Raw genomic sequence first — 72,089 nt, forward strand, 5'->3', positions numbered from 1 at the left:
GAATCGTGATAAGACGAGAAACGCATACGATACTTTTCACCACTGGTTGATTTTCATCTCCAAAGCGAGACGATAAATTTCAGTTACCCTTGTCCAGCATCGAATGTAAAATGTTAATTCTCGTCTCGATTTGGTTTCTTTCAATTTACAGATGAGATGAGAAATTCCTCTTCTCGTGTGCAACACTAAACAAAATCGATATATTCTTCCTGAATATCATGTTTCTAGTTGTAATGGTATGATCTGAGAGACGGAAAGCTTCTAACTTTTAATCTTTTACGAGATTATTAATTTTATTAGTTTATTATTATTACTATTATTATTCCTGCAGATTTGATAGTTCAAGTATTGAAACATTCTAGTATTAAAATATCTGAAGATAATAAAACGTGTCATCGCCGATCAATTATCACCAAAAATTCTAAATTAAAAAAATAATGACCCTTCGTGGATCTGATCAGAAGACCTTCAGAGTACCGGTCCAGCGTCTTGACCACTTTTTCAGTTGTATTTATTAAAAGCAATATAGTATATATTCTATTCTACTGTTGCATGAGAGACATATTTATAGATATAAGTTTAAATCTAAAGACTAATATAAACACCTCAAATACATGTGCAAGGAGACTTTACTATACGATCAACATTACAGTTTAAGAATAAACATTGAGAGTCACCTTCAGAAATTGAGCGAACACTCTCTGCTCATCTGGGTGAGTAAACTGTTTCTTCTAAACTCGGCTCAAGTATCCCAAATATATATGTGGGTCACAGAAGTGCCCGATAATTAGCTATAAATAAAAAATGTGAGCGAATAAACCAGGTAACTGCTCGTTGTTTGGTAAGAGGGAGTCATTGAAATTCCTTAAATAAACGATCAAATGGGTAATATTTCCCTGAACAGGAACAAATCAGCCCAAGAAAGGAACACAGTCTTCCACTCAGGACGCGTATCCATGTATCGTGTATATCGGTGTTCTAGAGTGTCCACCTGCGGATTAAGATCACATGTCAGACGTACATCTACCAATGTGTAACAGTCTGGCTATCTTGACAGTCAAGTTATATACTAAACGATACCATACTTCTACCATTGGAGATCTAAGATACGGCGCTTAAATGTTACACCAAATAGCAGGCCATATGTGGTGTGGTAACCAATTCTGTCTTTACACAGTAGGGTGACATTTATTATTTCATTTTGCAACAATGTGATATAGAGAGATTTTTTATTCCAGGACGTAGAAGGATTTTCTTCGGGAACCATAGACCACGCCAGGATGAACTGTAAGATATAACTTAGTTTCGATTCAAGAAAACGAAAGTGGCGCAATTCTTGCCTGGATAAAGGCGATATTTCCAGTATTGGAACCATTGCGCAGTGTAGGTGGAGGCATGTTCCAGATGATGGAGAGCGGTGAATATCTAAAGAGCTCACTGATTAGAATTAAACCACCACATGCAGACGGAAGATATGAAACGCGTCGATGCAAACGTAACAAATAGCCTTTTCATATTAACCAAATAATTAATCAATTTTGCGCGCATATTAGTCTGGCAGTGGACATAGACTCGCTAGAAACCAGAGTTTGGAACTAATATAAATATTAAGATATTGAATGCGTTGAGCTAGAGTAAAAGTACGTAAGCGAAACATGATTAAGTTCATACGCAGCACCTGGAGTGATGGCTGCCAAATATGGTAGTAAGACATGCGGGATAGGACTTGAAATTTCACACATAAAAAGACTGCTTCTGTTGTGCAAGTTGTTTTGTGTAGATTAAATTGCGAAGCATTCGCTAGTGAAAAGGTACCGATTTTTCGTAACGCTGAGACAAGTTGAGCAGTGGTAGCACTGAAAGCTTTAAATCGTCCATATTCGAAATAGCTGTTAGTTGTTGTAAACTGTGAAATGATGCAGGGGGATGCTGGAAATGATGAAGTAGAGGATCTAGTATAAATCATAATAATATTCAAGAGAGAGCGCAACCTTGTCGGATACCTTTTTGAATCTCAAAACGGGGGGATAAGGCTATTAAGTTGTATCCGTAAAATAATATTGTGGTAAAGCAGTAAGTATCTGTGAAGGGAAATGATACCCTTGTCAGATTTCAAACAAATAAGAGTGGTTAAGTTTATCAAAGGCTTTTCGAAAATAGCATGCAAGAACTCCTACGGGAAAAGATTGAAATCGGACATAAACAAGGAAGTCACGAATTGTCGCAAGCATAGTGTGAATATTGTGGTAGAGGTGTAACGCTGTTTGAGCGGGGCAGATGTACGGAAGGATAACTTGTTTAATACGAGTGGCTAAAAGCTTAGTAAAAAGTTTGCAATCTGTGTTTAGAAGTGTGATTGGACTATAGTCCGTCACGCTAGTCTGATTGACTCCTTTAGGTAATAGAATGATAACGCCTGCATGTTGATAGACCGTTCCACACTGTAGCAATAATTGACAGAGTACTGGACCGACCACTCTAAAATGCTTGAGTATACCAGTACCAAATCCCATCTTTTCCAGGATATGTACTTCGTTTAACTTGGGAGAGGGTTGTCTGTATTTCAGAAAAAGTGATGGACGCAAGTAAAGAAATGCAGTCTTGTTCAGATATGCACGATGGAATCTTGGTAAGGAAAGGATGAGGTACTGTATTAACGTCGCCTATTGAATACAATGAAGTTTAATATATATATGAAAATGGTAGAACAAGGTATCTTTGATAGTGAGCTGTTGTCAATCCAAGGTGGACCCATGAGAGATACACTGATGTTGGAGGCTATTAAGGCTTTTAATATAATGTTACAAAGATAAAGGTGATAAAGGTTCAGTAACAAGTATATCTGCCTTTCTATCGTCGAAGTGAACGCTCAGATATTGGGTTTGTTGCACCTGTTTCAATTGGTGCTTAGCACGCATATTGGAAACGCTACTTGGTTGGTTCTACAATTCACATAGGGCACTTCCTGCATCTCACAATAGTTTTGACGATGTAATTTCCCCATACCTTGAAAGAATTTTTGAATTAATGGTTTATTGTAGTGACACTACCACATGTTAATAGTAAGGTAGATGGTACGAACTAGTATCCATTATATCCGACTAGCATTAAATCAACATCGGTCGTGGTAGATGGTTAAAAGTTTATTACTTAATGCCCAATAACTGCGACTGTAGAATTTTGGAAGTGGAGTCGGAAAGTGTAACATCAGGTTGGTACCTGTATGGCCTGTAAAGCAATTAATCCAAACGTCCTTTAAGCGCAAACGTGTAATAAAATGATAAAGAGCTGGAGATTGGTGATATTCACCGCACACAACTTAAGAAAACTTGTGACAATTCGTGTCTCCAAGAAACAAAATCATATATCTCCTTGTACGTAACATAGCAACAACTTCTTCGTGATAAATGCTTTCTGGGGCCATAAGCTGATTTGTCACTAAGGATTCGTAAAAAGCCAAAAAACATGTACCATATAACATATAACTTATGGAACGGCCCACCCTGACGAGGATAAGTGTATATACATGGCATGGAGGCATCGTTTCACAAATAAAGCAGTACGCAATGATGCGGGCACAATATTGACAATAGCAGTATAATTAGACACAAAGGATAGCTCAGGAGTGAAGTTGATCCCAGAGTTCACAAGATAAAAAACAAGATGCGTAAGCACAAGATAAGTGTGTACCTTACAAAGCCGTAAAAATATCCAGGACACATACCTGGAAATGTACCACGCACGTAGAACAGTACATACAACGAATTATTCTGTTAACTACCATACAAATTGTTGACCACACAGAAAAAAGCAAAAATAAGCAATGGATTGTAAACACAAAACCATGAACTTTGCAAAAATAGGTTAATACCGTGTCTATACATAGCAGGAATCATCCGACGTGATATAACTTTCCCACATAACGTAATTAATGTAATTAATACAAGCAGGAAATACAACACCAGCACAGCATACAGCTATTGTTGACGAGACGAAGCAAGTAAAACAGTGACGACTTAGAATATTTGCTATCGAAAAAGTCAAGTATTTGGATTCCATTCAATTTCTCGTATATTGGGTTTACGTCTTTTCACGTGTTTCACTGTTAATATAGGCAAAAAAAAATGTATCATCACTAAAGACGTCAGCGGGCAGACTTAAAGGTGGACGAACACTAAATTGTTGGTCATTTCATGCTTAACAGAAGGAAGACCTGTCGCTGGACAATGAAGTACGACTGTCGCGTATCAAGCGAGAGATGAGAGTGGTATTTCTGGGGTGGTCCGGGGGAGCGTGTCACTCCGTCATCCCAATCAGTGGGAAATGAGGGCTGCTTAGCTCTTTATGTGGAAATGGATGAATCAATTGATGTCAATTGAGGGAAGTCAGTATCTGAACTGGGCAGGAACGTTGACATTTGCTGGGTCGTAGGGTCGTAATTATAGTACTGACAGAGGATGTCAAGGCCGCAAGGCCGGTCTTGTCCATGGCGTTTAGTTTTTGTAACTTTGCGTCTGTCATTACAATGGTGTCCCCTTCCAGCTGCATGGACCGGGCAGGACGTCGTTGTCTTATTTACACATGAAAATAAGATGGTCGAGTGATCCACAAGTGCGGCAAGTTTCCTAATGTTGTGGATAGGAGACATTGCTTTTAATAGTATCGAATGTAATCGTGTACGAATATGTTTCTTAACGCCATCGAAAAAATCCTATTACCATTAGAATGTCGTGTAGGGAACACCGTTTTCCAGACTTCATACTCAACACTTTTACTTTCATTATGATTACATAATTCCTAAGACACTTGTTCACTAGGAAAATCAAATGTGTAGTCCATAATTTTAACTCTCATAAGGTTAACTTGTGCGACCATAATATACACATCATTGAGAGATTGATCAAAATGGACATAAGGTAATTTGTCTGGAACCTTAGACATAAACGTTTCGTAACCATCACTATTTTTGAATTAACCAAACATGCAGTAATCTTCGTTATGGAGTTGTAAACGTAAGATATCCAAAAAAAAAAAAAAAAATGGGGAAAGTTCACACATAATCATGCATATAATTCAGCCGGACTATGGCTTATCCTGCGTGTGGTTTTGTCAAATACCAAATTATACATTATTCTTGCGAAGTTGTTGCATAGCACAACTCACACTGGTGCCACAAGACACTACCAAAACTTGTAAAACCCTGTTCAGTTATAGTAGTATATCGCATATAAGTCTAAGTTCGCAAAACTTTTTTCCGTTCCCAGAGCTTAACTAGCAATGTCTACTCCCGGCAAAAGCCAGTAAGCGAATCCCAACCACTGAACCACGATTACTTCGCGGTAACTAATTCGTCTTTACTTTATTTACGAGTATAATATACACGCCGTATTTGATTCAAAATAAAGAAGTTTTCTATCGTTTTCTTTAAAAAATTCTGTAATGTTGATAATTGGAATAATGATTCCTACGATTCCTCAATTATATGTCCGTGCATTTTGCCAATCAATTTAATTATTACCGAGCTAGTGATTTGAGCAAACAGAAAAGGTTCTTTATTTAGGCGACCCAGAATAAGTAATGCTTTGGATGAGGGGTTAGCGTTGTGATTGGCGAATCTCGCGCACCGGGTTCGATACTCATCGCCCTTAACAATTTTCAAAATGTTTTATTTGCAAGGCTGAGCTCCAGTTGGATACTGCTAAATGAAAGATAATCTCCAGTGGAGAAATTCAGTGATGATGCAATACTGAAAATAAAGAGAGAAAAGTGAAAGGAGAAAACAAGTTACAGAGTGAATTCTGTTAATGGTTGTATATTTGATATTATATGTAAATTTCGTTCATGTTTAAACTGTTGTATACTGACAATATATTATGCCCTTTTTCCTTAGGTCTCAACGTGTAAATTTTGACAAATATTATACAAATCAAGACCCCTATATCACATTTGCAACCTAAGGGGAAATACGCTTAGTATGCGATAAGTTTTCTAAGTTGTTTTATTGTTATCGAACATTTTATTTTTAATATTTGCAAGTAAATTACTGCATAGCAATATTTAGCATTTTCGAAAGTCATTTAACGAATAATGAAATATTGCTATTTCTTCTTTAGAAGTAATATTAGGTATTCATCAGTGGCGCCGGAACTTACGATCTCAGGCACTGTTATACCTCAAAGATTTACGTTGGGGACTGAGTTCTTCCACTGAATGATCCATCCATACTTTAATTGAATTGCAGGTGGGAATACTGCTAATAATTTCAAAACTCAGTGCAAGGCTTTGTGTTTACATAAAAAATTACCTACTACATATACTGCATAATCTATCCGTGTATTATTTGATACGCATATATGTATAGCCATTTGAAGTCAGTTAACTTGTTTTTATAATCCTTCATTTGAGTTAATTATAAAATTCTTTAAGTCCACCGACTATTATGTTCTCATTGGCGCCTCTGCTGTCCATATATTTTGAATACTGTGCTGTGTGCTGTGAGTAGGAGTATCCTAAGACTCCCTTTTGCCATTTCGTCAGCCAGTGTTTTGCCTCACTTGTGCACAAAGACATTCTTTACGATTTGTCCTTTACAGAGGTGGAAGCAACTTCATGCTGCTGTTCTAGTTACTCTACCCGGCGTAATTAATTTTGGAGCGGGCGTAGTTGGGTTGAGTAATGAACGGATTTTATATCTCAAGAATTTATGAGGCCCGTTGTACACTCATTTGGAGATATTATTGACTTGTACACATCGCGACTTGATGTTAAATGAGTTCAATATTTACATTGGTCTTTTGTATATACAAAGATAAAATTAAGATAGAAATATATTAATGAGAAGGTACAAAAAATTGTTTCTTGGTTTGAAGTATCGAGGTTTCTTCTTTCATTAATTAACTTTGTGTTCAAATTTATTCTTTGTGTTGTTCCTCCGTCTACTTTATTTATGGGGAAATTTCTTTTTCCACGTAAATGTTTATGTGAACAACTCCCGTTCACGTAAACCATGCTTGCCTCACACTGGTCTATCGAGAGGATATACATTTAAAATAACATATGTGTACTATTTTAACGGGTCAGCATCGGCTCAGTAGTAGAGCATTCAGCTCTGGTGCATGGGATCCTCGGTTTGGACTCACCTCACGCCAGGTAAACGTTTGTTGGAAAAATATTGTCTCCATTTGTTTTCTCTAGATTCGAACGTGTCCTCCCACTTTTTTCATTCTAGAAATTGAATTCTTTCTTATCACCATCTTTTCATATACTTTACCCTGTAGGACTTAAATTAAAGGATTTTATTTTTCAACGCTCCTCTATGATAATTTGAATATTGCAGAAATATTTGAGTTTCATAGTATTACTTAAAGACTCACTGAAATAAGTAAAACCATTTTTACATTCGGATCGTAGATTAGTAAGATGAATGGAAGAGCGAGATGTGAAACAGAAAAAATCACCATACATTTTAATTAATAACTATGAGGTTGGTAGAGAAATATATAGATTACACACGTATTATATTTTTCTATCTACAAGAATTTCGTTCAGTCGTTTGGAACACTTCGTCTAATATACTTGTTAAGAAAGTCTGAGCAGTACAGTAATGATTTAGATAAAATTATATTATTATAAAACGTAAAAAAATACTACTATTCACACGAGTATGAATATTGGTTACATTTTTTGGACTTCAATTCCTATCTGGAAGAAGGAAATTTATCGATTAATGTTTATTCGAATGTTATTGGACGACAAATATAGTACCGAGGACTGCTTATAAAATATAGGAATAAGAGTGCAGAGTTATAGTTGAAGAAGTCAATCAATATTGGTAGCACTAAACGCAAAATGCGTAATATTGAAAAAAGTGGCAACGTCTTATATCAATTTAAAATGAATATATGTTGGGAGAAACAATAGAGCAACTTTTATAAAATTAAACTATTTTAAACTTATGACAAGAGACTTGATTTTATTGTAGTTATATATCTTCAGAATATCTTTAGCCATTTTATTTAAAGAATGAATCTTTTATGTGAAAATATGATCATAAATAACCAGGATCTTTTGCATACCAAATATCTAATTTTTGAGTTGGGTTGGCTTATTCTTTAAACGGTACCTAAATGAAGTTTTAATTTCCATAGACCTCTAAATAGTATATTATCGTATTGACTGTTTCTATATTTACATTCAGCTTGAATCTTGTAATTTGCATATATTAACCTTCGGACAAGGGCCTTAACCTCCTAATATGCATTCTACAATGTACCACAAATGTTTCGGTCTGTTTTAAGATATTATATAATACTTTTAACATAGTGTTGTATCTTTGCCAATGAGCTGTTCGCAGCACTGAAAAAACAATTATTATTATTATTATTATTATTATTATTATTATTATTATTATTATTATTATTATTATTATTATTATTTTAGTTTGGGCCTGCAAACTTAATTCTACGATTCTCGATCTCAGCTTCTTTTAACTAGAAATACTTGATATATTATTCAAATAGTTCATCAGTTGTGCTCTTTTCATTCCTATACCTCGGTTTCCTTCCATATTCTATTCTATGCAGGTATGAAGAATACAATTTCTTCGCAAGATGTGTACAATCCAGTTTACTTGCCTACAAAGGATGCTGTCTAACAGCGTCCTCTTTTCTCCTATGTTTTAGAACATACTCCACTTTTACTCTTAATTCACATTTTATCCTCTCCGTCTTCCTGCAGCACCACATTTCGAAATTTTCAAAATACTTGTTCTCCAATTTCTGTAAAGTCCAATTCTCTGAAGCTTACAATACAATGCTCCTACTTCTTTCTTAGTTCAACTCCAAGAAACCTAGTTAAAAATGATATTCTCTTGGTGAATCCTTCTTTGGCATTTGCAATTTCTGACTTGATGCCTTTCTTGCAGTAAACGTCTCCCTTCAAAATACTTTCCGGATACTCGGGATGATTGACCTCTTCAAGTTTCTCTCTTTAAGTCTGATCATAGGGAGCATTTCCACGGGATATTCTCATGACTTTCAATTTTTCAATGTTAATTTCAATTCTGTATGGTTTCCCAGTGTCAAGTACCTTGTCCATTATCTCCTGCATATTTATTCAATTCTTTCAGTTCTAGCTACAATGACCGTATCATCTTTTAATGATCTACCCCTAAGTCTTGAAATCTCCAATTCCCATTAATCCTTCCTTTATTAAATTTTTAATGTTTATGTTCAATTATTTGGGCGACTTACTAGATCTTCGTTTGACTCCTCTTCCGATAGCAACACTGTTGGTTTCTCCTTCCTTCCAGCGCTAGTTCACTCGTTGCTATATTTAGACCCTTATTTCTTAAAGTTGTTTCAGACGTTCTTTAAAATTCTTCCAGCGAAATGTGTTTTCCCCGTCGATGAAGTAGAAACACAACTCTTACTCTACGTCAACAACTTGGGCTGATATATCTATCATCAATGCAGTAGCATTGCTGGTGCTTTTTTGTTTCCAGAATATTAACGAACTAAAATATGGTATATTAATGGAGTTAATAGACTTTAAAGTGCCATCTCAGCTCTGCTCATTCAAAAAGCACCCATGCCATTTTCCTGTATAAATTACACAGGTAGAGCATAAGAATCTATCTGAAGTGTTAGGCGTTATTTGGACGTAATTATAAAAGAAGTTAATTCAATATATCAGCGGCGGCTGGTACTATATGTTGCATGGTTGTGCAACCGGATATTTTTTTTAAATATTAAAACTATTTTTAAGTATTAAACCAGTGTATCAGTAAAGATAACCCTCTGGTCTTGAGCGCAAAACAGTATTGATGCATTTCTGAAAAAAGTCAATTAAAAAACGGAAAGAAAGAGAGAGATTTACATTTCCAGTGGCAGCGAACGTTGCCACTGGAAGCAGTAACATTCAGCATATGGCAGCGAGCTCCTATCTTTTAACATTGGGAAGTGGATTTATTCTTGCATCGCTCCTATCTTCCCGTATGGCTCTCTTGCGGTTGCCTTTCTTCCGCAACTGGTCAGCTTCTGTAATAGTTACGAATTCCGCCGCTAAGCAGCGTTTGACTCAATTGATAGGGTGAGGGAGATGCAGACGCAAGGAAGAAAGAAGTTACTCACAAAACGTAAACTCGCAAAGAACAAATATAAGTCTGGTGGTAGCAGGGTCGTATACAGGCTGAGAGTTTGTGGGGTGGTTGTTCAAACTCAATAGATTTTATAATAAAAAGGTCAAAATTCTTGGTATAAGATTTTTTTAAAATCCTATTCTGGGGGGGTCGATCGAGTCTCGAAGAAGAAAATGTCTTACTACTGGTCTAATTCCTAGCTCGAGGTCTTTCGTGCACATGATGCCGTGTTCGATTTCCAGCGGAGAGCATAAATTAATATCAAATCATTCACTCCCAATACTCATCTGTCTTCTTTAGCCTAATTTGCTGGAATGTTAAACTTTTTTTCATTTTCGAAGGAAAACTTCTTACATTTAATGCTTCTTTACATACAAAGATACATGGCATCTCAAAATGGACCTTCTGTACCGTATATTATTACAAAGAAATGTTAACAAAATGCATATTGTCGGAGGAGAGAGGTGTTTCTGGACCCTAAAGGAAATAAAGCGGAAAATATTTGCGGTACCGATGCTTTCTATTCAGAGAAACTTGGCGAGCAGCATTTCAGATTTCAATAAAGTCATAGAAAAATTTGAAGCCCAAAAGATCGAAGAAAGACCTTCCGTTCTAAAATAATGTATAGTTTATATAATTAAATAATTTTGTTTAACTGCGTGCACGCAATTTTCTTGCTTCTTTTCTTCTTTTCGGATTAACGCCAACATTCATGGCTTACAGCACGTACTATATATTCGATTTATCTCGGGTTCAATAACATGAGTGTAGAGGTTTTGTATATAAAAAGTGTATAAACGTACATTGGTAGTGGTTGTTTGAAAATAAAAAGGAAATAGCTTGTATATTAAATCAATATTAGAGAAATAATTTAATCAATAATATACAAATTTATCTTAAAAGACTTTCCGCTTCATATTACCTGAATATTTTTGGCATAAGAATCAAGAATGCTGGAGGAGGGGAACACTTGCGAGTACCTACATACCTTTGATATTGCAACATTGTAACCGGTGTTTGTACAGACTACGAGTCGCTACTGCAATATATATATATATATATATATATATATATATATATATATATATATATATATATATATATATATATATGGATAGATAGATTTATTTGAAGACATAATATAGTAATTTATTATGTACCATCTCAATTAAAGTAAATCCACCTTGCAGGAAGAAAAACCTGACTAAATTAGGTGAGTTTGACATTTTTTTCTTATTTTCTTATTTCAGAGATATCTTTAAATTATATTCCTGCAGTAGTCATTAATTCTCTTAATGTATTCATTATTCAGCTGTTACAGATGTAAACTATGATGGTGATTTTGTAACAAATTACCTTTTCTCTATCATAACTAATTTGTATATGAGTTCCGCTTTAAATAGTTGGTTCACGAGATATAGTATGAGACAAGAAGATCAGAATAAATACTTGTATGTAACGATAGTAGGAAGTGGGTGACCCTCTGTAACTTTTGGTTATCCAATTTAGGGACTCGTGCACCATAGTGTTAGTGTAAATGAGTCAGAGTTACTTTGGCCCTGGCTTTGCGTCACTTGTTGAAATGTTGCTATGCTTATTCTGGGGCCATGGGCAGAAGAATGCATAGGATCACTCAGGGTACATAACATCATCTTGATCTACACAAGGAGGGGCGTATAGGACCCCGCTACCTTTGGTGGGTATAAAATTATCAAAAATATCAATTTAGGGAGTTTTGTTCTAAAGCTATCCTATCATCTTTCATGAGACATTATTACTTGATATCGTTATATGATTGAGTAAGATGATTTAGAACATAGTACCAATCATTGCTAAATTTGTGAGGCATCTTGTTCCCTTTAATGAGTATAAAATATTAATTTTGGAGGATTTTGACTTTACCTTTGAAGACGTCTTATTCCTTAATGTGATTGTGTACGGTTACTTAGGAATGCACCTTTCAATTTGAGTATGTAATACGCATTCTTTTATGGTTATACATTTACTAAAACTTCCAAATTTCGGAGGTTTACGACCTTGAATTCAATTAGTTTTACCTTATATGATAGGTTATATACCTGAGGGACACATTAGATGTATATTGTTAATCCTTAATTTTAAAAGGAACCAATCTAAGGTAACATAGAACCTAATGATTTATATCGTTCTTCCTGAATAATGATTGATTCCTTTCTTATAGACATTGAAATAATTCGAAGCTAAACAGATATGTATAAAACACAGTCCCTGCGTTCCATTCTTGGTGCTTGTTTAAGGAGTTTAGTTCCGATTTTGTTGAGTTGATTTTGAGTTCGAGGACATATAAACTTCATCACTTTCACTCTATCACAATATGTTGAGTTTATAACATACATATGCAAATTATATGCCGTACAATCTCTTCAAAAATCAGGTATATATATATTACTACATCAGAGATTTCAGGAATTGAAATCAAAACTTTCTGTTTTAAATTTAGGGATTATGTTGTGCAAATGAAATGGACTGTGATATTGAGGATGAATGAAATATTGGAATGAAGAAGCATTGTGATACGAGAATATGCCTAGTAAATGCACACCCAAGAGGGTGATCCATCACAATTCTAACTTGGTACTGGATAGAATAAAGGTAATAGAGTAAGGGTACCGGATGGCCAGATGGATCCGGATCTCGGATATCCGGATCCTATAAGATCCGGATCTCGGATCCGGATCAGGCTATTCGGATCTTGGGTCCGGATCCGGAATTTCGGATCTTAGGATTGGATCCGGTTATCCAGTTCCTGGATTCAGATCATATATTTCGAAGTTCGGACTCCTGTTTTGAATATTTTAAGCCTTACATTCAGAACCAGAACTAAAATATTCATATGTATAAAATATAAAATTTACTAGGTGAATTTTATCTAACTCAGATAGTGGGAAGAAAATTCAATTTAAATGACAACAGATAACATCAAAATCTAATTTTCACATTTTTCGGAGTTAGACCACTGCTGCGCACACCCCATATATAGTCTTTAGTATATCTTTAAAGTACTACGAGTATGCCACTTTCATCTCATGTCAGTAGTTGAATAGATCTGCATTTGTTATATATTAATCGAGTTAGGATTAAAATTCGATTGTTTGTGAGACCTATGATAATATTTTCAGATTGAGTTATAACGTTGCAAAACTGCATAGTAATGCTGCATATTTTCTTTGACCCACATTGGATATTAATGTAGTCTATCTTATACAGTCGCCTCTTATGATTAATCCAATGTTCTGAACTTCTGCAGCATTACGCTAAAATGATGGATGCATTTGAATTTTCATCATTTCTTTTTTCTTCTTCTTTTTTTATTACGAGCAAAATAAATATAATAAGCGGTATTTTACATAATACATATCGACGCAGATCAATCAGTTGATTGTTTAAAGTTTACCGCAAAGATATTACATCTCTAAGACACTAGAGGTCTTAGAACAAAATCCATGGTTTTCCCATAAAATCTTAAATCTCTCTATATAAAAAGGGAAAAGTTCTGGGTGACAGTGTGTGAGTGAGTGACAGATCACCGTACAGGACAAATCGCTTAAGCTAGAAACTTGAAATATGGACAGATATAGGATTTGTGACATAGGATACCACTAAGGAAGGACTTTGGGAAATTCTACGAGGAAGGGAGGGGATATTTCAATAAAATGGCCATATCTCCGAAATCCTTGACGGTAGATACTTCAAATTTGGTATTTGGGTTTCTCATTGAAAATAAATTCATACTTGTTTAAGTTATTTTGATATTTAAATTAGAACGGGCAGGAAAGATGCAGAAAGTAAAAAAGAGGTGGAAATTGCAATTATTGCAATTAGTATAATAATATGCCTATATCTCGGAAACTTAAAGGGTTAGAAACATGGAATTTGGTATTTGGATTCCTCATTTAAAATAATTAGATCCCTATTTTTCAACTTTTTTGATATATGGCTCAGAAAGGAAGAAAAAGGGTGGGAAGAAAATTAAGTGGGGATTACAATTATTGTATTAATATGTTCAATCCTTTAAGGTTAGAGACTTGAAAATTGGTGTATGCATTTCTCAATGAAAATAATTTGACACGTGTTTCACTGTTTTTTTTTTTTTTTTTTTTTTTTTTTGATGTTTTAGTAAAAAGGAAAAGAAAAGATATGGAAAGGGAAAAGGGTGGGGATTGTAATTATTATAATAACATGTCGATATCTGGGAACCTCTGAAGGTTAGGAGGTTGGAACTTGGTATTTAGACTTTTCATTTGAAATAATTAGATATTTACTTAAGCGTTTTTTGATGTATGTCTTAGAAAGGAAGAAAAGGAGAGTGAAGAAAAGATTTTTATATCTCGGAATCCTGGAATGTTAGAGAAATGAAACTTATTTGAACAAAAATTCGTTATGTTTACAGGCGTATGATGTGCGAGGCTGTAGACCGAGCAAATGTGTGGGCTGGGGGAAAAGCCCCCACATACTCGTACTGAAATTCGGTGTATCTCGGGACACCAGAATGTTATTACATACAACTTGATATTTGAACTGAGATTCGTTATGATTGTAGGTTTACGAGGTGCGAGGCCGTAGGCCGATCAAATTAGACATCAGAGGGTCTAAGGGCGAATCTCCAAACATTTCTTTTTAAATTGATTATAATTAGAGGCTTTTGTGGTGCGAGGCCGTAGTAACGGGGATCTAGAGTCGAAGTCCGTAACTAGCTGCAGTCTAGTAAGTATATAAAGGTATTTGCGTAGTGACTGGAAATTGCCTGTATGCCTATGGACAAAATTGCATAAGTAGCCACGAGAAATGACAATCCTTTAAAATAAAAATTTTAAAAAGCCAACAAAATGTACTCTTGAATGAGTTGTATATTATGTTTGCGCAGGGGCGAATCCAGAACGGGCTCCTGGAGGGGGCGGATGGCTTCTTAGGGGGGCGGTTGTGGATGCTACTGTAGCAGTGAAAAATTACAGTTGGATGTTTTGAAATTGAAACAAATTACTGCTAAAGTACACTGTTAATGGTGCCGCTGAGTAGGGGCAGACTACCTTTCGCCCTCCCCCTGGATCCCCCTATTTTGATACATTAATAGATATTTAGAACTATCTCTACTACAATTCTTAATACTAACTGGGGTGGCACGGTCACAGAGAAACGTATTGTTGAAGAAAGAAAAAAAGCCCATCAGGAGCAAGAAAAGGAAGTTGCTCCTTAATTTGATTTGATCTATATTTTATAGGCTGTTCTATTTGCTATGGCCTAGCTCATCACGACTAGGAAATGGCCTCATTCAGTAACCACAATAACTCAGATAGAATTAGGAAAGAGAGCAGCCTGAGCCTAATGAAGAAATTTGGGCTTGCGACTAAGATTTCATCCCAGCATTTGACTAGTGTTACAGAAAACAAAGGACAAATTTCCATCAGGACGACCGCATCAAAAAGATGTACTACCTTCTCGATCGAGTATTTCCATTAGAATCGAATCTGACAGTGAGATTGCTCTCACCAAAGTCGACAGTTTTAATCAATCAAATTTGGAGTAATTGTGGCATATTAAGACACTAAAACCGAATATCAACAGAATGAAGAGAACCCAAGGCTGTCACACGATCACATACCACAAGTGTCTTAAATTCTGATTTTAAGCATAGGATTGAAAATCTCTTTGACAATAATTTCGAAAACTTTCCTGATTCGGAACACCCGAATTTTCTGACACGGAATTTCGGATCCGGATTCAATATCCGAAATTTCGGATCCGGATCCAAGATCCTGATTTTCGGATAAGGATCCAAGATTCGAAATTTCGGATCCGGATCCCAGATCCTGATTTTCGGATCCGGATCCAGTGTCCGGATATCCGGACCCAAGTGGATCCGGATATACGGATCCAAAAATATCCGTATTTGGCCATCCCTAAAATGTAAAGACCTCAGGTACAATGAATAATTTCTCTAACTCTGAGCCACCACTACCTATACAGAAATTCGAACTAATTGAAATAGATAATCAACAAATAATTTGTAGTCTTCAGTACATGAGGTCTTTAATAAATATTATTAAGAGGAGTTAGTTTACTTACCTTTTCGTAAAGTGAGAGATGCTGCCGATTTGACTACTATTTTTGCCACTTACAGTAAACTACATGGATGATTATTGTTAGTGAATATTGATGAATAGTTTTCTCTTCTACCAATGGACATCGAACCCTAGACCAATTGCAGTAAACCAAAGGCATTTGCCAGTAATCCGGTATGGATTGTTTAACTCTTCCCGTTTCAGTTCAGTTCATGGCTTTTCATATAAGACGTCCTAGTTGGAGCTTAAAAACCCAATGTATTGCTTTAGTGCTTGTTGTTTTTACCCCTTTTATTCAATATCTTCAGAAATTGTTTTGAAGATGGTCCAGTTTTCATAAGTACTTTCTCCCTAGGTCTATAGATATCCGTTGTATGCAGTATCGGGCAATGATAGAATTATTCAGTTTCGCAAACTGTGTTATTACCAAGTTCAATGATCTGAATAAGACGCATAACTATGTTTCTTACAATTTCGGGAACAATTCCTGTAAATAGCTTTAAAAATATGAGACTAAATCTTAGACCATGAAGTAACTAACCTGATTTATTATTTTACTTGATAATTTGAAAAGTGGTTTGTCTGTGTGCGTATTCTTTGTAGAACAGCTCCAATTCTAATTTCCTTAATTTGCTAATCACTTTGCTCTTAAAAATATCTCTTAACATTTACATGAAAATAACAAATAACGTCTCTCGTGCAAAACTTACAACTTTCATGAAAATCATTGCTGGATGCTTTGGAATGAAGCGAGCAAAATGTATGCTTTTCAAATTCCTCCATGTATTTACGATATTCTTTATAAGTAAAGTAGTGAAAGTATGGAATAAAACAAAATGAATTCAGATTCAAAAAAACATTTTATTAAACGTTATTAGTTCCAATTTCCAAAGCACTGCATCATGGTACACGCACCAGTGACAGTACCATCAGGCAGACATCCACAAAAATTACATTCATCTCTGCATTGTAAATTATAGCATCCTTCTCCACAACGAGGAACTGCAAAAAATATGTTGTCACTGCTTTAATACAATGTTAATGAAAAATTTAACTTTACCTTAAATCTGTTGTATTGAGATAAATCAACAAAATAGTTTAATGATTCAACTTTTATAGAAATACCAATTCCTGAAATGTAACTTACAAAGCCAATTTCCAATACAATTTCCAATCTTTAAAAAGATCTAAGAATTTCCAAACGTGTAAAGAAATATAGAGGTACTGTAGAATAAATCAATTTTACGCTCTCAATTTGGAAAGGCATTTAACAGTACGAAATGTTATTGACTGCAGAAAAAGCCATGTATTGTATATTGAATTGAGACATTTCTTAGGAGAAGGCGAAGCGACGACTGTAACTAAGTTGAATTCAAATACTATTGTATTACATGAATCAGACTTAAGCCTTTTTCAGCAACCTGGTTTAAGATAAAAGTACATATTTTCTGCTTTAATGAATATAAAATGTTCTACATAATATTGGATTATATATATATATATATATATATATATATATATATATATATATATATATATATATATATATATATATATATATGTGTGTGTGTGTGTGTGTGTGTATACATTGTAGTTAGGGCTTTGATTAGAAAAGTCAAAAAAAAAATAAAAGTAGTCCGATAGAAGTTTGTATGTTTGCTCCTAATCAAAACCCTAACTGACAAAACCTTATTAAATTGACAATGTTCACAGTGTTGCAATAAACATGTTTCAGGAAAATGGCGTTATCCATCATTTCTATATTTCTCTTGAACACTGAATTACAATCTCGACAACATTGACTCGAAGAAAGGCAAACTAATCATTGTACTGTCGATAGTACTTTAAAATATATAATATTATAATCCATTGAAGCTCTTGTAGGTAAAGTGTTTCTATAGCTGCCTGGCAAAAATAAACATGTTGCTACTATAAAATTATAACAATACATTATAACTACAGTCCAATCTTCCTTATCACGTTACAAATAAGACAAAAAAAGCTGACTACTTAGTTGCACGTCCAAAGAGAACAAAAGAAAAGTAAAAATCTTTCACAAACAACACTATTGAAAGCATTTGTAGTAATGTGCCAAATTTATAGTTACTAATTTCGGAAGAATTAAAACATTGCTTTACCCTCTTTTAACAATTTTTTTTAAAGCGTGACGTACCGTGACAATTGATGTAGGTATAATCGGTGATGAGATTCCCTAGTGGAGAAGAAAAGGAGTAAAAGAGGCTACCACACTCCTGAGTAGTAGATGACGCTAACAATGATTTTCAGGAATGTGCTTGATACCTCACCATAGTACCTTTGTGATCTGTGAAGCAGGTGACCCGAACTTATTAGCTATGTATTGCAATTGAAATATATGTTAAGTACAATCTGCCCGGTGCAGAATTACTACAGTGCACCTCTACTACGGTGTACAGTGTACCTCTCCCATAAAACAATCTAGGTTTGGTTGGAACCATGTAATTGTAACTAGGGAGGGAGCCCTTCAGAATATCTAACAAATGGGAGACTCATAAGGGAAGTTCGCCTGCATAGAAACTAAGCATGCCATTTGAAGGACCGCTTCATGCTGATTACAAAGTAAAATTACTGTACGGTTGAACCATAACCCTAGGTCAAATAGTAATCGCACAGTATATTATTTAAATTATTTTTATGTACATATGTATATATTTAAAAAAGTTTCACCCTTAGTCTTTCCAAAATTTTATTCGACCTCAGTTTTCCAGATACAAGATTGAAATTTTGCCCACGTATTATGTGCATAATATCGTATTTTTTTTTAAAAAAAACATTAGATTCGTACGTGACTCGAGGCCAGGGCCCCTGGGGTGCCAAATGTTCGGGAAAAATGTTTGTTTCAAAAAATATCTAGGTTTTCTCGATTTTCCCGCTTTTGGTGTATAATCCGGACAAGCGAAAGGCGCTGTTGAAAAGTATGTTCTATCCTTAAAAAACAAGGTATGAACCATGATGCTATGATAAACATCATGGAAGCAGAAGCTGGTTGGGAGAAAGTCTAAAATTTGGAGGATAGTCTAAAAAGTGGAAATCTTTAAAGGGTTAATAAACATAGCCTTAATGAACCTTGAAGATTTCAAGATTTTAGAGCATATTATTAACAAGATCAGGAATGGCGTTGCTAATTATTACAGCTAGAATCAACAAAGACTATAAATTATGATTGACAATATAGTTGGCACTGAGAATCTATATGGACGAGTGCCAACGTCAAAAAACTAAAAGGCATATGAATTAAAACTAGCTCCAGAGGAGATAAAGATAATTTGAAGAGATCGATCAATACATGTACCAGGAAATTAGTTAGACGAGGGATGTTTAATATAAAAAATAGTTTAGACCACGAATTGCCGTAGAAAAAGACACAAGAACAAGGAAAGATCACTCTAAGGTAAGAGGCTTCATATTGGTCTAAAAAAGAAGTTTGTCAAGTGCTGCATATGAAGTATTGGACTTTATGGTTTAGAAACTTCAATATCACTAAATTTGAGAAGATATATTTGGAGAACTACAAAATGTGTTGTTGGAAGAAGATGGGGAATATAAAATGGACAAAGAGTGTAACAAACAAAGCTGTTTTAAAATACGTAGGGGAGAGCAGGGTGATTTCAGTCAGCTTCCTTTTCAGGAAGGTCAATTTTGTTAGATGTATCTTGAGAACATATTGTCTTCTTCATACCACCATGGGAGGAAAGGTGAAGAACGCACATGATCGACGATTTAAAACACAGAGGAAAATATTACGAGTCAGAAGAGCAAGCTGAAGATCGAGAAACGTGTAAGAATCATTTGCAGGGCCAGACATAAAATTAAAAGAAAAAGAGAAACAGCGTTAGTTCCAAGACCTGCCAAAAAGTAGAATTATTAATATTAATAGTAATAATAATAATAATAATAATAATAATAATAATAATAATAATAATAATAATAATAATAATAATAATAATAATAATAATAATAATAATAATAATAAAACCATCAAAGAGGTTTATGTATGTTACAAATCAGCCATGAAGTATATTTGTCACATTGAACTTCTACAGATCCCAGAGGTAATGGTATTTTGGGACACCTTTTAGTACAAAAATTTGCTATGTGAAACAGGCACTGTGAGGATGCAATAAAGATATTTGTCGTTTCTTCTATCTTTTTGTAATACATAAAACATTTTCATTTCTGCAATAACAATCTCATGACAGTTATAATTGTTTTGAACAATTCTCAGTACGGGAAAACTATCGAAGGAACTGATTTAGTAACAAGGTAGTGAACATTACGTACATACATAACGTATCCCTAATAACCAGTATAGTATACTCATGACTATGTTTATTTTATAATAAAATGTTTTTTTCTTTCATATAATTCATGAGTTATTATACGTTTGATTGACAACAGGATAACATTCTTCTTTGAGTTTAAATTTTATGTTAATAATATGTTGTATTTGAAAATATATTGTGCTAGAACGAACGCTTTTATCTAGTCCGTAAGAGGAAAATAATTCAAATATTCAATTTCAGATAGCAATGTACACTTGCCGAACGGAAAGTGAAATTTTTGTATCTGCTTGTCAAGGAAAACCATACCGTATCTATTTTTCGTTAACAAGTATCAAAATAAAACATTAGTGGAACTCACTCTTCTTGGTTAGCATAACCAAACTTTCAGAAAAGATACTATTCTGCAAACAAAAATTTTATGAAAAATGTTTCTATTACTAGTAAATAAGAGCACATTCTTACAGAATGAAACGTATCCTAAGTGTCAGTCAAACTTTGTGATATCAATTTATATATTACAATTTGTTTCAATTAATATAAAACATATAATAAATTATTTTATGGTTTGTTACAGATACAGAAATTTTAATCAAAACGTAACAGGATAAGTCCTACATAACACGATATATCTTCTTCATTAATTTCGTTGTTCTCTAATATAATATTTGTTATCGCAGTTATCTTATACTTTAGTTTACCTTATTTAATTATTGTAAAGCTTTATGTCTATACAGAAATTTGGATGCCGAAAAATGTCTAGTGTATAACTTCGTTATGATTAAAAAGTCCTTGCAAGTGTATTTTCGCCGTAGATTACATGTGTACTTAATCAATATTACATATAAGTAATATAGTCACACAGTAGACTCTTGATTCAGCTTTTTTGATCTCACTTTCCCATGATACTTAGCGGTTGGTGACGTCATGTGGATGTACCGCCAAGAAAGTTATAAAATAGATGATCTGCCCATACCATAAAATCATGAAACCATACATATCTTATGTTTCGTGATTTTCATACCTCTGAAAAATTACTCCGAGTATTTTTTCTAGTTTTTATTTTTATATCCGTACGTGCAGCATGTAACCATTGTATAATGTAAATCTGAAACAAGAACTTACAGAAAAATAAACGGCATACATTTCATGTCTACATATGACAATCGCAATGTTTTGAACGAACATATATGGAGGAAACGATAATACCCAATCAGACGTGGTGATAACAGGTTACTTTTTGGCTTCATTCAGTTAAAAGGATGAACATACATATGAGGAGAACAAGTCAAATCTAAACGAGAACTGGAGCTACCTGCTATTTTATATACCTTGATCGTCACATACTGTAATGTAAGAGTCAAAATTAAATTTGACACGAAATTTAAAGCCTTAATTTTCAGTGGAATATACTACTTATTTGGGAATTTGTGTGTTGTAGTATACAATGTAATATTAAGTAACCAGTGTGAGGTTCCTTTCATGTCAGGTTTCGGTGTTGCAAAGGTAAATGATAACGTTGAAACTTATGATAATTGTCAACCTAAATATACAAACAGGCACTATGTAAGAATTTTAATCATTAAGCTGATATTAATAAAATAAATATCTTCCTTCATTAAATATCTCTCATTTGACTTCTTAGTGATAATGCGAAGAGATGTGTAACACATTTTTGCGTGGAATTTATTTTAACCCTTTAATTGGCAAGCATTGATAGCATTACCACTAAAATATGTAGTTTGCTTTTATGCTTCAACCATGTCTTCCTGATCATAATTTCGTAATTTTAAAAGTATTTTTGTATTTTGGTTACAAAATAAAATTGTGTTTATTTCAAAACAACGTTGCCATAAAATATTTTTATATGTAGCTACTGAGTTGCATTGCCCTATTATGGTAAAATATCACAAGAATACTCTCAGTAATAGCAATAGTTTTGTTGAAATATTTTCCTATAGAGCAAGAAACCATTAATAAAAGATAAAATAACTTCCGCGGAACTTAGGAGATAAACCTTCTGCAATGCCAAATTTGAGTGTCTCCTGTTGATTAGATATTTCTAAAGTAGCGACCCACAAATGATGGTTATGAATATTGTATGAAAGCAATAATGCCAATTAAATAATCACTGAAGTTATAATTCGTACAGATAACGCAATAGAATGCGATGTTGCATGAGAGCAACACTGCCCCTAAAAGGGTTAAATATAATTTAGTTAATTGTATTGAGCAGCTTTCGCATGTAAAGTGCAACACATAAACAAGTCAGTAGAGTGTAATTAGCAGAGTTTTGTTACGATGAATCGAAGGTCAATATCCACTGTATATCATAAATGACCAAAAGATATCCTGATAAATAATTGTAGCCCCTGAGATGGATTGATATAATATTTCGTAGGATTAATTAATTATTTTATATTTTATATAAATGTATTATATCCATAAGATTTTATCTCAGAAGCTTAATCTCTTTCTGGATGTTCCAAACTGAAACATATTTCACGTTCAATACATTAATCAACATATTACCTGTATAAGATGGTTCATACGGATCTGGCATCGCCGGTACCAGCTGAATAATTAGAAAAGGAAAGTTCCCGTTTTAATCCCTCTTTGAGATATTTAATTGTCATGTGCTAATATGTATAAAAGAAGAGGCATAACAGTTATTTTCTGGAGCTTTTGAAACCTATTAATGCTCCCTACTGAATTATATCAACAGTATGATTGAGTATTTTATAAATCAAGGAATAAATCTGTAAACTTGCAGATAATGTTCTTTCCAGTGTTGATCCATAAAATGTTACTCTATATTGAAGTGCCAATTAAAATGCATATACAATTGTTCGGTTTGGAAAAAAATCATCCACTATCACACTTTTGATCTAAAGCACCAATATAGTGCACACAACTACTTTAAGTTGTCTCAGATTTAATTGGACATTGATTAATATATCTAAAAATATTCACTGAACGGAAGTATCACATTTTTAAACTCTTTAAACATTTTTCCTAGTAGTAGTATCCTGCGTGTCCTTTATATCAAGATTATCTTTTCAATTTAACAATGCATTTGCTATTAGATTAAATTAATATTCAAAATAGAGCATAACACCTATTGCTCACTCATTATTAACAATAATATATTTTCGAACTTGTATTAGCACTTGCTGACAGATTACCTAGCTTAATTTGATAAAAAGAATGAGAGACCACCAGAGATAAAGGTAAGAAGAGTTTATACAAACTATACTTACGAGAGAAAAAATCGTCTTTAGCAAGAGACAGTCCTACCAAGCACAGAATTAGCGCAATAACAACGAACTTCATGGTATGTTACCTCTAAGGTCGTGGGAAATGAAATATCTGTTAAGAGAAAGTGAAAACTCAAGAAGAGTTTACTAAATTAAATGAACGTTACATGAATTTCAAACGTGTATTAACTAGGACTTTCAATTCCGAATCATTTATTATCTAAGTATATAACAAGTTATAGATTTAGATAGTAAGTTATATACTTGCACATACATATATGCTTCCAAAATACAAATTAAACTGAAAGAAAAAGGGTTTATTAATCAAACGATAAAATGTATATAGAAACGGAAATTCATATGCTCATGCAATTACTCTGTATCTCGTTGTTCACCAAATGTTTTTAATTAATACAATTATAATACAGGCTTCTTCGTGGCTAAACGGTTAGCGTACGCCCCTTTGGCATGGGAAACCGGGTTCGTTTCCCGGCAGGAGCTCATGTGGTTCCAAATCCACCTTAATCACTAGGTCCACGTCTCATATAGCCTCGCTGCTGAGCGGGACGTTAAACTCAATATCAACTCAATTCAATTATCATAGATATAAATATAACAAAAATCACTTTTACTAAAATTTTCCGCAAGTAAGTTCCTTTTTTTAATTTCACGCATTTATATTCATTATCGATACTAAACAAAGGGACAAATAGGTTAAAGTGGCATTCAAACCTCTGTATTTTATCTGCTTTGCTAATAAACTAAATTGCTTTAAATATAACACCGTCACCTCAGAAGATACCCACTAAGAAACACATTACATTTTCAAGGAATGAAAACTAACATTAAAATATTGTGTTTGAAAAAATATTTCCTTTATGTTATTAAGTGGAGCGTATACATTGTGAGACCAAATAACATATTACTGCTCGATTCAGTATTTGAGGGGTTCCGTTGTTGAAGCAAAAAATGTTAAAATGCATGTGCGAAATAAACTACTATGTGGTATGAAGTTATATGCCTAAGACAATATTCAAACAATGAATGTTTTCTTCATATTTGTTTCGTGTGCTTCTTACGTATACAGACAGCTGGAAATGAATGTGACTAGTGTTTGTCGCGATCTGCTTTCTTTGATTGTAAAGTTTACCTTGGTTTTTGTACATACAAGTATAAAATTTATATAAAATATATATTAATGTGAAGATGCAAAAATATGTTTTCTTGATTTCAGTTACCGAAGACCCTTGTTTCGTTAAGTCTATGTAATCATTTATTCCTTGTCTTGTCCTCCGTCTACATTACTCCGTGGTTCAGAAGTTTTTTTTTTCTGGAGATAAATGCTTATCTCAATACCACTCGTTCACTTAAACCACGTTTTGCCACACATTGATCTACTGTAAGCATATATAACGTGAGTGCACTTTCTGAACGAGAGGGCAGCAGTCCCAACTGAATCCCTCACACCCACCCTCAGCCTACCTCACCCTCAGTCAACTCCCCCACACTCACCCTCAGTGACACTCACCGTTAGTTGACTCCCTCGCAGTCACCCACAGACACCCACACACCCAGTAGACTCCCTCAGACTCACCCTCATCTACCCTCACACTCAACTGACTCCCTAACATTCACCCTCAGACACTATAATCCTTAATCGAATCAACAGTTGAAATTGCAGTGTGAAACGTTTTAAAGTCATAGAAAAATAAACCTGGGAGAAGGTGGTTTCAGTCTCTAACCGGGGTTACTTTGTAACTGTTCAAATAAATCTTTAAATAAAAAATTATTTCTACTGGCACCTCCTGTTTTAGGTAAAGGTCTTAATTTTAGATAAAGTTCCTTTTCATGTAGATTGTAGAGCTCAGAAAGGCTTCATTTTCTTTGTTTTTTTAAGAAATCGCTAAGCCTTTTGGGCAGCTTGAAGTTTATATACATAGGAATTACTTACATTAGATTGTTTTAAAAAGAAATCCTGCAATTTTGGTGAGCTTCAAGCTCAAAGCTGCAAACCCCTTAAATCTTGCGATCATTATGGTTGAGATATTATTCTTGGACATATAGAGAAACCAACACAAAATCAGTCCACGGTGATTTTATTTCGTTCCTTAGTTGACATTTTTTGTGGTATATATGCTAAACTGTCAGAATGTGGTTCCTGTACCGGTAACAGAAAACATACAATTTTCTTTACAAATATCGATAATTCATACTAAGTAGTGATTCCAGTACCATAACTCTAATATCAATATTTGTATACTGCATGCAGTTTTGTATAGGAAGTGAAATGTATAAATTCTGAAGGGGAAACATTGCACAGAAGAATTATGTTCGTATATTTCTCATACTTTTTGTATGTGGTGCAAAGTATTCTTACCTGTGGGCTTACTTTACGCCAAAGTTTCTATTTCAATAACTATAGTCATACTGAATGTTTACTGCTTTCCTCATATTTCTAGCTATCATATGTTTAAAACACAATTTTCTAAGTCATTACCTTTGTAAGTCACATGGGATTTTCTTTAAAATTCCTCACGTCTGCTGCAAAGTAACACCATCTTACGGTACTGGATGACCTTTGTTTTAAACAATATCACTTACTCACAAAGCAGTACATTTTTTGGAAAGCCGTTTGAATGAACATTCACTTTACAATACACAGAGAATAGCTTTTATTTGCAGCAATAACGCCTGCAAGTAATATAGGATTGGAATGCAGGACGGGTTTCTGGAAGGGGTGGCAGTAGAACATTTCTCTCATGATCTGAAGGTGGTGCAAAATGTTTTCACCAGTGGGGAGGGGAGAATGACCCTTTGTCTTGTTATGGCTCAGAAATTTTATCTGAATGTAGTGCAGATGTTTTCTATGATGCGTAAAAATAATAATTCTACACACAAAAGTGATATTTGTATTCATATGTTAAAAAACGGGTCAAAGATTTTTCCACATAAGAAATATATACCACATATTCCTATTACTAGAAAGGGTATTCTTGCAGAAAATTTTAACGAAATTCAATAAACTAATTTCGTGCAAATAACTAACTCAATCCCTGATATAAATCATATATATATCTACTGATATATCAATAATTATAAGAAACAATATGTTGATAGTTAATGTTGAAAATAACACTTTTTGAACCTCGTCATCATTAACACTTATAATTTGCACTACCAGACGATAAGTTTTTCGAGTCTCGTGAGCATACCAAGCCTTAGATCTCAAACATCATTGTAGTGTTAAATGATCCGTATATATGTATAACCTATAAATTATTAAAGTAATTAATCGAACTCAATGATGAGCATTTATGAACGTTTCAAGATACTGAGATCATTATACAATACAATCAAATAAGACATTTGGTTTAAATGTAGTTAGCTTACACTCTTTTTAGACGTCGCGTGACGAAAAAGGATCTGAGAACTTCTAGAGAATCGTATACATCTTATACATAAATTTTCAAAACCAGACAACAAGTGATTCCTCAAGAATCGAGAGAAGACAAGGCGAGACTACGAAAAAATTTACGAGACGAAACCTAAAGATGTAAAGGAATCTCTATTCAAATTTTATCTGAACGTATTCGTGGTAATATTAATTGTGGATTAGCCAATGATTTCAGCAAATAGTAGAAAGTATTACTTTGGGTGCTGGGGGATGACTACGAATTTTCACTCATCGGTTTTCAACTTAGAAATAAGTAGCGCAATAAAACTCATATTTTCCTTTCCAATTCTACCCTCTTCATCTCCATGGTTGCGTACCAGAGCGGAATAACATTGCTACTTCTTTCTTTGTATTTCCTGAGCTCTTAGTCCTACTCACGTCAGTCTTTGTTCCAGACATAATACGCGAGTGGGCTTGGGACAAAGTGCTCGGATCTAACATAAATTATAAATTTCGAACACATGCTACTTTTGTAAACTTTCTTTTAGCAAATAATGCCCCAGTGCAACACTTAACATTTTCATGTTGCCCCTCAAAATTCTCTAGAAGAAAGCCTGATCTTTCAAAAATTGGATGTTTATAAGTAAATAATATTCATACTCAATGTCTCGTACATTCACATATAAAATAGGTATTTCACGTTTGCACACTCACTTTTATCCATTTTTTTATTATTATTTTACTCCTCGAAGTTAACTTGCTTATGTCAGATTAGGCTTTGAGATTCCTAATCAACAGCACACTGGAAATTATGAGTTTTTAGATGTTGTTCCTTATCACATGTGGGGTAATCTCAAAGAAGGCAGCTGACATTAAACATGGGTTATTTTCCTCACATTTCCTAACCACTGATCATATTCTGACTTCCATCATGCCTACTACACAAAACTCGATAAATTTCATGTTGTGAAGCCATATTCTCAGTATACAAAAAACTCTTGCATGATTATTGTTTTCGAACATACTGTATCTGGGAGAGCAGAAACATGGTATATTGAAGCTTTATCATTGAATGCCACAGAAGTAGATGGGAATACGCTTTCCAAATTGGATGCTTTGACCCGGTAAGGGGCGTCACTTCAAAACATCGTTTTCATCATCGAGAATTATAGTTGAACCTAGAGTAGAAACTTTTCAGATTTGAGGATCTAGACTCCAGGATTTCTACCCGAAAGACTAAGCTGATTATGTAGAAAAATATGGAGCTGTAATAATATTCTTGTTCTTTATCGTATCAAGTTTATCTCATTTATTTTTTCTAGTAAGATTCAATGTATGTTTTCTTAAGAGAAAAGTAAAAATATGAAACTTAAAAGTGTAATAATAGATACTTTACAAGAGCTACCAATGCTTTTAAGTAATATAAATTCATATTCAAACTAAATTATTTTTCTTTGTTTAGAGAAATTGGTGTGGTCAACAGTGGCAAGTCATCTAATTCAGATTAAGAATTAACATAGAAGTTCCCAATTCATAAACTTCGTTAAACTTAATCAATCAACTAAGGTTTATTAAGCTGAACGAACGTAACCTATGCATCCACTGTAAACGTTCATTTACAGATATTTCTCTCGAAAATGGTTCGAGATACGTTTTGGGCGTTCATAATGATTGTGCTTTCAAAATTAACTGGATGCAAGTGTCATTTAATGGATATATATTTCCAACGGACACCGAAGAATATGTACCAAATTTACTTAAACCGGAAAGTTTGCCATCTCCACTCTGAGCAACTTGATAAACTTAGGTAATTTTGGCACGGTTATTTTTCTCACTCGTAATTTTGTCACCTAAATATTAGCATGTAAGTAATTTTGTCACCGGATATTTTTACACAGTAAATTTATCGGTAATTTTATCACCATAGTACTAGCACATAGAAAAGCTTGTCATGGCTGTTTTCTACTTTTTTGAACTAGGTACAGACAAAGTAAACAATCAAAACTTTATTTTAATCAAACTTTGAAAACAATTCAATTGGTGTTATATTGTAGCTTTTTCAATATATAACTACATCCATATTAATATATGTATCTCTATAGAAAGAATGTGTATGTACCTTAGGAATGGTACAGAGACGTGATGAAACGCAATACACTCTCGGTCTCGTCTCGAGTTGAAAATCATCGTATAAGTCTCGGTGTCGTTTCGATCAATATCTGAAGCTCCTTCATGACTAAGCGATGATCTTACATGCCTTTGGCGTGGCAGACTCTTATTTAATTCCCGGCAGGTCATGTTGTAAGGATTCCTTGTTAAGCTGTAGTTCACAACTGATGTAGCCTCTTAGATATAATCGAAAGAGACGGAGCAACAGAAATTTGGTTCGAGATATCATCGATATCGGAAACCATCATTAAAAACTTTAATCAATAAATTCTAACACTTTGTATTAGATTATACTTGTCCAGCTGACAGACATTACACTACTAGCCAGAGCACATGCCTTTAGAGCATGGGGTAACTCATTCGTATCCCAGTTTGAGATCATTGAAAAATTTCAAAGCATAACGATAACTTAGTTTCCACCTTATACCGCAGGTCGATATCTCATATAGTTTCGGTGCTGAAAGGGACGCTGAATTCCAAACCAACTAACTATACGATTTACATCTTGATATTTCTAACCAACTCTGGTTTAATTTAATATTTCTCTTCCTCCCATGATCTTGTTTTATTCTGAATTTCCTACTCTCTACCAATCTTAGCATTTTATTCTCAGTTTCAGAACAAAGCTGATACAACACTAGCATTTGTCTTAAAAATAAAATAAACATATCTTTCCAAGGAAAATTTCTAAACTACGTGAAAAGAAATGTTCGCAATTGAAAGATGATATTTTTGTTTTACAAAACTAAGTATCGGAATATTTTGGTAACTTAGTTTTTCGGTCATTTCAGGAAGAATAAGATACATTGAATCCCAATTTATAATTGTATGCTGTTTAAAACATTCTGATGCGGGAGGACGTTGTTCAGTTCCCGTCGGGAACTCATGTGGTTTGGATTCCACTTTAATCAGTAGGTCCACGTCTCATATAGCCTCGCTGCATAAAGGGACGTTAAACTCAATAATCAACCAATCAATCATCCCGTGAGAATGGTGTGTATTTTCAAGCATATTTATGAAATGATAGGAGCATTTCAAAAGGTATGATACACATATGACATACAATCAGAATATTATAGGGATAACAACTCTGCAGTCCCCCTAGTTGTGGATAGAAGGATTAACATGTAAAAGTAATCGAAAACGACCTATATTATATCGAATTCACACTTTCAAAAGTCGCTGAGCTAATTGTTGAGAGTCCAGAAGACATTCAAGTTCAGGTTTAGCTTAACCCTCGAGAAGTCGCGCTGAAAAAGTAACGCGAGTAGTCGCGCGCGGTCAAAAAGACCGCACGAACATAATGTGTTGCAAATATCGTTTTAAACATTTTTCTTGTATTAGAAACTTAATTTTATATATTTTTTGATTAAGAGGGAATAACATTTTTATTATTATAATAAGTTTTACAGTGATAACTACTAGAGGAACCTACAATTAGACGTACTCTTTTTTTTATTTCTTATTTGGAATAAAATGATTTTTTTCGTTACATATTTCTTTAGATAGATATCTATGCACTAGTTTTATTGAAAATTCTAAATCTGATGACGATCTTTTTTTTTTTTTGTCAACTCTTTGGTTCGTCTAAAATTTGAAATGCAATAGTAAAAAATATACTATATAAACATAACACTAAAAGTTTCACAGCGCATTTTACATTCAATTTAGAGCTCACTCCTAGCTAAGCGGTTAGCATACATACCTTTGCCGTGAGACTTCCGGGTTCGATTCCCGGTGTTAGCTCATGTGGTTCGGATCCCACGTTAAGCAGTAGATCAACGTCTTACATAGCATTGATACTGAAAAGGGCGCTATATTGAAATCAAATCAAATTTACATTGAATTATTTTACGGTCCTGTTATTTTGAAACTTCACCTATACAGCACTACATTGAATTATTTTAAGTTATCTTCAAGTTTACACTGTTCTACACTTCGTCGTCGCTTATTTCGTCCTCTCCTGCTCCGACTATATTCGGGAAATCGCTGGTCATTTTTGGGTTTAAGATCTTCAGATTCGCTCGCAGACTCCTCACTTCACCTTTCGTGTTCACTCACTTATTATATATATATATATATATATATATATATATATATATATTTGTTATGATCTTCCTCAGACAAAGCTTCCACGAAATCGTCTCGGCTGATTTATCCAAATAGTCCATTCCTAACATTTCCCTCCGTTGTTTCAAGCTGCTCATTTCTAATTTTCTCTTTTTTCACACTCGATATCATTTTGTTAACTCTGTCGACCTCTCTTCCGTCCGTTAAAATAATATTTATGTTTATAAAGCTTAAAACGTCTCCAAAGCAAAGGTCACGTGCAGAGCGAAACACAGAAAAAACATTACACGGTTAGTCGCGCGCGGTGGAAAGCACCGCAGAATCACTAAACAATCACTAGTATTTAAACTAAACAACGGATAACGGAGTGATTGAGCAGAAATGTTTGGGAAGGTGAAATGGGAAGATTAGCTAGACGGAGGAGTCTGTCGGACAAACAGAATGGACACACGATCAAAAATAATTTCCCTGCGGTGCTTTTGACCGCGGCGCGACTACTCGAAGGTTAATTGAACAATAGATCTCCGTAAAACCTTATGATAACTTCTAGAAATGAATAGAACTATTGAACCTACCAGAAGGTTTTGAAAACAAATAAATAAATAAATAATAAGAAGAAAGGAAAATTTGTATACTGTCCCGGTATTACGCGTTCCTCCATCCACACACTTGAATCCTAACTTTCAATCCTCCATTATATTCTGACCAACTTTAGTTGTGATTCCTCAAGTAGTTCCACCCCTTTCGGACCGACATACAAAACCAAAGAGTAAATAATTACCTAAGAAGTTTCGGTAACCCATAATCCATATATATATATAAGTATATATATATATATATATATATATATATATATATATATATATATATATATATATATATGTGTGTGTGTGTGTGTGTGTGTGTATACATTGTAGTTAGGGTTTTGATTACAAAAGTCAAAAAAATGTAAAAGTAGTCCGATAGAAGTTTGTATGTTTGCTCGTAATTTTTTACAATTGAGTTTTCCCATGTGCCTTAAACTTTATTGTCAAACATTAACCAACAAACAACACTAAACGGGGAGTATGAATATAACGTAGACTTATTAAATTGATAATGTTCACAGTGTTGCAATAAACATGTTTCAGGAAAACGGCATTATCCATCATTTCTATATTTCTCTTGAACACTGAATTGCAATCTCGACAACACTGACTCGAAGAAAGGCAACCTAATCATTGTACTGTCGATAGTACTTTAAAATATATAATATTATAATCCATTGAAGCTCTTGTAGGTAAAGTGTTTCTATAGCTGCCTGGCAAAAATAAATATGTTGCTACTATAAAATTATAACAATTTGTAGTAATGTGCCAAATTTATAGTTACTAATTTCGGAAGAATTAAAACATTGCTTTACCCTCTTTTAACATATTTTTTAAAGCGTGACGTACCGTGACAATTGATGTAGGTATAATCGGTGATGAGATTCCATACTGGAGAAGGAAAGGTGTAAAAGAGGCTACCACACTCGTGAGTAGTGGATGACGCTAACGATGATTTTCAGGAATGTGCTTGGTACCTCACCATAGTACCTTAGCGATCAGTGAAGCAGGTGACCCGAACGTATTAGCTACGTATTGCAATTGAAATATATGTTAAGTACAATCTGCCCGGTGCAGAATTACTACAGTGTACCTCTACTACGGTGTACAGTGGACCTCTCCCATAAAACAATCTAGGTTTGGTTAGAACCATGTAATTGTAACTAGGGAGGAAGCCCTTCAGAATATCTAACAAATGGGAGACTCATAAGGGAAGTTCGCCTGCATAGAAACTAAGCATGCCATTTGAAGGACCGCTTCATGCTGATTACAAAGTAAAATTACTGTACGGTAGAACCATAACCCTAGGTCAAAGAGTAATGGCACAGTATATTATTTAAGTTATTTTTTATGTACATATGTATATGTATATATTTAAAAAAAAGTTTCACCCTCAGTCTTTCCAAAATTTTATTCGACCTCAGTTTTCAAGATAAAAGATTGAAATTTGGCCACGTATTATGTGGAAAATATTGTATGTTTTTCTTTTAAAAAAATTAGATCCATACGTGACCCGAGGCCAGGGCCCCAGGGGTGCAAAATGTTCGGGAAAAATGTTTGTTTCAAAAAATCTCTAGGTTTTCTCGATTTTCCCACTTTTGGTGTATAATCCGGATAAGCGAAAGACGCTGTTGAAAAGTATGCTTTATCCTTAAAAAACGAGGTATGAACCATGATGCTATGATAAACATTATGGAAGCAGAAGCTGGTTGGGAGAAAGTCTAAAATTTGGGAGAAAGTCTAAAAAGTGGAAATCTTTAAAGGGTTAATAAACATAGCCTTAATGAACCTTGAAGATTTCAAGATTTTAGAGCATATTATTAACAAGATCAGGAATGACGTTGCTAATTATTACAGCTAGAATCAACAAAGACTATAAATTATGATTGACAATATAGTTGGCACTGAGAATCTATATGGACGAGTGCCAACGTCAAAAAACTAAAAGGCGTATGAATTAAAACTAGCTCCAGCGGAGAGAAAGATAATTTGAAGAGATCGATCAATATATGTACCAGGAAATTAGTTAGACGAGGGATGTTTAATATAAAAAATAGTTTAGACCACGAATTGCCGTAGAAAAAGACACAAGAACAAGGAAAGATCACTCTAAGGTAAGAGGCTTCATATTGGTCTAAAAAAGAAGTTTGTCAAGTGCTGCATATGAAGTATTGGACTTTATGATTTAGAAACTTCAATATCACTAAATTTGAGAAGATATATTTGGAGAACTACAAAATGTGTTGTTAGAAGAAGATGGGGAATATAAAATGGACAAAGAGTGTAACAAACAAAGCTGTTTTAAAATACGTAGGGGAGAGCAGGGTGATTTCAGTCAGCTTCCTTTTCAGGAAGGTCAATATTGTTAGATGTATCTTCAGAACATATTGTCTTCTTCATACCACCATGGGAGGAAAGGTGAAGAACGCACATGATCGACGATTTAAAACACAGAGGAAAATATTACGAGTCAGAAGAGCAAGCTGAAGATCGAGAAACGTGTAAGAATCATTTGCAGGGCCAGACATAAAGTTAAAAGAAAAAGAGAAACAGCGTTAGTTCCAAAACCTGCCAAAAAGTAGAATTATTAATATTAATAGTAATAATAATAATAATAATAATAATAATAATAATAATAATAATAATAATAATAATAATAATATCAAAGAGGTTTATGTATGTTACAAATCAGCCGTGAAGTATATTTGTCACATTGAACTTCTACAGATCCTAAAGGTAATGGTATTTTGCGAAACCTTTTAGTACAAAAATTTGCTATGTGAAACAGGCACTGTGAGGATGCAATAAAGATAGATGTCGTTTCTTCTATCTCTTTGTAGAGAAATTGGTGTGGTCACCAGTGGCAAGTCATCTAATTCAGATTAAGAATTAACATAGAAGTTCCCAATTCATAAACTTCGTTAAACTTAATCAATCAACTAAGGTTTATTAAGCTGAACGAACGTAACCTATGCATCCACTGTAAACGTTCATTTACAGATATTTCTCTCGAAAATGGTTCGAGATACGTTTTGGGCGTTCATAATGATTGTGCTTTCAAAATTAACTGGATGCAAGTGTCATTTAATGGATATATATTTCCAACGGACACCGAAGAATATGTACCAAATTTACTTAAACCGGAAAGTTTGCCATCTCCACTCTGAGCAACTTGATAAACTTAGGTAATTTTGGCACGGTTATTTTTCTCACTCGTAATTTTGTCATCTAAATATTAGCATGTAAGTAATTTTGTCACCGGATATTTTTACACAGTAAATTTATCGGTAATTTTATCACCATAGTACTAGCACATAGAAAAGCTTGTCATGGCTATGTTTTCTACTTTTTTGAACTAGGTACAGACAAAGTAAACAATCAAAACTTTATTTTAATCAAACTTTGAAAACAATTCAATTGGTGTTACATTGTAGCTTTTTCAATATATAAGTACATCCATATTAATATATGTATCTCTATAGAAAGAATGTGTATGTACCTTAGGAATGGTACAGAGACGTGATGAAACGCAATACACTCTCGGTCTCGTCTCGAGTTGAAAATCATCGTATAAGTCTCGGTGTCGTTTCGATCAATATCTGAAGCTCCTTCATGACTAAGCGATGATCTTACATGCCTTTGGCGTGGCAGACTCTTATTTAATTCCCGGCAGGTCATGTTGTAAGGATTCCTTGTTAAGCTGTAGTTCACAACTGATGTAGCCTCTTTGATATAATCGAAAGAGACGGAGCAACAGAAATTTGGTTCGAGATATCATCGATATCGGAAACCATCATTAAAAACTTTAATCAATAAATTCTAACACTTTGTATTAGATTATACTTGACCAGCTGACAGACATTACACTACTAGCCAGAGCATGTGCCTTTAGAGCATGGGGTAACTCATTCGTATCCCAGTTTGAGATCATTGAAAAATTTCAAAGCATAACGATAACTTAGTTTCCACCTTATACCGCAGGTCGATATCTCATATAGTTTCGGTGCTGAAAGGGACGCTGAATTCCTAACCAACTAACTATACGATTTACATCTTGATATTTCTAACCAACTCTGGTTTAATCTAATATTTCTCTTCCTCCCATGATCTTGTTTTATTCTGAATTTCCTACTCTCTACCAATCTTAGCATTTTATTCTCAGTTTCAGAACAAAGCTGATACAACACTAGCATTTGTCTTAAAAATAAAGTAAACATATCTTTCCAAGGAAAATTTCTAAACTACGTGAAAAGAAATGTTTGCAATTGAAAGATGATATGTTTGTTTTACAAAACTAAGTACCGGAATATTTTGGTAACTTAGTTTTTCGGTCATTTCAGACTGGGAAGAATAAGATACATTGAATCCCAATTTATAATTATATGCTGTTTAAAACATTCTGATGCGGGAGGACGTTGTTCAGTTCCCGTCGGGAACTCATGTGGCTTGGATTCCATTTTAATAAGTAGGTCCACGTCTCATATAGCCTCGCTGCATAAAGGGACGTTAAACTCAATAATCAACCAATCAATCATCCCGTGAGAATGGTGTGTATTTTCAAGCATATTTATGGAATGATAGGAGCATTTCAAAAAAGTATGATACACATATGACATACAATCAGAATATTATAGGGATAACAACTCTGCAGTCCCCTAGTTGTGGATAGAAGGATTGACATGTAAAAGTAATCGAAAACGACCTATATTATATCGAATTCACATTTTCAAAAGTCGCTGAGCTAATTGTTCAGAGTCCAGAAGACATTCAAGTTCAAGTTTAGCTTAATTGAACAATAGATCTCCGTAAAACCTTATGATAACTTCTAGAAATGAATAGAACTATTTAACCTACCAGAAGGTTGTGAAAACAAATAAATAAATAAGAAGAAGAAAGGAAAATTTGTATACTGTCCCGGTATTACGCGTTCCTCCATCCACACACTTGAATCCTAACTTTCAATCCTCCATTATATTCTGACCAACTTTAGTTGTGATTCCTCAAGTAGTTCCACCCCTTTCGGACCGACATACAAAACCAAAGAGTAAATAAATACATAAGAAGTTTTGGTAACCCAAACTCCTTAAGTATGAGATGAAATTTGTTAATTTAACGTCCCAAGGATATGCCGTTTACGCTAAAAAAGACGACCGACTAATGCAAATGAATAACGACAAAATTAAGTCATTGTCTTCACTCACTAAGAACTGAACCTGAGAAAATTTTACACCACAGTTGCACACTCTGACCACTAGAATAGTGACGAATAGGCTAAGAAAAGAAATATCAGTAGTTTATAATGGTATTAGTAACGGTTGAACTATCCATTAATTTTATTTTATACGGTAGTGGCAAAACATAATGTGTACTGTATACTTGAACAGGCAACCAAATTTCAAACTTATGAATTTAACTTAAAATACTTTAAGTTCACTGGTGAAAATGAAAGAAATATACTGCTAAGCAGGCATATAGAAGCTAATACTTCAAACTCTTAAACTATAGATCATCCGTTACAACAAATGTTATGAGAACTTGTTACATTGATACCTCTTACAAGGAATGTTTTTCGAAAAATTGCAGACTTAAACACTTTCTGACCTTCCCACTCCTTTCTAGCGTTTATAGTTTGTTTCTGACACAAACAACGTGTTGTCCGCATGAATAAGTAACTACCAAATTCAAAGAAACAAAGTGTATGATTCTAATTACTGCAAAAATATTTATAATCTGTTTTTACTCTTATATGAATGCTATGGTTTGGCTTGGCTTATATAAAATATGTTGTTATCTTTTCTATGTATATAACCACACAAAAGTCCTAGAGAGGGGGGAAATGAAAATGTTCTTCAAGGAGGAATCTAAATCTTTGTCACAAAGAATATCCTTTCACCTTTTCCGTCAATTCATACACTGGACCAGCTGATGCTTCATGTCCTGAGTAAGTCATACTCTGCCAACCAGGTTTCTACTCTATATGAAGTTTGCAGGAAAGTGCTATTTCAACCATTCTCCAAAGAAATAACTTTCAAACATAGTTCCTCCAGGAATGCATTCTGGTGATGGTTATTTTTCTTAACCTTCACTCACACTCAGCGTCAATCAATTACCTCATTTTCAACCTCAGCCACACTCACCCTCACTTGACTCCCTCACACTTACCCCCACCCACCCTCACCATCAATATAACCAATTATATTACAAACTGTGCTTCCCGTTAAGGTAACCATTTTTCGTTCATCAGAGAATAATAGTTGATCAAGAGAACGAGAAATTTCCAAATTTATTTCCAGAAGCTTCCAAATTTATACGGAATTTCCTAAGTAAAACCAATAATATATATATATATATATATATATATATATATATATATATATATATATATATATATATATATATATATATATATGATACTGCTTTAGTTGGTATAACGTTAGCTTTTAACGTTAATGTATAGTTAGGTTGGTGAAGACCTTGCTTCAGTGTGGTTCCGTGCTTGAATTTAGTTTCCACTTATATTATTTTAGCAGTGTAAAAAGTTGTAATACTATCATACTAAAGAGGGTTTTTGATCCAAAATTTAAAATACTGAAAACAACACAACTGGACATTTGGAGAGTCTCGTTAATAAATGTTATGGTCCGTTAGTAGTTATTATTAGTAGTTATATATTGTAATAGTAATATGCCATCATTATAGGTTGTCCCCATGTTTCCGTTATTTTAATTTTGGATAAAGAATCGATTTTTAATAGTTGGATTGATACCTTTACCGAACGTTATTCCCATAAATCTTTTGTGGTATTTAGGAAGTTCTGATCTGTGAATAACTGTTTTATTGAATATATTTATCAGTGTTTCTAGTGTGTCAAATCGTATATCATAGTGTATATTTATTGTAATAGCAAACGTAACTGGATAATACCTTAATTAATTCTATCCTCATGATGAATAAATTAAGGTTGCGTGCTCCGATGAATTGTCATAGGCAAGTCAGCATATGGATCAGATTTACAATGAGATTAGTATTAGATTATGTAATTATGTTTCTGGTGTTTCGTCATGTAAGGCGATGTAGGACAAATTTTAAAGGATAACGTTCCTCGGCAATCACACTGTTCGGGGTAACGAATTAGGTTAATTATGTTAATTATTGACATTTTCTTTTTTTCAACTAAATGTTTGTCTTATTGTTATTCTTATTTTGTGTTATAATATATGAATTATCTTCTCCAATTTTATAATAACTGCACCCAAACAGAATAACATATTTTAACTTGCAATGGATCTAATGTTAACCCTTGGTATACCAAGCGTGCTCCCCTAGGGACCCCACTGAATGTTTTTAGTGATTTTGCCGCAACTATAAGAAACAATTTATTCTTGATTTTTGTATGTGTCCTTTATACCTTAGAGACGTATACTATATATTTGAACATACGTTGCTTTCATTCTGAAAAAAGAAAAAAAATTGAACTGGAGTCCATGCAGGACCCTTCTTGGTAAACTATTTTCCATATTTTAATTACTTTATTTTTTATTTTTACAGATTGTGAATGTTGAAGCTTTTTGAGAATGGCTCGTAGGCGGATCTCAAATGATGATATTGCTTATATGCTTAATGAACGTAATCGCAGTGACCCAGAAGATGTCCTGGGTGAATCTGGTGAGGACTTCATTCCACAAAATGGTGTGTCAGAATCAGAAGACAGCTTTGAAGTCAATTCTGAGGAAAGTGACATTGCTAGTAAACCATCAGATGTTCCTTGATGACCAAATTGTAGATACAATTTGCACCCACCCTAATGCTGAAGCATCACGTGTTACTCGCGATTTCATTGCAAAAAATTATCCAAACAAAACGAAAGTGTGAACCAATGTAGATTCTGTCGAAACGAGAGCATTTTTTGGTGTGCTACTGATCGCTGGAGCTCTTCGCTGCCGAAAGAAAACGAATTTCCGAAATGTGGAAGACAAATGAAAGTATTCGTCGTGAATTTTTATTGCTGCCATGACACGGAATAGATTTGCACATATCCTACAGTTTATCAGGTTTGATGATAAAGCAACACGTGCTAAAAGAAAGAAAAAAAATAAACTTGCAGCCATAAATGAAATTTGGAATTGCTTTGTAGAAAATTGTAAGAAGTTACTTGAACTTTTTTTAGGAAATCACAGTGGATGAGCAGTTAGTCCCATTTCGGGGCAAATGTTCAATGAAATAATACATTATATCGAGACCAGGAAAATAGGGGATCAAGGTCTGGGCAGCTGCAGACGTGAAGACGTCATATTTGTTCAACATGCAAGTCCATACTGGGAAGCTTCCAGGAGGGGCACGAGAGAAAAATTTGGGACACCGTGTAGTATGTAAAATGATGGAACCACTGTTTGGATCTGGAAGAGGGGTAACTACAGAGAATTACTTTACATCTGGGCAAACAGCTGAATTTTTACTGAAGAAGAATATTACCATGGCAGGAACTTTGAGAACAGAAAAAAAACTTACTTTCCCGCAATGATGGAAACAGCAAAAGAAAGAGATCTGTGTTCATCAAAATTCATATTTTCAAACAATATATCAGTGGTGAGCTATGTACCAAAGAAAAACAAAACAATCCATGTACTTTCCAGTCAGTTTGTAGATGATTCAGTTTCTAAAGAAAGTCAAAGAAACCCAACATGATACTCGAATATAACCGTACAAAAGGTGGGGTGGATACTGCAGATAAGTTGATCAGAGAATACTCTTGTGCCAGACTACATCAACATCGCCTCTGAGAATCTTCATGAACATGGTTGATATTGGAGCTTTGAATTCTTTCATAATTTGGATTTCAATAAACAAAGACTGGAAGTGTCGGCAGACAAATCGTATTTATCAATTTCTGTTGGAGTTAGGCAAGGAGCTAATCAAACCCAAAGTTCTGAGCAGAGCAAAGCTTACAGGACCCCAGCTTGGTGAACTACGTTGGTAATTTGGGCTTGGTATATTAAGGGTTAACAACACCAATAGCTACTAAGAAAAATTCAATTATGGACCTAAAATAAATATGTGAAATACTATATTTCCAATTTCACCAAGAAAAAGCTTTTCTTCCATACTTCCATATACTATAATTAATTATGATAAAAAATAAAACATAATAAAATGAGATACTGAAATAAATATCTGAACGTTTCATGTACTAATGAATTTGTAATTTCGTTATATAAGTATAGTTCTAAAAGTATTATGATTATAATATATACCTAGGTATATTTATGTAAACTAGGCTGCGGTCCCGATTTTATCCTTAAATTATAAACAATTTAACCCTTATCCCTGCAACCGGGGCCTCCTAGGCCCAGTAGCTTCATTTTTTCCTAAAATTTCTCAATAACCATACATATTTCGAAGACATAAAATACTGAATTCTTCTATCTTTCGTCGAAGTTAAAATCATGAACATATCGAGTTGCTAAAGCTTTTTTTTTTAATTTGAAAATCTTTTCCTGACGTAACCGGGCAACCGGGGCCTAGGAGACCCCGTATAACTTTAGTGAATTTTTTGTCAAATTTAGATCAAATTGTCACATAATTATATATTGAACACGTGACTATTGTAACCTTTAGTCGGAACAGTATGCGGCAACAGACATTGAATTTTGAGTGTTCTGCACTTAAAATATATACTGGGCCTGACAGGCCACGGTTGCCCGTTTACGTTACAAAAATGTCTTGCCCGGATAAGGGTTAAGAACTCAGATAATTCAGGAGCCATATACAAAGATAACACTGTACGTTGTACCTTTACTTTAGTAACCGTACTATCTTTGCAAGCACTAACCACCAAAATTCAAGAAGAAAGAATGAAGAAAGATTTTTTGGTAAAGTTACGCTACTGCATTTAGAATATCGATATTTTGAATTTATATTTTAACATTTTAGACTTGGGTCAGTCCGTCTGTACACATGTATCAAAGTAAAAGCAGTAGGAGATACATAGGTATATATTTTTGTAATCTATCTAAACTACCAAAAATATGTTGCATTTCTTCTGTTAACTTTCTATTCAAGCCGCAAGTAGTAGAAGATAGATATTCTCTGTTACAGCATTGATTGTTATACAACTAGAAAAGTAACGAGTACCAAGAAGACGCTTATTAATATCGATTCATCTTTTGAATGTAAATATACATTGTTCATCCTTAATCTCACTACTATAAATTGAGGTTGAAGATTTGGCAGTTATGTTTGGTTTTAAACACTTATTTCTGTAGAACGGAAACGTGCAGTAAGAGAAACCGAGTAACAAGTTTGTGGAATTGTTTGAGTGGAATCCGTCTACTCCATTAACGATTTATTCCCTCTGGAAATAGCAGAAATTGACCATTACTGATATCAACATTAATCACAATAAATAAACCGCAAAAGATAGAGCGAATCTTTCATATTATGTTTTAGTTGTACAAGATTAGATTATATTACTTCTTCAGTCTACACTCTTTAAACCGAAAGCGACACGTAGCAACAACCTCTAGTTTAAACGTTGATAATCATACACAAAAAGCAGTAATAGTTAGCGAAAAGCAGTTTCTTTTGGCTCGATTCACCGTGGAACAAAATATTAACTACACCCTCCTATATCTACTGAAATGGGAAGAGATAGTACATTACTACAAATTTCGGATTCAGTGTTATTCCCCATGTAGGAAAAACGGTAAAATATGGCGATAATAGCTTGTTTTCGGAATCTAGTAGTCAAATAAAGAAAAGGTTGTGTGATTCAAATTAAGTTAAAACTCACAGACGAAGTGTTATAAATTAACCATTACCCATTTCAACGTTGATTGTTACGTAATAAATATGGTAATAGCAACAACCAGTGTTTAGAATCGATTCAGCACTTGAGTTAAAAATACTATGTGAGAGTTAAAAGAGGAAAAATCTGAATGCTTCTTCCTTTTAGATAAAAGGAGCAGTTTTCTAAAAAGAAAAGTACATGAGTCAAAATTTCGTACCGAAGACAGTTTTCAGAAAAAGGTAAAACGACACGTGTAAAAACGAGGAGAAAACAAAATTGGTCTCATCATGATCTTTCATTAGTAACAAATGTCGATATAAACAATAACGAAAAAATTCAATACGATTGGGTTCGTTTTCTAAAAGTAATTTAATGGAAAGTAGCAGTGTCACGTGAACAAAACGTTAAGAAGAAGTTTGGTTTGCAAGAGTGTAATATTATCTCAAGTTTGAAACTTATCTCTTCGCAAAGAAGTTCCAAGCAACACTTTTATCCAAAGGAAATAATTGCAGCTGACTTGAGAATCAATCCAATATTCTGTTTTTGGATTTATCTACAGAAATGTATATTAATATTTCATGTAATGTATATTAAATACATATCCTATTTGAATTGATAGCATAGTAAACTACAAGGTTTTTCTATCCAAATCTTTTTCAGTCAGGTAATACGGTTCATCATTTAGTAGAATAATATCTTTCAAATAGCAAAAGTAAGAGTATTGAACGTTGAAATCGAAATAAATATATTTCAATTAGTATTCAACTTGTGATTTGCCTACAATGCAATTCCGGTAATAAAATATAGGTATGAAAAAATGTTGATAGAATATCTTCCAAAATGTAGATTAAATATGCAAGTAAAAGTAATATATATGCAGGGATACTTACCAATATAGAACCAAACAGAATCGATGTTAGCAAATAATGCTTAACTATCCACAATATTTCACCTTTTATATACAATTACATTTATAAGCTTATTCGGTATTAAGTTTTGTGATCTCATTATTTCGAAATTAATATGCAATTTTCAGGGCGATTTAACCAGACAGAGTTTCTTTTCATAGCTTCAATTTTGTAATTAATGCAATAAAAGCTTAACTGTATAGAATTATGGCTTTGAGTTGCAATTTCTTAAGATGATTATCGTATCTTATATGACGTTTCTATTCTTTCCTGTAGCATTATTTCTTAAGACAACGAATATACAGCCTGCGAAGCATTACCTTTCATCCCATGACCCACATTGTTCTAGCATTTTTTATTGTTACTTAGTTTCATTTTGTTAGATCTTACAAAAGATATGTGTAGGTGATAAATTGGAATAAAGATTATAGATCATAGAATAAATTTAACAGAGCGTAAATTAGCTTGAAGAATTAATAGAAAGTTAATAACGTAGAATATTAGATTACGTCTCATGAATATTGGGTTCAAAATCAGGAGAATATGTAATTTAAAGATGCATTTCAAATTGATAAAATCTTCAAAATTAACCTTGAACAATTTCTTTTAGAAAATTAGTAAACTTAATATAGGATTACTTATAGTAAACCATTAGTATTGAATATCACATTCAATATTGCCTGTGGTTTTTGTTCTTGGTACGATGTGAGATTAAATTTATTGAACTTTAAAACAACTACTATTATATAATTAGTAAGGCGACATTTATATAATTAGTAAGGCGTCCACTTACAAACAGGTTACTGCACGTGTGTTACAAAAATGTTAGATCTATTCAATGGTTGTGCTTCCGTCAAATATCTAGTCCTTCTATTAGCATTTGTGACTAATATTTTTTTCTCTAGTACATGTGTTTCCGAGATCGTTTCGTAATGGGAAAGGATTAAAAATTTCATCCCATTAAGATGCTTTAGGTTCCGTCTTAAACTGTGCATGCTGATCTTATATCTTCGTAGCTGGAAATGAAGTTCAAAAAATTTCCGAATTTCCCTGATGATTTCAAACAGTCTCTCACACATCAATTTCTCCTGTTAACTGACGGAAACTAATAATCGGGAAATGATGCTTGTGAAATTATCTCTTTTATGAATTGCCTTCAAGAAAATGATGGCACCTTATATCTCAAATTCTTAATAAATAATAACCAAATATTTGTTTTTCTAGTTAATTAAACAACAAGGACATACAGTTTGATTTCAATGGAATCCATACTTTAAGGAACGCCTGCGAAATAGTACATACTAATCAAGACCATAGTGATGACTATTTGAAGAATAACACCAGTTGAAGCGATACATAAGCACCATAATGAAGGTCATATGGCACACTTAAAAGTAGTTCATAAATCGATTTTGCTTCCGAAAATCTGACTGTATTTTGATCCCCTAAATCTCAGTAATTAAAACGTAAACAATATATTTCACGAGTTTGTATAATACATCAACATATTCTGATTTAAAATTATAATTATATACTTTCGTGCAATCATGAAAATCTTGGTTGTAATCAAACGTTTTTGCTTTAGAAAATATACACAAAATTTTCAATGCACATAATTTGGGAATCGAAACTAAAAAAACAATATAGTGGTCGAGACATGTCAAGGTCAAGTGATATGTCCAGTTTGATCCCTTTCACATGAGCTACCAGTATGACGTTTTATTTCCAAAATTGACTCAAAATGTTACAACCTACAATCCAAGGACTCAGAACGTGCACACAATAATATTCCACAAATTTAAATAGAAGCTCGAAGTGTATCACTATACCAAATTTAATTCCGATTATATAGGTATGGCATATGATCTTAAGCACCCGAAGGTAATGACTCAAAATTTGACAACACGTAACTCGAAAACAGAAAGTTTGCGAACTTTAGTATTTCATACGACTATAAAAAAGATAAAATTCTACTACTCTGGTAGGTATATTTTTATCGCTCCAAGAAATTTCATAGTACTTCGCTGCCCGTAACAGTTTAAACGGAAAATTACTTAACATAATATTCCACAAGCTTATAAAACAGGGCAATTTCTTGTGCCAATTTTGACCGTGATCGGATGAGTTGGTTGTATTACTATTTTCGAAGATGTGACTCAAATGTCATCATTATATCTCGGAAATCAAATGCCAGTGCAACGTTATATTTAAAAGTGTGTATTGAAAGTAAGGATTAAAGATCGTGTTAAACATAATCAAAACCAAACTAGTTTTTATAAGCCCTATCACATATATTCCTCTTCAATTTTTAGCGGAAAATCAAGTTAAAGACGGATTTTTTTGTAACGAACGGTATGTGTATGGGAAAGTGATAAGCATAATAAGATGACATATCTGGCAAATAATGAACTACTATACTCTCCGGGAACATGGAATGCGTGAACACAATTAAATGATCGGAAGTAGAATCAAAAATTAAGAACAATTTGAAGTTGATGATTAAATGTATTGTGTTGGAAAGAGCGTGCTCATTCATGAAGGTATTTACCTAGAACATGAAAATGGAAACATTATGAAATAACTTGTTTCTTAAGAACAGAATCAAAACTTTTTAATCAGGCGTTAGACGAAATGACCATTTATAGTTTTTCGTAACTATAACTCTAAAAGTCTTGTAATATTTGATATACCACTTATGTCATCAACAGGAAAGTTATTAAGAGGCCGAAGTTTATGTGTTCTTCAAAAAGCTGAAATTGTTAATTCACCATAGAAACCCGAATTCGATTTACGGTTATGCTTTACATACCATGACTATGACTTATTTAATTCAGCTGCTGAAGAAACAGTAAACTCTAATATAATATTTCAAAAATATTTCTGTAAATTATAGTGAATCATTACTTCTAAAGACACATCATAAAACAGGTATTTGCATGTTTACTATTTTGTCTAAAAAAAATGAAATGAAACCTTTAGTTTTACGTCCCACGCTTATGCCGGTTAGGCTAAAGGAGACGGTGATGATGAGTGATGAAGGAATTGGTGGAATGAAGAAAGTGGGAGGAAACGGGAGAACCCACGCAAACTGTGTTTGTCCATTACACAGTTCACTTGGCGGGGGCTGGGATCGAACCCGGGACCCCAAGCACCAGAGATGAACGCTCTACCACTGAGCCACCGCGACCCCGTGTCTAAAAAAAGAAGTTGCTCCCTGAGGTATACTTATGATTCATCCAAAGGATTCATTTCTTACCATTTTTTTTAAGCTTTTCCCTCATGTAACACAATACAAAACGGAAAGAACACAAAACGTCATAATGACTGCTTTTCACTGCTATTATTGCAACCTGAATCGATGATTTCGAGTTGCGTTAGGGCAAATCTTTATGTAGTGTACCTAAAAACGTTACCTAAGAGGAGTGTACCTAAGAATTATTTTCGACAAATGTTAAGAAATAACTCAAACGAATGGAAATACTTATATAGGGATCCTAAATAATTTACAAGCAATGCACTCACAAGTAAACCTTACGTTTGGGTGAATCGAATTGCTGACTGAGACACATATGAGAAAGTAGTACTAAATGTGGTCAGTATTTCAGTGAAGTTGTAGGTGCGAAGCTCCAGGGGTTTAGGAGATACAGCTACCAGAACATCACATGGAAGTACAGAATAGTCTTCATACAGTTGGAGGTAAAAGCCCTGTAAGACCTCTTGTAACGACAAAAAGTGAATAACAAATATATGGGTACATATTAGGACTAGGGGGAAGTCATATAGTAAGGGTATACCTGACGGCTGCCATCTTGAAATCCGCCATTTTGAATTAAGGTTAAGTTTTTAAAGTAGGAATAGGGTCATGTGATACATGATTTAAGGCGCAAATTTAACCAGAAGAACAATCGTGACGTTAATTTTGATTTACTAGCAATTGGTAAAAAGTTACAGGGAAATTAAATATTGTTGCAGCATATGTATTAGTCCTTTACCCCACCTTGTAAAGCCATGCACTCCTTTCTGAACTACATATTGAATGTACTAATTGAGGACTTTTCTGGAAGAAAGACCCAAGTTCATTTATGACTCAATTCCACTGGTCATTTTTCCTTAAACTAGCAACTTATTTATGCGATAACAAATGCTGGTTAATGATAAAGCAAAAATGGTTATACTGTTGGATTTATGCTAAATTTGTTATTAATAAGGTGTCAATATTATGCGTTTGGTTTAAAACTTTTGTCTGATTCAAAATGGCGGATTTGAACATGGCCGCCATCAAGGCAACTCTTACCATAGACCTAATATTTATCCACTTGCTTTTTATTTAATTATTATCATTAACACAAAATTTACAAGGTGGGGTAAAGTAATGCTGCAACAATATTTAATTTCCCTGTAACTTTTTACCAATTGCGCGTAAATCAAAATTAACGTCACCATCGTTCTTCTGATTAAATTTGCGCCTTAAATCATGTATCACATGACCCTATTCCTATTTTAAAAACTTAGCCTTAATTCAAAATGGCGGATTTCAAGATGGCCGCCGTCAGGTATACCCTTACTATATGACTTCCTCGTAGTCCTAATATGTACCCATATATTTGTTATTCACCTTTTGTCGTTACAAGAGGTCTTACAGGGCTTTTACCTCCAACTGTATGAAGACTATTCTGTACTTCCATGTGATATTCTGGTAGCTGTATCTTCTAAGCCCCTGGAGCTTTGCACCTACAACTTCACTGAAATACTGACCACATTTAGTACTACTTTCTCATATGTGTCTCAGTCAGCAACTCGATTCACCCAAACGTAAGGTTTACTTGTCAGTTTCTCAGTGACTAGCACTTAGACCTATGGAATCAACCAGAATCTACAAATTCAGAATATTCGATATATATTTTTTAAAGCACCATTGCTGCAACAAGTATTTCACAAATAACACGACGACGTGTGTTAGGATTTCGAATTATAATAAAATCTTATGACCGACCTTTGTGGGTTTATCGTAAATAAAACTATATTATCTCTCTCTCTCTTGTTTCACTTGCTCCAAACTTTGGTTTCATGGCTTCCAGCGCCCACAAAAGGTTGTCATAAACCATACAAGCAATCCTCGTTTCCACCGACCGCTGGAATGATATCGGGGGAGAGAAGAGTGCTTGCCGTAAAGATAGATGAATAAAACAAATTAATGTAAATAATCTATAAACTGTTACAACGCCTTGTAAAGCTACATGCAACTACGGCTAAGAATTAAACGTGAGATTAAAATTGTGAGTACTATGTATTGTAATCAAACAAAAAATATACAACAAGTAAACTACAAGCAAATTATATATTTAACAACCTGAGCGCTCAAAATGATTACTCTCAATTTAACTTTTATTTTCTTAAGATCATTTACTTTGATCAGGTGGCTTTCTCAATTTGTAAGAATGATTCTTTCTCAATTCTACTTACAGTTTGCGTTGGCGGCATGGAATGAGAGTAGTGGATAATTTATATAACACTCGTGTTTCACTATGCACTGCACAAGGAGGGTGGGGATTTAGTCAGCCGCGATGTCCTCTTCTGCGCGATCCTCTCCACAGAAATCTGGTTCTCAAATCCAATCCAGTAGTTCATATATCACACGAAAGAAAGCATCCAACAATCATGCTGCTCACAATAGGATCATCGTTTTGAAGTGCTCCTGCCAAGATTCATTAACTGCATCGAAGTACGTTTAAAACTAACTTGCTAGCCCTTTATCTTTTTGGCTACAACAACTAATAAAATCACAAAATGAATTTAGATTCAAGGCTCGTTCTATAATTACACAACACCGACACTTGGTTCCTTTCAGTTCAACTTTTTAGGAACAACAACGGGCACCAAGCTCTGAAAACTTAAAGTCAGGTCGACGGGCTGGGTGCGAGCCCGTGTAAAAGCCTACTCTACGTGCAAGACGCACGATAGGTGCGAAGGCACCCCTGCCTAACCGAGTCTCTTCAATAGACTGACTTGCTTTCTTCGCCAACCTCTTATGCTGCTTTTCCAAAGGGAAAATCCCGGTTTTGACTTGAAATGCAATTAACTGATGCAATGGCTAAATTTAGCGATGAGACTTCTTGCTGGAATGTTCTGTGGAGCGATTCTTCTTTCCTTTTAACCATAAAAGGACTGCTGGGCGATTCGATCGAAGTTGGTTGCTCACACACACATTCAAACATATATGTATATGCTTGAGAAGAGAGAGAGAGTTCTTGGAAAATTTCCATACGAGGTCTGTTTATTAATTTTAAAATTTACACTGACTGTCTTCTTCTTTTAATTAACACGATTAATGAGCGCCAAAAAAATCCGTAACAATCTACCGTCTAAAGCTTGTTCAAATTTTTAGACTATGTGTATAGTACTATAATTAGAAATTCCGACTTGAAAATGCTCATAACAAGGTTTTCTGCTTGCTTATCATTTACATTCTATAAATATATCGACCTCGACTCAAACTATAGTAAGGCCCGAATTTAATATTATGCTAAATTAGGGGAAAGCATCACTAGGTAATTGCAGAAATATGAGGCTATTGCGTCCATTAATAATTGGACAGGCATAAGAAAGAACCGCGACCTATGCGCATTGATGAAGGTCCGGCTGAATTTTTGAATGCATAATACTCCAAAAAAACCGAATTTGGAAATTGGACTTACGATGAGGTCAAAACATAATTAATAGAAGCTTTTCGGAGCAACACCATGCCTCAGTTGACTGAAAGTGAAATGCGTTCTCTCAAACATGGAGAAACTGAAAGTATTTCTGATTATGTTTATTCTAAACCCAACTCAACTAAAAAATGCTGACGAACATTTAAACTCTCAGGTCCCTGACTCCAATGCATTGCAGCAAATAAAGCAACAGTTAGAAAAACTTTCTTTGAATATTACTTCTCTCACTGCAAACCCATGTCAATCGACCAACACAGAAAGTCCAAGTTCATCTTTTCATGGTAATAACAGAGGAACAACAGGCCGAGGTAAAGGGGGAAACCAAGCTCGCTACTACAACAAATATACTCAAAATCAGGGAAGTAATTACGACAGGATTAACGCGACTGGAAATAACTCGAGTGACCAGAGTTCAAGCCCCGCTGAAGTTACTTCTAAACTACCACGTTATCCTATTGTGTGTTCGCGCTGCCAAGGATTGAATCATATAGTGCGAGATTGTCATGTATTTTAATACGAATAATGGAATAATTGGTCGGGGCACAACTATTAGTCATTCACTGTCACAAGTCTCTATATTCAAGGAATCAGATTTCCCATACATTAATATTACAGCGGGGAACGTATACACCCAATTGTTAATAGACTCAGGAACCGAAGTTTCTTGTCTCCCTAAAAATTGAGTTCCAAAAGGAACAAAGAAAACGCGAATTACCACAAAATTTAGGGGAGTGACGGGCAACATAATTGAAGTATCTCATATTGTTTGTTTGGGGTTTCTTCATAGGAAAAAAGAGCTTTGCGCATCCGTTCTGAATAATTTTTCGGTTTCCATTTAAGCCCTTGCTTGGTCAGGATTTCTTAGCATTCCATATTTTTTTTTCTGGATTTTCAGAACAATATTTTTTCCGTCAATATATATGGGATACTACCTCAAAACCAACTTCCACGCAATAACAATGAGAGTGTTTTTTCTGAAACTTTAAAACAAAAATTAGCGTCTCTCTCTAAAGCCATTTACACGCTTTCTGAACGAATAGTGCTTCCAGCGAAAACGCATACTCGAGATTCTCTCACTAAACGATACGACATACGAGGGAACAAGAACCTTTTAGTGCCAAATATTTCTTTGCAGAACAAATTAGAAACTTTTATTCCTTTTTTTGGTCTGTCAACATCTCAGCCTTGTGTATGGATTACGAATCCTACTATTAAAGAAATAACGTTAAACGAGTGTCAAGAAATAGCGTTAGCCGAAGAATTCGAAGAAATATCAGAGGGAGACTCTGCTTATTTAGTAAGTTCACCTTACAGAATAACTCATCTCAAGTGCATCAAATTGATTTGTTGCTTAGAGCTCTGAGACATCAAAATGTGTACGTTTTGTGAATACGATCTCTAATGATTGTGTCTTCACATACAAATTTCGACATATTTGAAAAAGTATTTTGCGGTTCGTTCATTATTTGGAAAATAATATTACTAAGAAAAGGGAATAATTGTGTTAAGATAAGCAGATAGCCAAGTAGTAAGTATCTAGAATATCTAGATATACTAGTGTTACTTTAAGTATATTTATAAAGATATTTCATCTAGAACAAAGCCATCAGATTGTTTTTATAATAAGTGTCTAAAAAACAAGTCAATATTGTAATTATGTTTCTTGGGTCTAAAAAGGGTGAATTTCAGATTTTGGCGAATATGAGATGCTCTGTAATTTTAACGTATATAAATGGACGTTTTCTTGTGCAAAAAGATCAAATGTCAACACGAAATAGTTTTTAATATATAACATTCATATTGACTTTTGATTTTCTTGCACAAGAAATTATCCATTTGTATTCGTTAAAATTTGACATTGTACGTATATACATTTGACAATATACAACTCATTCTTGTAAAAAAAAATGGCATGGGCCCTTTTAGACCCAAGCCACAGAATTTATTTTATCTTTTCCAGGACACATGCAATACTCCATTTTAAGTTTTCCTTTGTACTAATAAGTTCATCATTGTTTAAATGTATTCTTGTTTGAGTAAGGTAGTATCTTACTCTTTAGATTCAGCAGAGGCTACTAAAATTAACTTAATTAGTTACTAATATGCTGGATGAACAACACATCATCTTTCTGTTTGCCTTCTTTAGTCTCTAAGCATTAGTCACTCTAAGGATTAGTCACTCTAGGCTCTAAAGATTTATAAATGGTATATACATAGTATAACTGACACGTTTTCTACAAATTGTATCAATATTGAGAATACTCCGAACGTTGTAGTGTATGAATATAAAGCATGCCAATTGAACTAATATAACTGGATATAGTATTATCAATGAGACCTATAATCGATCACATAATGCAATGTTGCCGACTTGGAAGTAAATATAATGGTAGAACTAACGAAGTTTTAATTCATTTTACGTAATTTATTTATTTTTCAACAAAAAGCATAGCTTCATATATATATATATATATATATATATATATATATATATATATATATATATGTGTGTGTGTGTGTGTGTGTGTGTGTGTGTGTGTGTGCAACCTGGGGATTTTACTATCAATTTGTCACTTCAATAATAAATGAAGTATTCCGTCATTGAAGACATCGCTCATGTGTCACTACTATATTAAAAGGACAATTATGTACAGTAAACAGCAAATGCAATTTCTCCATGACTACAATAAATTCAATAGATCGGGTGCACTATTTTTGCTTCGCAAGCTTCTGAATAATACAATAAGACTTATTGATAATAAATTGCATGAGAAGAGAGTTACTATACGCAAATGGAACAAGTTTTAACAATGACTTGACACACTAAGAAATTTAGTCATTTAGGGCCTTTGACAGATTCGTTTTGATGCCGAGCTCCTTCGTGGCTAAGCGGTTAGCGTACGCGCCTATGGCGTGGGAGACCCGGGTTCGATTCCCGGCGGGAGTTCATGTGGTTCGGATTCCACGTTAATCAGTAGGTCCACGTCTCATATAGCCTCGTTGCTGAACGGGACGTTAAACTCAAAGAATAAAATCCACTCGTTTTGATGGGTGATTAGTGCAATACTAAAAAGTTGGACTAACATGTGTTTCTTTTAATAGTCAAGCGTTTATTACGACGCCAATCATACATCAAAACGACTCTGCATAATGCCCTTTGTAATTAATCTGTGTAATTAATTTAGAGGGTGTTTCCGAGTGATAAATGTATATTAATGATATTATAATCCCTTGTCTGCAAACTGAATTATTTCACTACGTACCGTACTGCATTGGAAAAGAAAGAAAAAAAACATACTGATCATACATGATTTGGAAAATGGCATAATTAAACTGAAAATGTATGGAATAACTGTAAGAAGTAAGTTTGTTAATCTACATTTAACGTCCAACACCTCTCCATTCTCGTTTTCTCTTCCTTTTCCACAGGAAATGACTATCCATAGGACACTGCGTATGGAATGGATTTAAAATCAAAGTAAGGTAAAAAGAACCTTCCAGGTTACGAACCTGGTTAGATTCGTTAGGAAACCAATATGGTAGCCATTTGTTAACGTTGACCATTTACTTAACGTTGAAAAAATATGTTGTCTAGTTGAAGAGATTTATGTATAACTTGATACTAAGACTTGCATGAAGAGATTATCATTAGCTGAGTTAATCATAATTACCTTCTTCAACTAAGAAGCAGACGCAACTGTCGAATAGACCAGTCACAAAGAGAAAAAATATCGAATCTTCCAGAAAAGGCTTAGACTTGAATATTAGTTTCGCAGGTCAGAGAAAAGAAATATCACAGACGTTATTTTGTAATTTTTTAAGTTGTATTAAGGTGTACATGAATATTAGTTAGTTTACGTTGTATATTAAAATAAATTATCCTCAACAAATGTAATTACTTATCTTCCTTATATTTTAAATTGTGAGTTTTACCTAAAGAACAGGTAGCATAGTAGTATCGTGCAAAAAAATTAGAGTGCCAGACTTGGGTTTGAGACATGTCTTCTTCTTTTTCACCTCAACCATAGGTTGGTGGGTGACATGGAAATTTTAAAACTCTTCTCTTGCTTAGGAGAGCTGTTTGACAATTTGATAAGGTCTCTTCTTCATAACTACATCAAGATGTTCTATCCTCTGTCTTCCTTTTCTTTGTTTTCCTTCTGAGTTTTCTTCTATCAGCACGGTGATCCAGTAGTAGTGCCGAATAAGATGGCCAAGCATGCTGTTTCTCCTTTTTCCATTACCTTCAACACTTGTCCTACCTTGCCTTGCTTTAGTACGTCTTAATTCATTTTCCTTTCGGTCCATGATAAGGGCAGCATTCTGCGCCAACAACACATTCCAAATGCTTCCAGCTTGGATGTTTCAGCTTTTCTCAATGTCCACGTCTCTGATCCATAAAGCGCCATACTTCAACCAAGGTCTTAATATATCGTTTACGAATGTCCAGCAACACATTTCTTGATATTAGTAGTCCCCTCTTTCTATAAAATGCTTGTTTAGCCTGCGCTATTCTGGAACATACGTTTTCTCACATTCCACGTCCAAGAATATTATACTTCCTAGATAGGGGAACGTCTTAATGTCTTAGACTTTTCTCCATCTAGGCATACGTTTGCCTCTGCCTGTCCCGCTCTTGTGCACTTTATCACTTTCGTCTTCTTCTTATTTATCTTCATTTTGCATGTTTTTTCCAGTTGGTTGTTCAAGTTTGAGAGTGCATCCTGCAAGTCCACATCGTTCTCCCCTATCAATGCTATGTCATCGGTAAACCTTGTTGTACTGAAATCCTGACCATTTACTTTTATGCCTTTCTCGGTTTTCTCAAAAAAAATTCTTTCATAGCCTCTTCTATATAGACTTTGAACAGGAGAGGTGAAAGTCCACATCCTTGCCTGACTCTTTTACATATTCTTGCTTCCTTCTGATCTCTTCCTACAACAGCTCTCTGGTTCCTATAAAGTTATAATTTTATTCTTCTGTCTCTGTAATCCGCCTTCAGATCCTTCAGCGCTCTTAACATGATATTCCAATCTACGTTGTCAAAATCTTTTCCTTATATCTACAATTGCTATCACAATTGGTTTGTTTATTCTGATGTGCTGTTCCATGTCCAACCGTATATTCAGTTTTGCTTCCATTGTTCCCATTTCCCTCCTGAAACCAAACTGATCCTCCAATAGCAGTTCTTCGGTTTCCCCTTATATTCGTTGTGTGAAAATTTTGCACATTATTTTTGATGCATGGGAGAGCAAACTTAATGTATTGTGTTCTTCGCATTTCCGTGTTTTCCTCAAAGTATCTTGGTATTTTTCCCGTGATGTACATTTCATGAATAAGATTAAATAGTTTCTTCTTTGTTGCTATTCCGAGATTCTTAATCATTCCGTTGGTACTTGGTCTATTCCTGTGGCTTTTCAATGTTGCATTTTCTCCAAAGCATTGTCAAATTTGCACTGTAAAATTGATGGTCCTAATTCATTTTCATCATGTTTTCTTCCTTCTCTATCTCTTCTTTGTTCATTTTTTCTCCTTTATAGACTTCCACAATGTATTGTTTCCATCTTTTTGTTATCTTCTCCTATTCTATTAGCGTAGTTCCGTCCTTGTCTGTGCGTTTCTTTTTCTCACCGAACTGTTTTCTAACCTTTCTATATGCCACTTCTGTATTGCCTTTGACTATATTTTCCTCAATATCTTTGCTCAAGTTGTTTATCGAGTTTTCTCTGGATTTCTTCACTTCTCTGTTGGTGTGAATTCTGCACCTTTTGATTCCTCTTGTTTGTTAGTTTGTTATCTTGAACTGTCTTGTTTGCTACATCATTTAAAATATTTCTGCTGTTATCCAGGGTTTGTATTGGGTTCTCGTTTCTCTTCCTAGTGCTGCTCGGCAGCTTTTGTACTCCCTGCTTACAAGGCTTCCCATTTCGAGTCGACGTCATCATCTGCTAAAGCTACCTTATACGTCTCTTTGTCTGTCGAGTTTGCAAATTCCCTTTTCATGTTTTCATCCCTTCTTATCTTGATTGTGTTCCATTTTTTACATGGTGCCTGAGTCAACGTCTTCTCCTGGGTACTCTTAATCTTCTTCACTTAATTTTTAAATGCTTGTAGAACCAGTATATAATACATTTGATATATTTCTTTGTCTACTGGTCTTGTCCATGTGTATCATCTTCTTAATTTTTGTTGGAAGAGAGTGTTCGTTATAGTCAGATATGGCTTTTGCAGAACTCAACTAATCGTGCAACTCTCGCATTCCTTTCTCATAGGCCAAAATTCCCACTTACATTTTTTTGCCGACTATTCCGTTGCAGTCACCCAAAATGATTAAATTGTACTGCTTTTCAACTTTCATCAATACTTCTCCTATTTGCTCATAAGTTTCTCCTACTTCATCATCTGTGTAGCTTGATGGAGGCATATATACTTAGTTTACTGTCATATTCGTCGGATCGGTTGCTATCTTCAACATTACTATCCTTTCATTGTATCTCCAGCTCCCTATAACTTTCTGTTCTATCTTCTTATTCAAGACGAAACCGACTCCTTTATACCGTTTACAGCTCCTGACTAAATCACTCTGAAGTCCCCGTTACACATGTATCCTGCATCAGGCCACCTTGATTTAAGGGCCCCATTAAATTAACGAAACTCTGCCGATGTAAAGATGACTTCAAAGTACAGAAAACGGGTTTTGTCGTTTTTGAGAGAAAAGTTTTGCAGAGGTAATGCTCCTTCGAAATGACAAAGGACCCCGCACAATCTTTACGGAAATTGGATTTTGGTGGTATTGCTTGAATTCGTGTTATGTTGTAGATATGATGTTCCTGAGAAAAAGTGTCAATGGGCACAACCAGAAATTATAGGACGTTTTGCCACCACTAGGGCATTTTTTGAAAAAAAAACCGAAGAAAACTACATTCAAGATTTCGGACAAATGACAAAAAACGTGATGTATTTATTATGATTCCAAGAAAAAGTCTTAATGGGCATAACCACCAATCACTGATTTTTTTGGCCACTACAGGGCCACTTTTTTGAAAACAGCCAAATCTTTTGATATTCTGAATGCCAATGAAAATGACTGAAACTGTGATATCTTGTAGATGTAGTAATCCTGAGAAAGTCTCAGAGAGCAAAACCACCAACCACTGACCGTTTGTTAACTACAGAGCCACATTTTTGCGAACAGCAGAACTTAAGTTATTTTGGATTTCATTGGAATTGCTTGAAACCGTGATATCCGAGAAAAGATCTTAATGGGCACAAGCACCAATCACTGACCTTTTGGCAACTACGAGGCCATATTTTTGAAAGAAAACAAAGATTGCGATATTCTGGATTTCGGTGAAGATGACTGAAACTGTGATAAGTGTAGATATTGTGATTGTGAGAAAAGATCTTAATGGACACAACCACTAACCACTGACGATTTGGCCACTACCTGGCCACTTGCTTGAAAGTAACCGAAAATGTTGAAGGCTTGGATTTCTATAAAATGACTGAAAATGTGATGTTGTAGACATTGTCATTCTGACAAAATATCTTAATGGGCAGAGTCAATAATCATTAACCGCTTGGACACTGTGAGGCCACTTTTTCGAAAATAAGAAAAAAATAGTGATGTTCTGGATTTCGGTAGAAATGACTGAAACTCTGATATGTTATAGATCTTGTGATTCTTATAAAAGGTATTTATGGGCACAACCATTAATCGCTGACAGTTTGGACACTATGAAGCCACTATTCTGAAAGTAACCGGAAATTTGATGTAGATTTCGGTAAAATGACTGGGAATGTTATATGTTGTAGATATTTTGATTCTGAGAAAATGTCATAATGGTAACAACCAATAATTACTGACCGTTTGGCTACTATATGGCCACGTTTTTCAGAGTAATGAAAGATGGTGATGTTGTGGATTACGGTAAAAATGGCAGAAACTGTGATATGTTGTAGATCTTGTGATTTTGAGGAAGGTTTTCAATAGTCAGAACCCCGAATCACTGACCGTTTGGCCACAACAAGGCCAATTCCTTGAAGGTAACCGAAGATTGTGATGTTCTGGATTTCCGAAAAAATGACTGAAAATGTGATGTGTTGTAGACATTGTGATTCTAAGAAAAGGTGCTAATTGGCACAACCAATAATCACTGACCGTTTGGCCACTCTGAAGGCACATTTTTGAAAGTAACAGAAGATGGTGATGTTCTGGATTTCGGTAAAAAATATGACCGAAACTGTGATATGTTGTAGATCTTGTGATTCCGAGAAAAGACTTTTATGGGCACAACCATTAATCACAGACAGTTTGGGCACTACGAGGCCACTTTTTGAAAGAAACCGAAAATGGTGATGTAGTTTATTTCAGTAGAAAAGACTGAAACTGTGATATGTTGTAGATATTGTGATTCTAAGAAAAGGTCTTAATAGGCATAACCATTAATCACTGAACGTTTGGTCATTATAGTCTACTTTTTTGAAAGTAACCGAAATAGGTGGTTCTCGATTTCGGTAAAAATGACTGAAACTGTGATATGTTGTAGATCTTGTGATTCTAAGAAAAGATCTTAATGGCCATAACCATTAATTACAGACCGTTTGTCCACTACGAGGCCACTTTTTGAAAGAAACCGAAAATGGCGATGTTGTGGATTGCAGTAAAAATGACTGAAACTGTGATATGTTGTAGATATTGTGTTGTAAGTAAAGGTCTCAATGGCCATAACCACTAATCACTAAACGCTTGATCATTACAAGGCTAATTTTTTGAATGTAACCGAAATAGGTGGTTCTGGATTTAAGTAAAAATGACTGAACAGTGATATGTCGTAGATCTTGTGATTTCGAGAAAAGATCTTTGAGCACAACCATTAATTACAGACCGTTTGTCCACTACGAGGCCACTTTTTGAAAGAAACCGAAAATGGCGATGTTGTTTATTTCAGTAGAAAAGACTGAAACTGTGATATGTTGTAGATATTGTGATTCTAAGTAAAGGTCTTAATGGCCATTACCATTAATCAATGAACGTTTGATCATTACAAGACTACTTTTTTGAATGTTACCGAAATAGGTGATTTTCTGGATTTCAGTGAAAATGTCTGAAACTGTGATATGTTGTAGATCTTGTGATTTCGAGAAAAGATCTTTGAGCACAAAAATTAATTACGGGCCGTTTGTCCACTACGAGGCCACTTTTTGAAAGAAACCGAAAATGGTGATGTTGTGGATTGCAATAAAAATGACTGAAACTGTGATATGTTGTAGATATTGTGATTCTAAGTAAAGGTCTTAATGGCCATAACCATTAATCACTAAACGTTTGATCATTACAAGGCTACTTTTTTGAATGTAACCGAAATAGGTGGTTCTAGATTTCAGTAAAAATGACTGAAACTGTGATATGTTGTAGATCTAGTGATTCCGAGAAAATATCTTTATTGGCATAACCATTAATCACAGACCGTTTGTCCACTACGAGGCCACTTTTTGAAAGAAACCGAAAATGGTGATGTTGTTTATTTCAGTAGAAAAGACTGAAACTGTGATATGTTGTAGATATTGTGATTCTAAGTAAAGGTCTTAATGGCCATAACCATTAATCACTAAACGTTTGATCATTACAAGGCTACTTTTTTGAATGTAACCGAAATAGGTGGTTCTAGATTTCAGTAAAAATGACTGAAACTGTGATATGTTGTAGATCTAGTGATTCCGAGAAAATATCTTTATTGGCATAACCATTAATCACAGACCGTTTGTCCACTACGAGGCCACTTTTTGAAAGAAACCGAAAATGGTGATGTTGTTTATTTCAGTAGAAAAGACTGAAACTGTGATATGTTGTAGATATTGTGATTCTAAGTAAAGGTCTTAATGGCCATAACCATTAATCACTAAACGTTTGATCATTACAAGGCTACACTTTGAATGTAATTGAAATAGTTGGTTCTGGATTTCAGTAAAAATGACTGAAACTGTGATATGTTGTAGATCTAGTGATTCCGAGAAAATATCTTTATTGGCATAACCATTAATCACAGACCGTTTGTCCACTCCGAGGCCACTTTTTGAAAGAAACCGAAAATGGTGATGTTGTTTATTTCAGTAGAAAAGACTGAAACTGTGATATGTTGTAGATATTGTGATTCTAAGTAAAGGTCTTAATGGCCATAACCATTAATCACTAAACGTTTGATCATTACAAGGCTACTTTTTTGAATGTAACCGAAATAGGTGGTTCTAGATTTCAGTAAAAATGACTGAAACTGTGATATGTTGTAGATCTAGTGATTCCGAGAAAATATCTTTATTGGCATAACCATAAATCACAGACCGTTTGTCCACTACGAGGCAACTTTTTGAAAGAAACCGAAAATGGTGATGTTGTTTATTTCAGTAGAAAAGACTGAAACTGTGATATGTTGTAGATATTGTGATTCTAAGTAAAGGTCTTAATGGCCATAACCATTAATCACTAAACGTTTGATCATTACAAGGCTACACTTTGAATATAATTGAAATAGTTGGTTCTAGATTTCAGTAAAAAATGACTGAAACTGTGATATGTTGTAGATCTAGTGATTCCGAGAAAATATCTTTATTGGCATAACCATTAATCACAGACCGTTTGTCCACTACGAGGCCACTTTTTGAAAGAAACCGAAAATGGTGATGTTGTGGATTGCAGTAAAAATGACTGAAACTGTGATATGTTGTAGATATTGTGATTCTAAGTGAAGGTCTTAATGGCCATAACCATTAATCACTAAACGTTTGATCATTACAAGGCTACTTTTTTGAATGTAACCGAAATAGGTGGTTCTAGATTTCAGTAAAAATGACTGAAACTGTGATATGTTGTAGATCTAGTGATTCCGAGAAAATATCTTTATTGGCATAACCATTAATCACAGACCGTTTGTCCACTACGAGGCCACTTTTTGAAAGAAACCGAAAATGGTGATGTTGTTTATTTCAGTAGAAAAGACTGAAACTGTGATATGTTGTAGATATTGTGATTCTAATTAAAGGTCTTAATGGCCATAACCATTAATCACTAAACGTTTGATCATTACAAGGCTACACTTTGAATGTAATTGAAATAGTTGGTTCTAGATTTCAGTAAAAATGACTGAAACTGTGATATGTTGTAGATCTAGTGATTCCGAGAAAATATCTTTATGGGCTCAACCATTAATCACAGACCGTTTGGCCACTACGAGGCCACTTTTTGAAAGAAACCGAAAATGTTGATGTGGATGTCAGTAAAAATTACTGAAACTGTGATATGTTGTCGATATGGTGATTCTGAGAAAGGGTCTTAATTGGCATATCTACTAGTCACTGACCGTTTGTTAACTACGAAACATCTTTTTTGAAAGCAGCCGAGTCGAAGATAGCGATATACTAGTTTCGGTCAAAATGACAGAAACCGTGATGTGTTGTAGATAGTGTCACCTGAGAATAAGTATCAATGGACACATCCAAAAATCAGTAATCGTTTGTTTTAACTAGACAGGCTACTTTCCTGAAATCAGCCGAGTATTACGATTTCTGAATTTCAGTAAGGGCGAGTAGAACTAAGATATGTTGATGATTTCATCAGGAGAAAAAGTATTAATGGAGACAATTATCGAATTATGAGCGTTTGGCCACTAGAGATCCATTTTTTAAAACACCTTGGTATAGCGATATTTTGATTTCGTTGTAAATGAATGAAACTGATATATGTTGTAGATTGTATCATCCTGAGAAAAATTGTCTACGGCTTTCCAGTGTTTTCCTTTGTCCCGCAAGATAGATGTCTGTATGTTGTCTAATCTTAAATGATGTTGATCGTTACTCTCCCCATCTCTTTTCCGGGTTGTGGGATAATATTTTTCAGAGTTTCATACAATTCTACCAAAATTACAGAGTATACTTACCTTCTGCTGTTCTAAAAAATGTGGCCCCGTAGGTACCGAATGATTGGTGGTTGTATCCATTCAGAGTTTTTTTTTTTCTCAGGATCACAATATCTACAACATATAGCAGTTTCAAGCAATTGCACCAAAATTCAGAGTATCTTTACCTTCTGTTCTAATTAAAAAAAATAAAAAGACAGTTTGCCCTCCAGTGGCCAAACAGTTATTCATTGGCAGCTGCGACTGTTGAGACTTTTTTCAGGATTATAGTAACTAGAACATATTAAGGTTTCAAGCAATTCCACCGAAATCCAGAATACCGTTACCTTCAGCTCTTTTTAAAAAGTGATCCTGTAGTGGCCAAACGGTCAGTTATTAATGGTTGTGCAAATTGAGTCTCTCTCTCACGATCACAATATCTACAACATATCACGGTTTCAAGCAATTCCACAGAAATCCAGAATACCGTTACCTTCAGCTCTTTTAAAAAAGTAATCCTGTAGTGGCCAAACGGTCAGTGATCCATTATTGTGCAAATTGAGTCTCTCTCTCACGATCACAATATCTACAACATATCACTGTTTCAAACATTTCCACCGAAATCCAGAATACCGTTACCTTCAGCTCTTTTTAAAAAGTGATCCTGTAGTGGCCAAACGGTCAGTTATTAATGGTTGTGCAAATTGAGTCTCTCTCTCACGATCACAATATCTACAACATATCACGGTTTAAAGCAATTCCACCGAAATCCAGAATACCGTTACCTTCAGCTCTTTTAAAAAAAAGTGATCCTGTAGTGGCCAAACGGTCAGTGATCCATTAATGTGCAAATTGAGTCTCTCTCTCACGATCACAATATCTACAACATATCACTGTTTCAAACAATTCCACCGAAATCCAGAATACCGTTACCTTCAGCTCTTTTTAAAAAGTGATCCTGTAGTGGTCAAACGGTCAGTGATTAATGGTTGTGCAAATTGAGTCTCTCTCTCACAATCACAATATCTACAACATATCACGGTTTCAAGCAATTCCACCGAAATCCAGAATACCGTTACCTTCAGCTCTTTTAAAAAAGTGATCCTGTAGTGGCCCAACGGTCAGTGATTAATGGTTGTGCAAATTGAGTCTCTCTCTCACGATCACAAAATCTATAACATGTTAGGTTTCAAACAATTCCACCGAAATGCAAAATAACGTTACCTTCTATGTTTGCAAAAATGTGGCCCTGAAGTTTCCAAACGGTCAGTGATTTGTGGTTATGCCTATTGAGACTTTTTCTCAGGAACACAATATCTACAACATAACAAGCAGTTCCACCGAAATCGAGTTTTCGTCAGGATTGTGCGGCGTCTTTGGCATTTCGAAGGGGCATTGACTTTGCAACCCCTTTCTCGGAAAAACGACAAATCCATATTTTCTACGTTGTTGTCATCTGTGCTTCGTCAGAGTTTCGTTTCTTTAATATGGTCCTTTTAATCAAGGGGTTCCCGTTTTGAAAAGTGACCGTTTGCCCCTTAACATATTTTTCGAAAGAAAAAATACCTCTCGATTTATTTTCTGTCTACTATATGTGTGCTAACTCTGAAAGAAATCAGATGAAGAGAACCCTTTGTGAAGATACCTCCTTTACACTTTCAATTTTTAGATATAACGCTTTTTTTTGCTCCACAGACTTCAATTGTCATTAGAAGACATTATCGTAAAAATTAAGTTCATCATCCATCGCAAGTCTTGTGGGCTCTCTGTACCTCGCCTCTCCGAAGATCGATATCGAGAATTTAGGATAACGATATATTGATGTCGATATATTTACGATATCGAAAGTTGATATGTGTTAATATCGATATCGACGATATCGATATATCGACATATCCTACAGGCCTAGATACGAGAAATTGTGCTTGATATATACAAGAATCAAGAATCAAAATCTACATATGTTCTTCCATTTCCGTACTCAAGGTTGAAGTTGAAGAGGATGAACGTGGACAAGCATTTTAAGGCAAAAAGTTTGTTAAAATAAAACTAGTTATACTTCCCCCTTAAGAGAGAGCAATTAATAGAAAACCATTACTATAATTTACCTTTTACTTCTGTTTCTGATTGTCATCACAAATCAGCGATAGTACAACACTTTACATAGTATAGACATATTCTTCTCAATTTTTGCAGAACTAAGCAAACAGGAAGATGAAACTCTTGTGATATTTGAGTGGAATATTCTACAAAATATTCATAATTCGTTGTCCTTATTTCTACCAGTACATTTGCCACAGACTCAAAGCTACAAGACTAATATAACTAGAAATGAAAGGTTTCATTCCTTCTTTTCTCTCAGACTAAAAGACTTCTGCATTTTGATGAGAATGTCATTCTTTTAAATATATGCTCCCTATCTCGAGATAATTGTGGCATACTGGATGTTTCAAGGTAATTGGTACCCGAAAGTGTAAAGTTTGTCGACTCTCAAATCTCAACAGTGTGTTTAAAGAGATTTCACCTTCCATGTTGTTATTTCTCCATTACAAAAACACTTCGGGTTGATTCTATTATGGTAAATTATGGAACTTATACACACACACACACAAATATTGTGACAGCTAACACCGAGCAGCTAGACCAACCAATATACCCCTTCTTATAATCGTGTCTGGTAAAAAGACAACCCCTCTCTCATCTCATTTCCTTTCTCCCGTATTAAAATCAACAACAACATGAGCACAATTATAATTTCAAAATATATAAGTATTAGTATCAATAAAGCGAAAGAATAAAAATGAGACGAAACGAGATTCATAATTAATGTAGGGAGAAATTTAAACTCTTCTTAATGAAAAATTAAAACGAATAGATATCTGTTAGATGTACAGAAGTGAGACAGAGAGATAAAATGAGACAGAAGGAGAGAAATAAAAGGAACCATAGATAAAAATGTTCGACGTAGTAAAAGAACTTAACATTATAAAGTTACGTTTCCAGAAGTCCATCAGTAATATGGAAATTGCGTTTGTTTCTTTTTAATATTAAGTCACTTTCAAAATGAATAGTAAACTTGGTGATCAAATTAAATTTACTTCCAGTGACAGTGTAGAGTTCCGAGACACATCTAGGATCATGCCAAAAATTTAACACACACCCTTTCTTTCCGCGTGGTTGGGTTGCAAATTCGGTAGTGTTCATTAAACGTACTGATCTGAAATACATTATAATTAACCTAGTACGACTGTTCCTTGGACAATCACCCTAGAGGACGCTGGTTCAAATCTTTAATTGAGGTGCAAAATGCACTTGAAACCCTATCCGCTTCACGGCCCACCAAGTTCTACCGCGAAAGAATTCATGGCCTTCCAGAATGTTGGCAGAATTTCGTCGATGTTGATGGGTAATATTTAGATCTTCCAGATACAACTGTGTTCAAAAGAAAAATTGCTCTTATACTGTAACATATTTTTTCCGTAATAACTTCGTTTTGCTACGTATAATTTTATCTTTAAGTATTCTTGGGGGAAATAAGTTAATATCTAATATTTCTTTAAAATTTTATGCAAAAGTAATGGGAAATAAAGCTGAAATAAACGATAAATAGAAATCAATTGCAACTTTCATCTCCTACCAACAAGGTACTGCAAAAGTCCTTTTGTGTCACTTAACTAAGGGTTTTACATCCAAATTGAATGAAATGAAATCTTTCTTTTACGTCCCACGTTTATGCCGTCTAAGCTAAAGGAAACAGTGATGATGAGAAATAAAGAAAATGGTGGAAAGTGAAAGAAACGGAAGTACCCCGAAGAAAACTCCCGCACACGGTGTTTATCCACCACAAAGTTCACTTGGCGCGAATTGGGATCGAACCAAGGACCCCATGCACCAGAGGTGAACGCTCTACCACTGAGCCAACGCGGTCCTCTACATCCAAATTAAGTTCCAATATAACAATTCTCGTAAAAAAAAAGGAGGCAATGTGAATTGATGATTAGCCTATACTTTAGATAGCATGAAAAAGTGTAACGAGCCTAACCTAACTATGTATTCGAGTGGGTGTCCTCCCCGCCTGTCTAGGGGATCCCGGGTTCGATTCGGTGTGGGATAGTTTTTGAAATTTAACTGTCCTCGATGTTTTTGTGTCCCACGCGTACTAGGCTACTGGAAAATCAAGTTAAACAAGTAAAAGTAAGTAGAAACGTACTAATAAGTAGATAAGCAAGTTAATGAGGCACGTTCGGTGCAACAGTTAACTTTAGAAAAAAGTGGATTGCGAGACAGGTTAATAAATTACATGCCTTCTACGCGGCAATTCAAGACAACCGCAATCCTTTCAATCTTTTTTCTTTTTAAAGAAATTCATCTCTCTAAACATTAGCACACACTACACGGGTAACAATTTATATTATGATAGCCTATACCATGAGCTTTAAGAGAAAAAGTGCAATCATTCATTAATTATTGCGTAGTTCGTTTTCAATAGGTTCAGTGTTTGATCGTGCCGTCTGTGAATGTTATGAAATATGAGTTGTTTCTTTTGTTATTTTATGATGATCACAGATGTGTGGACACTACTTGCGCTTCCAGAAGCCTCAAGTTCACACGCGATAAAATAGCATTTCTGCATTACGCACGATTTTCAATAACTTCCAAATAGATTTATTTATCATGAGAGAAATCCTCCATGTTGCTCTATTGGATACTATATTTCTGACGATGATCCTTTATCAGATATGTAGTTCCATTTAACGAAGAATTTCAAACGCCAAAACAGTTGAAAACTTTACCATTCTTATAACTTTACTTGAGTTTAGTTGATTTTGAGTTTAACTTCCGTTTGATCAGCGAGGCTATATGACACGTAGACCTAAAGATTAACGTGCGATCCGAATCGCAGAAGGTCCACTTGGAATCGAATTCGGCTGTCCCACGCCTTAGCTTTACGTGAATTTGGACGCTAACGCTCTCGAGCGGATTTAAGTGGGTGCACTCACTGCCGAAAAGTTTTTCGATGAATGCATTTTTACTAATTATACTATTTTTTTTAAAAAAAAGGTGCAATCAATACGTTTGTTTATTTAATACGTAGTCATTGTTGAAGAAAGTTCTCATTTTTATATCCTTCCTAAATATATATAAAACTACATGAGCTGACATAAATTATTGAGCACTTACTGTAGGGCTACAATGATTAAATTTGGCATGATTTTAGCTTTCCGGAACTAACCCACAGGAAAATTGTCAAAGGTGAATATTTTTAATTTTTAGGGGGTCTAAAGAGGGGATGAAAAATTTCCCCATGTTATTTAAATGGACCTTTTTTTGAACTTATAATCTCATGTTTTAGGTATTTAGAATTGGAATAGAAACTTGAAATTCGGTATGGTTACACATTTTCGTTAGCAATAACTAAGTAAATCAGTACAAGTAAAAAATTCCGAACTTAGAGTGGTTTTATACGGAACTGAAAAATCTTTCCCATGTTATTTATATGGGACACCTTTTACACCCTCAAATTATTGAGCACTTCCTGCAGGGCTACAATGATCAAATTTGACATGATTATAGCTTTTCGGGACAAACCCACAGGAAAATTGCCAAAAGGGAATATTTTTAATTTTTAGGGGGTGTAAAGAGGGTATGAAGAATTTTCCCCAGTTATTTAAATCAGACTTTTTCTGGACCTATAATCTCATGTTTTAGGTACTTAGAATTGGAATAAAAGCTTCAAATTCGGTATGCTTGTACGTTTTCGTTAGCTTTACCGAAGTGAATCATCAGAAATGGAAATTTCTAACCGTAAACTGGTTTCATGGGGAACTGAAAAATCTTTCCAATGTAATTTATATGGGACGTCTTCTATACCCCAAAATGTTTAGGCACTTCCGGCAAGATTAGAATGATGAAATTTGGCATGATTGTAGCCTTCCAGAACTAACCGACAGAAAAATTGCCAAAAGTATAAAATTCCAACTTTAGAGTGGATTTATAGGGAACTGAAAAATCTTTCCCATGTTATTTATATGGGACACCTTTTACACCCTCAAATTATTGACCACTTCCTGCAGGGCTACAATGATCAAATTTGACATGATTATAGCTTTTCGAGACAAACCCACAGGAAAATTTCCCCATGTTATTTAAAAGAGACTTTTTCTGAACCTATAATCTCATGTTTTAGGTACTTAGAATTGGAATAAAAACTTCAAATTCTTTAAGCTTGTACGTTTTCGTTAGCTTTACCTAAGTAAATCATCAGAAATGAAAATTTCTAACCGTAAACTGGTTTCATGGGGAACTGAAAAATCTTTCCAATGTAATTTATATGGGACGTCTTCTATACCCCAAAATGTTTAGGCACTTCCGGCAAGATTAGAATGATGAAATTTGCCATGATTGTAGCCTTCCAGGACTAACCGACAGAAAAATTGCCAAAAGTAAAAAATTCCAACTTTAGAGTGGTTTTATAGGGAACTGAAAAATATTTCCAATGTTATTTATATGGGACACCTTTAACACCCTCAAATTATTGAGCACTTCCTGCAGGGCTACAATGATTAAATTTGACATGATTATAGCTTTTCGGGACAAACCCACAGGAAAATTGCCAAAAGGGAATATTTTTAATTTTTAGAGGGTGTAAAGAGGGTATGAAGAATTTTCCCCAGTTATTTAAATCAGACTTTTTCTGGACCTATAATCTCATGTTTTAGGTACTTAGAATTGGAATAAAAGCTTCAAATTCGGTATGCTTGTACGTTTTCGTTAGCTTTACCGAAGTGAATCATCAGAAATGGAAATTTCTAACCGTAAACTGGTTTCATGGGGAACTGAAAAATCTTTCCAATGTAATTTATATGGGACGTCTTCTATACCCCAAAATGTTTAGGCACTTCCGGCAAGATTAGAATGATGAAATTTGGCATGATTGTAGCCTTCCAGAACTAACCGACAGAAAAATTGCCAAAAGTATAAAATTCCAACTTTAGAGTGGATTTATAGGGAACTGAAAAATCTTTCCCATATTATTTATATGGGACACCTTTTACACCCTCAAATTATTGACCACTTCCTGCAGGGCTACAATGATCAAATTTGACATGATTATAGCTTTTCGAGATAAACCCACAGGAAAATTGCCAAAAGTGAATATTTTTAATTTTTAGGGGGTCTAAAGAGGGGATGAAAAATTTCCCCATGTTATTTAAAAGAGACTTTTTCTGAACCTATAATCTCATGTTTTAGGTACTTAGAATTGGAATAAAAAATTCAAATTCGGTAAGCTTGTACGTTTTCGTTAGCTTTACCTAAGTAAATCATCAGAAATGAAAATTTCTAACCGTAAACTGGTTTCATGGGGAACTGAAAAATCTTTCCAATGTAATTTATATGGGACGTCTTCTATACCCCAAAATGTTTAGGCACTTCCGGCAAGATTAGAATGATGAAATTTGCCATGATTGTAGCCTTCCAGGACTAACCGACAGAAAAATTGCCAAAAGTAAAAAATTCCAACTTTAGAGTGGTTTTATAGGGAACTGAAAAATATTTCCAATGTTATTTATATGGGACACCTTTTACACCCTCAAATTATTGACCACTTCCTGCAGGGCTACAATGATTAAATTTGACATGATTATAGCTTTTCGGGACAAACCCACAGGAAAATTGCCAAAAGGGAATATTTTTAATTTTTAGGGGGTCTAAAGAGGGGATGAAGAATTTCCCCATGTTAATAAATGAGACTTTTTCTGGACCTATAATCTCATGTTTTAAAACTTAGAATTGGAATAAAAACTTCAAATTCGGTATGCTGGTACGTTTTCGTTAGCTTTATCTAAGTAAGTCATCAGAAATGAAAATTTCTAACCATAAAGTGGTTTTATGGGGAACTGTATGGGACGTCTTCTATACCCCAAAATGTTTAGGCACTTCCGGCAAGATTAGAATGATGAAATTTGGCATGATTGTAGCCTTCCAGGACTAACCGACAGAAAAATTGCCAAAAGTAAAAAATTCCAACTTTAGAGTGGTTTTATAGGGAACTGAAAAATATTTCCAATGTTATTTATATGGGACACCTTTAACACCCTCAAATTATTGAGCACTTCCTGCAGGGCTACAATGATTAAATTTGACATGATTATAGCTTTTCGGGACAAACCCACAGGCAAATTGCCAAATGTGAATATTTTAATTTATAGGGGGTCTAAAGAGGGGATGAAAAATTTCCCCATGTTATTTAAATCAGACTTTTTCTGGACCTATAATCTCATGTTTTAGGTACTTAGAATTGGAATAAAAACTTCAAATTCGGTATGCTTGTACGTCTTCTTTAGCTTTACCGAAGTGAATCATCAGAAATGAAAATTTCTAACCGTAAATGGGTTTCATGGGTAAATGAAAAATCTTTCCAATGTTATTTAGATGGGACGTCTTCTGAGTGACGTATTCGCTCACGGCCAACTGTACGTCGCACTTGGAAGTGTCCGATCAAGGGATTCAGTTGTATTACTTGTTCAGTCTGATAGAATAATTGAAGGAACCGCTTTTGTAAAGAATGTTGTATACCCACAACTTCTACGATAATTCCTTTTAGTGAATGATAGATATGGAATTACCCAGGGAACAACACCATTGGACTTTCATTTCGGAGTATGATACATGTCTGCTGCAAAAATTCCTTTTCACTTATACTTGATGGTAACATAAGAGTCTACGCAAAAAGAAATCCCTTTAAGCTTTTTATGGAGAATGCTTGGTGCCTGTGCAAATACAAATCATATTGAACTTCATTTTGACACTATGATACGAATCTTCCCAGACACAAATACCACTTACGTTCCAGTTTTTTTTAGTATACGAAAGACATGACGAAGCAAAAGCTTTCATTCAAAGGAGTATGCGTGTAGCAGGATACCACAGGGATGGTGTGAAAATACTACAAATTTACAAGAAAAAGAATCGACCTTTGTCTTACAAATATGCAAGAGTTATGGTCGAACAAAAATCCCAGATTTCTTTTTTGAAAATTATAAATAAGAAAAAAAAGCTCTGAAAATGAGAATCCAACATCACCATTCATTATATAATAAGTCGATAAATTGTGGTTGAGAAAACAAAGGTTGCTATAAAAAAATAAACTGTGAGTTATTAAGCAAGGAGCAAAGGATGATAAATATGGAATCTGGGGATGTTGGACCGATTTAAGGAAACATTAAGAATAAATGTAGGAACATATGACATGGGAGGCCGTAGGCCGAGCAAATATGGGGTTCTGGGGGCGAAGCCCCCAGCTGGCCAAAGGCTAGTCTGGCAATAAGATCCCCTCTCTCCTGTCTCTAGACCAAGTCATATTACTTTTAATAAATGCCAAATTACGGTTTTTATCAACAAAGAGAAACTGTTCTACAAACTCTAGTAAATAATAATAATAATAATAATAATAATAATAATAATAATAATAATAATAATAATAATAATAATAATAATAATAATAATATAAATCATCTGGATAATAAAAATATTTTCTCAGCCTTCTTGAAAAATTATGTTGGCTTCGCTGAATCTGGATATGTTGTTTTATAATGTATAATGTAAAAATGCTTCAAACATCTGGAAAAAATTCTGGCAAAATTATTTGTGTAAAAGACACAAGTGTCTTATCAGCTGTTCTAAATAACTGACCTTGTTTCTGTTTGCTTTAAACACAGTGTTACGATTTACCTAGCAAAGACAAAAGTAGAGAGCCACGTG

At 34.4% G+C, this 72,089-nt stretch overlaps 1 long non-coding RNA gene across 1 annotated transcript; it reads right to left on the reverse strand.

Annotated features, from left to right (window-relative positions):
- Positions 1–17,113: 17,113 nt before the first annotated feature.
- Positions 17,114–43,779, reverse strand: LOC145691742 (uncharacterized). The gene is made up of 3 exons (XR_014132520.1): positions 43,709–43,779; positions 23,816–23,924; positions 17,114–17,238 (listed from the first exon to the last, which is right to left on the reverse strand). It is a non-coding gene; the product is annotated as an uncharacterized LOC145691742 (long non-coding RNA).
- Positions 43,780–72,089: the final 28,310 nt, after the last annotated feature.

This window comes from Thermobia domestica, chromosome 8 (genome assembly GCF_964235325.1).
Source record: "Thermobia domestica chromosome 8, izTheDome1.hap1.1, whole genome shotgun sequence".
NCBI lineage: Eukaryota > Metazoa > Arthropoda > Insecta > Zygentoma > Lepismatidae > Thermobia > Thermobia domestica.